This window comes from Adiantum capillus-veneris, chromosome 27 (genome assembly GCF_014529385.1).
Source record: "Adiantum capillus-veneris isolate H3 chromosome 27, ASM1452938v2, whole genome shotgun sequence".
NCBI lineage: Eukaryota > Viridiplantae > Streptophyta > Polypodiopsida > Polypodiales > Pteridaceae > Adiantum > Adiantum capillus-veneris.
The window spans coordinates 85,602,860-85,674,948 of NC_140957.1; the positions used below are offsets into that span (position 1 = coordinate 85,602,860).

At 41.5% G+C, this 72,089-nt stretch overlaps 1 protein-coding gene and 1 pseudogene across 1 annotated transcript; both read right to left on the bottom strand.

The window, feature by feature from the left end:
• Positions 1-27,870: 27,870 nt before the first annotated feature.
• Positions 27,871-39,852, bottom strand: GC5 (golgin Putative 5). Its single transcript, XM_086503813.1, has 19 exons — positions 39,333-39,852; positions 38,474-39,252; positions 38,277-38,348; positions 37,910-37,981; positions 37,567-37,678; positions 31,163-31,224; positions 31,012-31,059; positions 30,627-30,911; positions 30,483-30,542; positions 30,310-30,393; positions 30,151-30,216; positions 29,977-30,075; positions 29,664-29,882; positions 29,377-29,491; positions 29,053-29,279; positions 28,818-28,877; positions 28,628-28,741; positions 28,381-28,455; positions 27,871-28,299 (listed from the first exon to the last, which is right to left on the bottom strand). Exons 1-19 carry the CDS (start codon positions 39,472-39,474, stop codon positions 28,264-28,266), a joined length of 2,727 nt encoding a protein of 908 aa, XP_086359939.1. The 5' UTR covers positions 39,475-39,852; the 3' UTR covers positions 27,871-28,263.
• A 2,071-nt stretch (positions 39,853-41,923) lies between these two features.
• On the bottom strand, positions 41,924-42,835 carry LOC147422313 (uncharacterized; annotated as a pseudogene).
• Positions 42,836-72,089: the final 29,254 nt, after the last annotated feature.

The window sequence follows — 72,089 nt, forward strand, 5'->3', positions numbered from 1 at the left end:
TTGCAAAAATCAGCCCCCTCTCTCTCTTGGGCGAGCCCTCTTACTATTTGCTCTTGTTGATCCCTCATTGGCTCTCCCCAAGTCAAGCCAATGACCATTAAGCAGCATAAGTGATAGCCTTTTTGAAGGAGTATGAGCGGAAGTGCGACACGAGAGAGAGTGCGAGAAGAAGAGCACGACGATATGGTGAACTCGCTCTACTGTAATGTGTAGAGCATAGTGAGTTCTTATTAGGTTTTTACAAAAGAACATGTGTGCATACCTGGCGGCCCGCCCACTTACCTGGGCGACCACATTGGGCTTTATACCCCAACAACCTCCCACTTAAAGTCCAATGTGGTACTTTAAGTGTGAGAGAAGCTACTATACAAGCTAATATACAAGAGATGTAGAGAAGTGATGTACTACCCTACACCTAACTGCTTGCGAAAATGCGCAAAGCTCTCTGAGGGAAGTCCTTTTGTAAGTAGATCAGCAGGATTTTCTATGGTGTGAACTTTGACAAGCTGAAGTTGCTTATCCTCGAGCATTTCCCTGATGAAATGATACTTCACATCCACATGCTTTGTCTTTGAGTGATAAACTGGATTGCGAGCCAATTGTATAGCATTTTGACTATCACAATATAACACAGGCATCTCTTCTTTGATTCCCAAATCTGTTACTAGTCGATTAAGCCAAATTGATTCTTTGCATGCCTCTGATGCTGCAACATATTCAGCCTCTGTAGTAGACTGAGTAACACAATCTTGTAATCTAAAACGCAATGATACTGCTCCACCAGCCAATGTAAAGACATACCCTAACGTAGACCTTCGGTTGTCTAAGTCACCTGCATAATCTGAGTCTGTAAAACCCTTTACACTTAGCTCCTGACTCCCATAGCATATACTCATACTCTTTGTAGCTTTCAGGTATCTCGATATTCCTTTCACTGCCTCCCAATGTTTCTTGCCTGGGTTTGACATGTATCGACTTACTACTCCCACTGCAAATGCAATGTCTGGGCGAGTAGCAATCATTGCATACATCAAACTACCCACTGCAGACGCATATGGAATCTTATCCATTTCAGCCTGTTCTTCCTTAGACACCGGACAATCTTGTTTGCTAAGTTTCACATATGGTGGCAATGGAACACTCAATGCCTTTCCCTTCTCCATATTGAAACGTTGCAAAACCTTGTCAATATACTCTGTTTGAGATAACCAAATCAACTTCTTTCATCTGTCTCTCTCAATGTGCATACCAAGTATATGACTTGCCTCACCCATGTCTTTCATGTCAAACGATTTTTCCATCTTTGACTTCAAAGCTGAAATTTCTTCCAAGTGCTTGCCAGCAATCAACATGTCATCCACATACAAAATAAGGATCAGCCAACTGCCATCCTTAGCCTTCTTTGTATATAGACAGTGATCGAACTCACTACGTTTGTAGCCTTGAGAAAGCATAAACTTGTGGAATTTATGGTACCATGCCCTCGGTGATTGTTTTAAGCCATACAGACTCTTTAACAACTGGCATACCCAATCTTCCTTGCCTTTCTCAACAAACCCTTCTGGCTGTTGCATGTAAATTTCCACATCTAAATCACCATGCAAGAACGTTGTCTTGACATCCATTTGGTGCAACACCAAATCTAATATGGAAACCAATGCAAGAAAGCATCTCAATGTAGTCATCTTGACCACCGGAGAGAAGACTTCATCAAAGTCAATGCCTTGTTCTTGCTTAAAGCCCTTGGCAACAAGCCTTGCTTTGTACTTTGGCTGACTATCATGAGCGGTGATCTTATACCTGTAAACCCATTTACAAGGTAGAGCCTTTTTGCCCCGTGGTAATTTAACTAGCTTCCATGTCTGGTTTTTATGCAGAGCTGTCATCTCTGACTGCATGGCCAATTGCCAATACCCGGAGTCCTTCATTTGCACTGCTTCCTTGTAACATGAAGGCTCATTGCAATCAGTCAACATGACATAGTTCATAGATGGAACAAACCTATCAAGAGGTCGCGTGACACGTCCAGATCTATGCACAATAGGTGGCTCAGGCTCAGGCTCAGGCTCAGCCACAACCTATGGTTCCACTCTATCTTGTCCTTTCTCCTCTTGAGCCCTGACATTATGTCTTGCACGTGCAGGTCCATCTTCTTGGAAGACAACTCTTCTAATCTCCTCAACCCTCTCTGGTTTAGAATGATATTTGGATTCATTAAAGTGAACATCATTGCTGCGGACAACCTTTCTGGATTCGGGATCCCAAAGTCTGTACCCCATCTCACCAGAATTACCATAGCCTAGAAAGATGCACTTTCTACTCTTTGGCTCAAGTTTGTTCCTAAATTCCTTTGGAACATGAGTATATGCCTCACAGCCAAAGACTCTGAGATGCTTGTATGAGGGCATTTTGCCTGACCATACCATCTCTGGCACTGAATCCTTCTGCAAAACCTTGCTAGGAGATCTATTTACAAGATGAACAGTTGTTGATACAGCTTCAGCCCAAAACCCATTTGGCAGTTGTGCATTAGACAACATACTTCTGACCTTCTCTTGTATAGTCCTATTCATCCTCTCAGCAACACCATTTTGAGGAGGATTGTAAGGAGCAGTAAGTTCACGTTTTATATCTTTTGACTCACAAAAGTCCTGAAAGGCCTTTGAAACATACTCTCCACCATTGTCAGTGCGTAAGCATTTAAGCTTCTTGCCACTCTGATTCTCCACAAGTGTCACAAACGTTTTGAAAACACTCAACGCTTCATCCTTGTGCTTGAGAAAGTAAACCCATACTTTCCTCGAGTAATCATCTATAAATGTCATAAAGGAAGAAGCTCCCCCTAGAGATAGGTTAGGCATAGGTCCACACAAATCACTATGAACAAGTGCCAATTGTGTATCTCTTCTACTGCTTCTATGCTTATGTGGATGTTGTGTTTGCTTACCATACAGACAATGTTCACAGAATTCAAAATCATTAAATGAAAAGCCAGGAAAATAACCAGAACGAGACAAGATTTCCATTCCCTTCTTGGATTTATGTCCTAACCGGCTATGCCACAAAGAAACGTTCGGCTGCTTGGTTACATTGATTACATTTTTAAAGACATTTGATACATAAATCATGTAAAGTCCTCCAGACTTTAGTCCATGTGCTACTATCATAGAACCCAAGTTGGATATCTTCCACATGTTCTGTCCAAAAGTGGTGACGTAGCGAGCATCATCAAGTAAACCTGTGCTGGTCAAGCTCTTTGTAATTGCGGGAACATGTCTTACATTCTTCAGCGTGAAAGAAGAGCCATTCTGAAACTTCAATTGAACATCTCCAACACCTAAGATCTCACATGTCTGCCCATTGCCTAGCCGAACAAGATCTTTAGTGGTCACATAAGAGGTAAACCCCTCCTTGTTTGGAGACACATGAAGTGATGCCCGTGAGTCTATAATCCAGTCACTCAGTGCATTTCCATCAAATGCTGTAAGAAGAGCTGAGTCCATTGTATTCTTCAAGAAGTAGATGTCTCCTGACACTAGATGTCATCCTCTGCAACAGTGTTTGTCACATTTATTTCTTGAATCTTCACTGAGGACTTGTTCTTCTCACCATGGTCTTCAGCTTTCTCTTTGCCTTTTTCTGCTTTCCATTCTCTGCGGTCTCTTTTCATGTGACCCTTCTTGCCACAATGGTAGCATTCTATGTCACTCTTGCCTTTAGCACTACGGGACTTGCTACGAGACTGATTCCTCTTTCCACCTTTGTACTTTTCTTTGGTCCTTCCCCTGACAACTAAGGCTGTTCCTTTGCCTTTGTCCATTGTCTTTCTATTGGTTTCTTCAGTAAGCAGACTTCCTTCTACACCTGCTATGTTCAAACCATCTGGAGGTGCAGAATTACTCAAAGCTGTGCGAAAAGTGTCCCAACTTTCCGGCAATGTGATCAACAGGAACATAGCTCTAACAGGTTCATCAAACTTGACACCTTGAGCGGACAACTGACTATAGATTGTGTTGAATTCATTCAGATGATTGGACATAGGTGTCCCTTCTTTCATCTTCAATTCAACAAGCTTCTTAAGCCAGTATACCTGTGAAGCTGCACTCTGCTTCTCATAAAGATCACTCAGCTTTAACCATGCTTGTTAAGCCGACATCTCGTCTGTTACATTGAAGTAAACGCTTTCTGTCAAAGTCAGCATAATGGTAGAAAGTGCTAATTCATCCATTTCGCTCCATTCATCTTCGTCCATATCTTCTGGTTTTATCCCCTTGAGCTTTATAGGTTTTATCTGCTTCTTTTGTACCAACACGTGCCAAATCTGCTTCTTCCACAATGGGAAATTGGTTTCATCCAGCTTCTTGATATTGTAAAGAGCAGTGTCCTGTGATCCAGCCATAGCTACGCTTCACAGTAGTTTACTTTCCTGGGAAAAATTCGACAGATTTTCCCCTGTAAACTGACCTCTGAACCAATATCAACCTGTCAAATGAACCAAGAAAGCTTCAGATTCTGCATAAATTTGGGCAGAGTCTCCTTTGTAAAATGGCTCTGGTGTACTCAAAAACAGACCAAAAAACAGCTCAAAAAACACTATCTCTCTGACACTATAAGCTGTGGGTAAACCTGTCCTGCAGCTGTACTGTCTCTGACTGTCCTGTCACTGTCCTGTAAGCATAGACTACGACAATGCCTCAACGGCAGTAAAGCAAAGATGCAATCCCAATTGTCTAACTCATAGTCAATACATCCTAGCTGCCTATCTAAGGGTGCTCGAGGGATCGCTCCAAGACCTGTATCACCGAAAGGATCTCAACATTCGAGAATCCCCCAGCTCAATAAAACCTCACTCGACCCTCAACAAAGGCTGCAGTAAATCTGACAGTACATAGACTTCCCACAAAGTCATACATCCACAAATTTCCCACTGTATGCTATAACCGCTGCGGCGGTTGTTTACTGCGTGACTCACAGCCAGCAAACCCTCAACAGACATACATCATCTCTGACAATACATCCCATGTGGAAGTACCTGCAATGTCAGGATGAAATCTGGAATATCAAGCAGCAAACACAAGCTACCTGATGAACTAGTGGATGTCGCCTACAGTCTGTGTGTAGATGCGCCCGTGTCGTATGTGACACGCCTCCAAGAACTGTGAGCCGTCCTTCGATGTGTAGACAGCCACAAATCAACAGTCTGGGAGTGTCGATATCCTCAGCACCTGCAGTCGTAGGCCGAAAACCCCAAATTTGCAGAGTCGGATCTGCACCCGCTGAGACCATGTAGTCGAAAATGGCCTGCGCAGAACTTTGTCGAAGCTGAACGGTGACCGAGATGACCTCAGAATGAAATTCTGAGCACACCAATACCCTACGGGCTATCCCACAAGATTTGGGGCCATGTCTTTGCCTGTCGAATTTCAATCCAATCTGAGCTGGTGACTCTAGCCTCCTGCAGTGCTGCCCCGAGCCTCGATCTGAGCTCTGATACCAGTTGAAGGACTACGAGCGGAAGTGCGACGCGAGAGAGAGTGCAAGAACAAGAGCACGATGATATGGTGAACTCGCTCTACTGTAATGTGTAGAGCATAGTGAGTTCTTATTAGGTTTTTACAAAAGAACATGTGTGCATACCTGGCGGCCCGCCCACTTACCTGGGCGACCACATTGGGCTTTATACCCCAACACTTTTGACATGTGTCCCCCTTTCCCCTTTTGTGAGAGCTTTAGGTAATTAAATAATTAAACTAAACTCTTATTGGACCCCTTTGCCTCCTGGCCAATAGGAATCAGGCAAGCCATTGGGCTCCTGAATGCTCATTGGACCCCTTGGGAGACTGCCCAATAGTCTTCTAGGAGACTTAATTCTCATTGGTTTCTTTTATTAAATGTTTTTAAATTAATTAAACTATATTTACTCTAGCTTAATTCTCATTGGACCACTTCAAGGGTCATCCAATAGAAACTGGGCACACCTTGTGGGCATCTGGCCTAGGGAGCTGACATGTGTCCCTCATTCCCTTTGTGTAAAGGGAGCCTGTGTGTGTGTGTGTGTGTGTGTGTGTGTGTGTGTGTGTGTGTGTGTGTGTGTGTGTGTGTGATTTTCTCTCTCATTCCCTACCTTTAGGGCTCGCCCCCTCCCATGTAGGGATATGCAAAGAATTTTTTTACACACACAAAGCATCCAATTTCCCCTAGGTTTGACCTTTGGACACAACCTTTGAATTTTGGAACGTTAGCATTTTGGAAGTCTTAATGGGCTGAACCTTAGGGTCTTTTTAGCCCATTGTTGCACATGGCTCTTTTGTAGATGCCCCCCCCCCCCCCCCCTTTGGATCCCTATTTTCCCTCCTTTGGATGCTTACTGTGGCCGGTCTGCTAGCTTCACCAATATTCTAACCTTTTCTCCCCTGGCACTTCCCCACATTAAATGATCAGTTTAATATGAGAAAGTCATTTAGGAGAATTAGATATTGATTATTATGACATTACCTATGTAAAGGGAGCCTGCGTGTGTGTGTGTGTGTGTCTGATTTTCTCTCTCATCCCCTACCTTTAGGGCTCGCCCCCTCCCATGTAGGGATATGCAAAGACTTTTTTACACACACAAAGCATCCAATTTCCCCTAGGTTTGTCCTTTGGACACAACCTTTCAATTTTGGAACCTTAGCATTTTGGAAGTCTTAATGGGCTGAACCTTAGGGTCTTTTTAGCCCTTTGTTGCACATGGCTCTTTTGCAGATGGCCCCCCCCTTTGGATCCCTATTTTCCCTCCTTTGGATGCTTACTGTGCCCGGTCTGCTAGCTTCACCAATATTCTAACCTTTTCTCCCCTGGCACTTCCCCACTTTAAATGATCAGTTTAATATGAGAAAGTCATTTAGGAGAATTAGATATTGATTATTATCACATTACCTCTCTCTTGAAATCATAGTCGTCCTCGACTATGGTGTAGAGAAGATAAAGCATGTTCAAGAGTCCTTTTCTTAGCGGGTAGAGGATCCCTATGTTACCCTACGACATCATTCCACAATGGATGACTAGTCCATTTGGCGCTTGAGAGCCTAAGGCTGCCGCAAGCATGTCTGCACATTAGTCCTATCAATCTTCCATAGTAGAGTGGCAAGCTCTACTTGGTGCTTGGGAGTCGTCGTCTCCGCAAACTTGATCTAAGCATGCATACTACTTCATTTTTGTGCACAAATAAAGAAAGAGGGAGTCTTATAAGACAAAAACTTTGTTCATTTTTAACATTTTGTACATTTGCTTACTCTTGGGAAGCATTGTAAGCATTGACAAGGTTTAGGTTATCCTTTAATTGTATGCCTTGCATCCATCTAGCATCTTCAAAAGGATAATTCTTAAAATTAATAAGATATCGTCGGATAGTCTTACCGCCTCTTAATACCTTGTCTTCATGTCGGAGAATGGACTCGGGCTATAGCACCTCCTCTTGGTCCTCGATTTTCGGTGGGTCTTCAATAGTTGGTTCTTGAGGTGGCTCTCCTTTGTAAGGCTTTAATAGGCTCACATGGAAAGTATTGTGTATGAGCCAATGATTGGGCAACTTGAGTTGATAGGCCATCTTGTTGATTGGCCTAAGAATCTGGAAGGGACCATAGTACCTTTTTGCTAGTTTAGCATAGTACTTTTGGTGGCCCGTACGATTCTTGCCCGTCGTCTACCTTAATCGAGCCTTGGGAAACTTTAACAAGACCTAATCGTTTTCTTTAAAGGCGTGGGCTCTTCTGTGCTTGTCAGCAGCAGCCTTTTGCCTTTGCTGTGAGATAGAGATAGCATCCTTAATCTTTTGAAAAGATTCTTGTAGGTGTCGGCTATACTCATCTGCAGTGAAGATCTTCCCATGTACTTTAAGTAGCAAAGGACTTTTTGATCTTCCCTCAATTACCTCGAAAGGTGCTTTTCCCGTGGAAGTATGTACAGTGTTATTGTAAGCATACTCCACTAAGGGTAAGTACTTCTCCCATTGGGATCTTTGATCTAATTCCGTTACATAGGCTTTTAGTAGATCGAGAATGGTTAGGCTAGCTATTTCACTTTGGCCATCCGTTTGTGGATGATAGGCCGAAGAGAAGTTTAGCCTTGTCCCTAAATTCTCAAAGAGACCCTTCCAGAAATTACTGGTCATTCTAGGATCTCTATCCAACACTATGGACATTGGCAAGCCATGGTACTTGAAGATTTGTGAAATGAAGAGGTTTGCCATTTGATGGGCTTTGATAGTCTTTTTGACAGGTATAAAATGAGCTTGTTTACTGAACCTGTCTACTATCGTCCATATTCCCGTATTCCCATGGATAGACTTAGGCAATCCAAAGATAAAGTCCATGGATATGCTCTCCCATGGTGAATTAGGGATTGGCAAGGGTTGAAGCAATCCAAGTTGCTTCCCTCTATCAAATTTTGTATTTTGGCATACCACACATTTAGAAACATACTCTTGTATGTTCACTTTCATGGTAGGCCAATAGAAATATGTTTCAATTCCCTTTAAGGTAGACTGAATCCCTCTATGCCCCGCATAAGGTGGAGCATGAGATTCATACATTACTTTCTCATGTAGTGAGTTAGTAACGCATAGTCTATTGCCATAGAGAAGATAACCATCTTGTAAGGTAAATGGTTCTTCTTTCTTCCCTAATGCAAGGGCTGAAATCACATCTCTAAAATTGGGATCAATAGCGTAATCATCTATCATTGAAGATAGATCATTGTGAGTTGCTATGGAAACCGCATTCACTCTCGGCCGTCTTGAGAGTGCATCAGCTACTTGATTATGCTTGCCAGCAATGTGAGCAATATGAAAATGAAATTGCGAAAGGAAATTTTCCCACCTCATTTGTTTGTCGGAGAGCTTGGTCTGCGTCATGAAGTACTTAAGACTTTGGTGATCCGTTCGCAGAATGAAAGGAGTCCCCAATAAATAGTGCTTCCATGAGTCTAAGGCATGTAGAACTTCAAGGCGTTCCTTTTCGTATATGCCTAGAGCTTGCTCAACAGGGTCGAGCCTTCGACTCTCATAGCCTATGGCGTGCCCTTCTTGGAGCAAAACAGCTCCAAGGCAATCACCACAAGCATCACATTGGACCTCAAATGGTTTTGAGAGATTCGGTAGTTTAAGCACAGGTTGAGAGATAAGATTTTCTTTAAGCTTTTCGAAATCATTGTTCTCCTTAGCAGACCATGTATACCTAACGCTTTTCTTTGTTACGTCATGTAATGGTCCCGCAATTTGTGAGAACTTTTCTATGAAGCGTCTATAGTATGCACACATACCTATAAAGCTTCTTAGTTCATGAAGATTCCTTGGTTTAGGCCATCCTTTTATTACCTCTAACTTTGATGGATCCATTTGGATGCCATCTTGAGAGATAATATGACCTAAATATTGAATCTCTTACAAGAAAAATTCACTTTTCTTTCGATTAACATAAAGTTTATTCTCTCTCAAAACTTGAAATATTACCTGGAGGTGTTGCTTGTGTTCCTCCAATGAATTAGAGTAGATGATAATATCATCAAAGAACACTCTAGTGAAGGTTCGATGAGGCCTGAACAGCTTCTCCATCAAGCGGTTGAATGTGGCTGGTGCATTGGTCAAGCCAAAAGGCATGACAATGTATTCGTAAAGACCAAATGTGGTGCGAAATGCGGTCTTTACAATGTCTTAGTCAACTATCCTTATTTGATGATAGCCACTTTTTAGGTCAATCCTACTGAAGTAGGTCGATCCTTGTAGCTTATCAAATAGGTCTTCTACCCGTGGAACGGGAAACCTTTTTTTGATAGTGATCCTATTTAGTGCTCTATAGTCGACGCACATACGATATGTGCCGTCTTTCTTCTGCACTAATAGCACAGGTGAGCAAAATGGAGATGAGCTTGGCCTAACCATACCCTTCTCAACTAACTCATGCACTTGCCGCATAATCTCCGCTTGTTGAGATTGAGAAACTCTATAAGGAGGTTTGTTAGGCGGTGAACTTCCTGGAAGAAGTTCCATTGCATGGTCATGATTACCTCGTTTAGGAGGTAACTCACAAGGGATGTCGTTAATAAAAACATCTTGAAACCCCTTGAGAAAATTGGATAACTCTAATTCCTTTTGGTTGCTTTTATTTTCTTTTGCGAAAGCATTAGGTTCATTTTGAGAATCTTTAACAAAAATCATGTACACGGAAATAGAGCTCTTTATTGACTTGTTGAAAGCTGGTGTATGTACAATGGGGATAGTGTTACCCATTTCCTTAGCATCTATATACATGTCTTTTTCCCTGAACTTAAAGGAGATTCTCCTTTCAGGAAATTTAACATCGGCTGTGAGGCGGTCAAACCATGGTGCCCCTAGGATTACATCCTCATGCTTGAGAGGAGAGATAAAGAAGTCCTCTTTGTCCACATAGCCTTGGACATGAAGCCTCAATTTCCCGATTAAGGGAGTGACTGAAGCTTCTTGCCCCTTGAAGGCACTGTCTGCGGGTAGGACATCTCCCATCTCGTAGGATTGTATGCCTAGCTTGGTGGCCAACTCTATAGATATAAAATTGTGAGTAGAACCAGGGTCAAAGAGAATAAAAGCATCATGTTCTCTTACCTTTCCCCAAGCATGGCATGGAGGAGATCCTTTGTGGTGAGTTTGGTGAGTCTCCTCCTCTTGGATTTCAACCAAGGAAGCTATAGGAGGATCTTGGCGGTTGTTCTTTTGGGGATAAGCGCGGTACGCATGCCCTTGTTCGCCGCACTTGAAACACCGGTTATCCTTACGATAACGCTCAAGCTCTTCAGGAGAGAGTTTATTCTTACCTTTGTAAACTCCCTTCTCTTTAGCTTTGTTGGAGTTGCCCTTAGGAGACTTTTGGACATTGTCCTTCCCCTTAGGCTCATTGGAACCCTTGTTTTTCGGGGGCTTATTATTTCTTTTTGCCCCCGTTTGGAAATTGATTCGAGAGGCGACCATAGTGTGGTGTATTACCGCCGATATGGTACGTGGCCTTTGGGAGTTGACATACTCCGCCATTTCTTCGGTTAAGCCCGCACAAAATTGTTGCTTTTGCTCTCCAAAATCCAACTTTTTGAAGACAGTGGCTTTGAGTTGTAGGTCCCAAAACTTGTCTACATATTTGTGGATGGATTCATTGGGAGAGAGCTTTAAGCTTCGCCATTCAGTGAGTACCTTGTCTTTGGCATCGGTGGCCAAAAACTGCTTCATAATGGAAGCTCTTAAAGTTTTCCATGTTCGTGGAGCTTCACCGTAGGCTAGACCACCATTGTATGGCGGACTTTTGAAAATGCATAGCTACATGGCGTAGCTTAGAGGACTCCGTGAAGCCCTCATCTCCAAACGCCGCATCGAATTGTTGGATAAAGGCCAAGACTTTGTCCGTAGCACCAAAGGGACCATCATAGGTAAGGAAAGAGATGCTCTTCCCTCCCTCTTTGAATTTCTTCACCTTGGATGACCTCTTCCATGCGGCATAGGATTTCCTATGGCCTCTTCTTTTTGATGGTTCAAAGGTTGCACCATCACTTTCTTCATAAGGTGAAGAATTTGAAGAAGGTGGAGAAGAGGGTGACCTCTTTCTCGCCTTTTTCTTGTCTTGATCTTTGTCGTCTTCACCATTGCTTTCATAAGAGGAAGAGGATGAAGAAGATGGAGAAGAGGGTGTCCTCTTTCTCGCCTTTTTCTTCTCTTGCTTTTTATCATCCCTCTTTGAATTATGGTGTGGAGAAGAGTGTGATGGTCTTCTCCGCTTTGGTGGTGATGGAGAGCGTTTAGCCCGCCGTCTTCGTGGAGCCATCTCCGCTGAGGTGGCGGGAGACTCGCTTCTTTCTCGTTCCTTCGGTGGAGGCTCTTGAGTTCTCCTTTGGGAAGGAGATGCATCATCAAGAAGTAAATTCTTGAGCCCTTCATATGGATTCTCTTCTTCTTCCTGAATCGGAGAGAGACGTCTCACAAGGAGGCTTCCTAGGTGTTCTCTCGTCATGGTGATGAGCTTGGAGAATCTCGTGAGCACGGAGCTGCCGTTGCACTTCACTTTGGAGAGATGGATTGCCCATGGCTTGTTGAAGTCTAGTAACAAGATAGTTAACAAGCATTGAAGCATCATTAGTAGCTTGCTCATGAGCAAAATCAAAGTTATCAACATTAATTTCACTCTCTTTACTATTGTCAGCCATTCTAACAACCTTTAGGTGTAAACTTTTTAGGTGTACTTTGGCACTTCAAGCCCTAGTTGCTACTCCTCTTTACCCCTTTAGAAAAAGCACTCAAGCTACTGTACCCGCGGCTCGAATACCATTAATTGCAAGGAATAGAAGAGAGGGTCTTTCGACACCAAAACAACACCGGCTCCTGTCAAGCTTCTAATAGCTCAATAGTGGTTAAGCCGTAGGCAAGCCCCGTAGGACTCCACTATTAAGACCATAGCTCTCGACGGTGATGCCCCGTTAACTGCACGAAGACAGGCACACTGCAAGGCTGAAAAATCCCTATTCTACTTACTCACAAGCAATTAATAATACCAACCATTTGTAGCTAGCTTGAGGACCTCCCTTCTTGAGCAAGAAAAGAGAAACCTTGAGCTCTGATACCAATGTAACATTTAATGGACTAATAACTTATGTGTAGCGGAAATTAGCATGAACATAGTGGGCATTTCATTAGAATAGATTCCTAATGAGAATTACCAGAGTGCTTGGGTGGAGAGAGCAACAAAAAGCATAACACCTAGCTAGATAGCATCAACAATACTTTCAAAAGAGAGAGAAATTAAGCTAATGACAACAGTTGAGGACCGGATTTGCATGGAGCCGGTCCCCCCTCCAAAAGGCTTTGTATTATGGTTTCTCCCATCAAGAGAGACATTGTACAATACAATTCTTTGTGTTCCTTCAAGACTAGCTAGTGCAATGAAGATGAAAGCTTCATGCACTAAGCAAAACACTTAGCAAACACAACTTGAATTATCCCCGTTCTCAGACCCAAGACCTCACACACCTTCGAAGATGGTGAGAGCTAGCAGGGTATGAGAGTAGATTGAGAGGAAGAAGGAGTATCTTACGAGAAAGATGTACATCTCCTCACATAATCACTCATATTAGCATAGCTTAGCTTAGTAATTAGCTTGGTAGAGGAGTTGAGCATGCATTGAAGCTTGGCTCTTGGTTGGATTTGCATCCACATGCCAAGAGAGTGTTGATGTAGGCTTCTATCTCACAAGCTTGGAGTAGGTGATGAGCTCTCCATTAAAGCTTTGGAAGAGATAGTCTTCTTTACTTCACACATAGACTGTGTGAGTGTGTGTGTGTGTGTGTGTGATAATGCCTTGCAAAAATCAGCCCCCTCTCTCTCTTGGGCGAGCCCTCTTGCTATTTGCTCTTGTTGAGCCCTCATTGGCTCTCCCCAAGTCAAGCCAATGACCATTAAGCAGCATAAGTGATAGCCTTTTGACATGTGTCCCCCTTTCCCCTTTTGTGAGAGCTTTAGGTAATTAAATAATTAAACTAAACTCTTATTGGACCCCTTTGCCTCCTTACCAATAGGAATCAGGCAAGCCATTGGGCTCCTGAATGCTCATTGGACCCCTTAGGAGACTGCCCAATAGTCTTCTAGGAGACTTAATTCTCATTGGTTTCTTTAATTAAATGTTTTTAAATTAATTAAACTAGATTTACTCTAGCTTAATTCTCATTGGTCCACTTCAAGGGTCATCCAATAGAAACTGGGCACACCTTGTGGGCATCTGGCCTAGGGAGCTGACATGTGTCCCTCATTCCCTTTGTGTAAAGGGAGCCTCTGTGTGTGTGTGTGTGTGTGTGTGTGTGTGTGTGTGTGTGTGTGTGTGTGTGTGTGTGTGTGTGTGTGTGATTTTCTCTCTCATCCCCTACCTTTAGGGCTCGCCCCCTCCCATGTAGGGATATGCAAAGACTTTTTTTACACACACAAAGCATCCAATTTCCCCTAGGTTTGACCTTTGGACACAACCTTTGAATTTTGGAACCTTAGCATTTTGGAAGTATTAATGGGCTGAACCTTAGGGTCTTTTTAGCCCATTGTTGCACATGGCTCTTTTGCAGATGGCCCCCCCCCCGTTGGATCCCTATTTTCCCTCCTTTGGATGCTTACTGTGCCCGGTCTGCTAGCTTCACCAATATTCTAACCTTTTCTCCCCTGGCACTTCCCCACATTAAATGATCAGTTTAATATGAGAAAGTCATTTAGGAGAATTAGATATTGATTATTATGACATCTTTCATCGGTCCACTCCTCAAAATAGCTAAATGCAGTTGAAATAACACTAGAAACTCAATGCCCTAGCCCTAGTAGTTGGCCAAATGGGAGTCTATCGCTAGACTAGTGGAGCAAGGCGGTATTGGGATTCTCAACCCTTGCTATCCATGCAGAGGACCAATGTGCCAAATTTATTGTCTCAATTACAAGCAAAACAAAGCATGGGCCATTATGATAGAGGACATGATTGTTAATGCAAAACACTCTTTTCTCAAGGTGGCTAGTGGAAGAGTTAGGGATTCACAACAAATTGTTAGCCCCGAGGTGGTCCAACTTGAGATTAGGTGGCACCATGGACGGGCTAGTACATAAGTGTACCAGAGCAATGGAGGCACTTGAATGGAGGAAGACAACCATCTATTTCCAAAACTCCATAACACACTAATCTCCATGGCTCTCTAAAGTAGTTAGAAAATTAATGGACCCATTTTGGAGAGAGATTTCTAGAAAGGTCAATAACACTGAAAGGACTTTGACTACTGGCCCATTTTTGGGACAATAGTAGCAAGATCTAGAAAGAAACAAGCCAATTGGCTACCTAGTTTCACCTCAATGGAGGTGAAAGAATATTGATAAATAGAGCTTTAGAAGGGCTAGACAATATCTTGATGCATATCTATGAGTCTAAATTGGAGTGGAAGCCTCACGGTGTCCGAGGAGTAGACAGCTCTCTAGACTACAAACCAAGGATATCTACCACATCCTAATGATCAAGACTAATTGGTTCTCACCCCCTCAACAAGCAGTGGGATAAGCAATGGCCTGAATGTAGATGGGTGTCGATAGCAAATAACATATGGGAGCCATAATGGCCCCATGCAATGAAGATATTTATGGGGAGGGGCCCCTCACTTATTCAAGGAGTGTCCGGCCATTAGAGGACTTGCAGGAAAAATATGCAAATGGATACAAAAGACCTAGAATATTGGGTTCTCCAAGAATGATTTATGCTTTGGAGGGGAGGTGATGAAAAGAGAAGCTTTGCTAATCTGGATGCAAATTGTTCATTTTTGCTACTTTAAGCAAGTGTGGAAGGCTAGGAACTGATGGGTCTTTGAAAATGACCTCTCTCAACATCTAACTTCACAAATATTATCTAGAAGGTAGGGAAGTTATTGTATCCATCAAAAAAAGAAAGAACTTGGATGAGTGGAATCAAGCATCCTTGTCATCATGACCTCAACTCGATAACAATGGAATCTTCTGAAGTGGCTCAACTCCTATACCTAGGACTATGTAGTTTCTTGTTGTATTGTGTGGTCGATCAAGGCTTGGCCCGAGCTTGAGAGTATTTTGTACAAATCACTATGGAAAATCTAATACATCCACTTACAATTGTGAGCATAGCAAAAAAAGAAGAAGAAGTTTTAAAGCTATCTTAGTAGAAAATACATTCATGTTTTAATAGAGCAATGTACAAGAGTTTCTAAAAGTTTTTACATCCGTGGTTGAACAGGAGATAGAGAAACTAGTGCTCATGAAGAGTCATGACATGTTTTTACATCCATACTTGAATAGCAAAAAGAGAAACAAGTTTGTGGGTGTCATCACTAATAGGTATCATGTATGTTAGGCTCTTATGTTCAAGTGAGGAAGAGATATTATCAAAGGTACTGAAGTTGGCAGAGAAAGTCCAAGGAAGGGGGATTGAAGGATTTAGGAAAGATGATTGTGAGGAAACCATGACACCAATTGGATTGAGCTCCCTCTAGCCATGCATCTGGTGGAATCAGACATGTGAGATGAAATTGGTTGGAGCAACCTCTTAGCACCAATGTACGTGACCCCTCTAGCTCCACCTTTACTTGGCTTGGGTCAATACCTAGCGTTTACAAATATGTTAGAGAGAGAGAGAGAGAGACATAAATCATAAAAAAAGAGTAGCTCTACTTTGATATCTGATTGTCATATAATATGATGAATGAAAAAACAAAATGCAACTATGGGCAAACAACATTGTGACTTACCTCAACATCATGAGCTTCTGTGAGGGAGGCGATGCATACCTAGCTAGGTACGATTGGGGGCAGGGAACCGTTGGCCCGGTGGGGGGGCCGGTGGTCCCCTGCCCCCAATCGTACCTAGCTAGATATGTGGTGCCTCTCGGAGCAGAAGCTCATGATGTTATTCATTGTATGAAAAATACTGGAAAAGACTTCGTTTTCCTACATGAGAAAGTTTCTAAATCTTCTTGTGCTATGGGCAAACATGCTTGCATAGCGGCTTTGCCACATTTTAACCAAAAGTATACGTTTTGCAAAGTGATGCATCAGCTACCTTCTTCCTATGAGCCAAGTTGTAGCTTGAAATCAAGCTCTTGCGCGCACGCACACTCTCTCTCTCTCTCTCTCTCTCTCTCTCTCTCTTTGTGTGTGTGTGTGTGTGTGTGTGTGTGTGTGTGTGTGTGTGTGTGTGTGTGTGTGTGAGAGAGAGAGAGAGAGAGAGAGAGAGAGAGAGAGAATGCTCTTTACCTGCAAGGTTTGCGTTCACTACATAATGTCTACCAGCATCCTTGCATTCTAACTTTGTTTGAATGAGCTTAGCCATATAGTTGTTATCATGTCTTTGTGACAATCTTTCTTTAGCCATCAAAAGTGAGTAAGTATCTTACTTGTCACTCTTTTTGCTTTATTGAGTAAAACATCAATTGGAATTGCCTTTAAATAAGAGCTGGTGATTCTTGAAGAACTTGAAGATATGATCCGACTATTCTCCACACTTTATTCCCCACACACTTAAGTAGAAACAATTATTGCAAGTGATGATGCATGCAAAGCCACTTGGAATTTGATTGTAGACCTATAAAAGGGAAATGTATGGAAAGAAGATTTTTAGAATATTTGAGGCTGAAGGAATTGTATATTTGAGTGACAAAATTGTGCACTTATCCAAAGCAATTGAAAAGTGTGTTCACATATGCTCAGATAGAGGAGCTAGTAAGTGGATAGGTCCCTCTAGTAAGGCTATGGTCATGCGAGGCTTAGTTATATGATATTGATAACTATGCCCAAACAAAGCATTAAATGAATAAGTAAGCCTATTGCATGGTCACGCAAGGCTTAGTTATTCATTCATCCTCCAAACTATGCCTTGAACTTCACAACTATGCCAAAATGGGCATAGTTACAAAGGGTAGGCATAGTAACTCATTACATGCTCCTTTTTGCGTGTGACCAATAATAATGAGGATTAGGAACAAATAATTGATAACTAAGCCACGCGTGACCATAGCATAAGTTGGACTACACCACATTATAGAGATATAGTTAGGCCAGACCTTGACAAGAACGTTGAGGCATAACAGCTAGAGAATTCAAATTAGAGTCTTGCTATTGGGTGTATCAACAGTTCAAGCTGTCAATCTTTTGTCCCATGATGAATCTAATAATGGGGGCCCATTTATGTTACTAATGCTTACAAAAATCATGCCTTAACTTTTTGTACACTCGAGGCAAATCAAAATCAATGTCATCAATCAAAAAATGGCAACAATAAAGTGAGAGAGTGAGAGGGAGGTGAATGCACAGTACAATTCTTGTCACATCGCCATCATTGTTGTGCAGATTCCCCTAAGCACATTCAACTTCAACCTGGCCAGGACATCCTCTTTTCTTTACACGAGTGGGGAGGAAGAGAAGATGGAGCTACAGGAAGCTCTGAGAAATGGGTGCATCATTGCTTTCAACCTTGAGAACCCTAACCCTCCTCAACACACGATAGCCCAAAACCCCTTTGCTTATGGTGTAAATTCCCTTATTCAAAGCCAACCTTTGCAAAATGTTGCATCACTAGCCTCAATCTCTATTGCATTTCTTGCTAGTAATACCTTCAACAAACGGAGGGTAGTTGCAACAGTCCCCTCACCACCTCACGTATACTATCATGGTGAAGCTTCCTTCTCTTAACCTTTAGACTGGAACCAATACTATGGATGAACCCCCTTGTCCAGCCAAAACATCAAATAAGTTCCCTCAGTTACATTCTCATGTATTTTTTGAAAAGGCTAGGCAAGATTCTAAAGAAGCCACAATTAAAAATATGCATAATAGTAGAAGTAGGTGCCTATTGAGTAGGAGGTAGCTCTTGAAAACTAGATAGAAGGTGAACAAGAAATTCCTAATAGGGAAGATATGCCTGAAGTAGGACACCCTTACCTAGATGGTGAAGGTGTCGATCTTGAAATGTGGCATGCTCAACTGCAGGGTAGGGTACAGGGTAGGGAAGTAATAGGACTATGCCTTGGTATTAGGTCCTCTCTAGAAACATTGAAGACATAGATATCTCAAAAATGGACTAATAAAAACGTTAAGGTAGCTCAATTGCAATATCTTCCAAGCAATTATTATCTGTTTGTTTTTTAAGATTCTAATGCTGCCCTTCAAGTAGTAGGACATGGCCAATAAATTATCAGGAATATTCCTATGACTGTATTTAAATGGCATCCAGACTTCAATCCTAAGGGACCAAGACTTACTAAGGCACTAGTCTGGGTAGACTTCACATCCTCCCTATAGAGCTTTACCCATGGCTTAAAAATGTCGTCAGTTGGGTGGGTAGATTTTTGGGACAAAGCGCCAAGCATTAATCCTAAATGGGATCCCCAATTGCTGATAGAAAGAGATATTAGCAAGGAATTGAATATTGATGTTCCTATCGGAGATCCTTCAGGTAAATTTCTCCATCTACAGAAGGTGGCTTACAAAAGCTTGCCCAATGCCTATTTTCATTGCATGAAACAGGGACATTACATTAAAGATTTCCCATATCTGAAACCTGTCCCAAAAATAGATGAACCCTTGTAGGACAAAAATGAAGGCTTTTAGTCATTCTTAAAAAGAAACTCTGCTAGGGACATTACATTAAAGATTTCCCATATCGGAAACCTGTCCCAAAAACAGATGAACCCTTGTAAGACAAAAATGAAGGATTTCAGCCAATCTTAAAAGGAAACTCTGCTAGGGGAGGAAAAACCCTAAAGCTAACATTTCCAAGAATAACTTTAACTAAAACCCCCTTTTGGAAAATTTATTGATCCTTTTAGCTATGATCTATAAATCCCAGAGGACAAAGAGAAACGATGATCAATCCTAGGATCTAAATGTTGGCCAAGAAGGTACCTCTTAGAGCCAGTCTCAAAATATGTCTCCTATCTAGAACTTACCTCATCACGAGGAAGGCCCTAAAGAAGACCCTCTTCCTAGTCTAATGGAAAAATATATGCGTATGTCATCCACTTCCTTTTTTAACACGAATGCAATTCTATCCCTAACTCACAACCTCCTAACCTTCTCTTCAAAGACAGTCCTTCTTTTAAAGATTAGCTAGAAGAACAAGATGCTGCATTCAAAGCTAAGGTAGACAACTCCCCTACTCCATTCAAAGCTAAGGTAGACAACTCCCCTACTCCATTTATAGATATCTTAGTGACCCCAAATAGAGGAGGAAAGATTACCACAATCCTGAATAACCAAAGACAAGAGGAAGAAGGAGACTTATAAAGACCCAAATAGGATATTTGTCTCTTCAGTAAAGCCTCTTAAAAGCAATAAGAAATTATTTCTCCCCCATCAAAGGCTTCACTCTAAATTGCAAAGGATTTACAGATCCTACCAAGTCCCATGTGCTTAAAAAATGGATAAGGGACTCAATTAGTAAACCTGACATTGTTTGCTTACAGGAGCTAAAAGTTTTTGGTAATGCCCTAAATACCAATCTTCTCAAAGTTGGAACGGGAGTGGAGTGGCTTACCACTAAACATGGAAGTGAAAAAGGAGGTACTACCATAGAAATAGCAGAGAAATACAAAGCATTGGTTTCTATTGTACGTAAGTCTATCAACAAGTGTTGGGTGGCCATCACTATTAGCCGCCCCTTCAACCTTACAGTGGTTTTCCTATATGCTCCTAGCTCTATTTTTTATAAATCTACTGTTTGGATAGAGATAGCCAATCTTCCTAAACCATGTATAATTCTAGGTGATTTTAATATGGTTGAAGATATTGAAGATAGATGGAACAAGATGTTACAAACCTTAGGATGATCAAAAAAGCTCATGTGGGAAGATATGGTGGAGAAGTAGAACCTGTTAGAAATCTCTCAAGCTACTAGCTTCACCTAGTCTAATAGACAACAAGGTAACTTTTATAGAGCACCAACACTAGATAGAATCTTCATAAATGTTGATTTGCTTTAGGAATTTTGGTAAGTTAATTATTGGAAAGATAATTCTCTTCTTGTTTGATCATGCGTTTGTTTTGTTTGAATTTCATAAAGAGGAATGTATGTACAAGGTAGGCTAGCCCCAGATTGATCAATCCTTGCTCACTCTTAAATGTGTAAAGCATAAAGTCAAAGAAGAATTCGACTCTGCTTTTAGCACTCAATCATTTGCCTTTAAAGCTTGGGACAAGGCTTTTAGCACTCATTCATTTTCCTTTAAAGCTTGGGACAAGGCTTTTAGCACTCATTCATTTTCCTTTAAAGCTTTGGACAAGGCTGTCAAAAAATTCAAAGGAAATCTTACTGACTTTAAGAATAGGGCTATGGCCATGAGGGAAAGTAGAAGGATGATTATAGAAAAAGAAATCTATGAGTTAGATATTAGCGTCCAACCTAACTGTCCTCCTTTCCCTACCCTTAGAATTGATCTAAAGGATTGTTTTAGAAGAGAAGAGCTCCTAGTTTAGCTTCCATGAATTGGACCAGAGAATTTTTGGCAGAAAAAGTTGATACTCCTAACAAAAACATGTTCAATCTTATCAAGAGAGAAAATCAAGGACTTCATTCCTTTTGGAAATTTTTGCAATCCATAAAGAGAATCTAAAAGTTTCTAGGTCATATTACGGTGGTATCTTTTCATCTCCACCCAAAAGAGGGGTTGGCCAACCAAGGCTAGAGTAACTATTGCTAGAATCAAAAAAAAAGATGGTGCTCCATGGCCAAAATAATGGACAAGCCTCTTAGAGAGGGGGAGTTAAAAAGTACTATTGATTCTCTTAAGTCAAGAAAATCCAGTAGCATTGATGGATTTCCCAATGAGTTCTACAAATAGTACCAAGAATTCATAATTCCCCATTTGCTGAAGGTATGGCAAGAAGCCTTGGTAGTTGGAGCTCTAACCTCTTCTATTAATATGAGGGTTACTAAGCTCATCGATAAAAGGGGTTGAAGGAGGATTTAGGTAACTAAGGACCTATTACATGTCTGACTTCTACTTATAAGATTTTTTCCCTAGCCCTAGCAAGAAGACTCACCCTTGTTGTTCATATTATTATTCTTCTTGAACAAAAAGGTTTTATGAAGGGTAGATTTATCTAGATGCCATAATCACATTGTGGGAAGCTAGAGACCATGTAGCTGATATTGAGCAGATCTTCATGTTTTAAAATTTGATTTTGAGAAGGCTTATGACAAAGCTGAATGTGACTTCATTTTCCAATCAACGCATGACATAGGTTTTGGAAAAATGTTTATCATATTTACTCAAATATTGTTTGGAAATGATTTGGCCAAAGTTGCAATAAATGGTGAACTTACTGATGCCATTTGCTTGAGGAGGTCTATCAGACAAGGTTGTCCTATAGCTCCTCTGCTCTCTGCCATTTGTTCAGATGCTTTGGTCTGCCTTATGAAAGATGCCATTGTATCAGGTAAGTTGAAAGCGATAGATATCCATGGGGCCAACAAAAAACTGTGCTTACAATAGTTTGCTAATGACACTAATGCTTTAGTGCACAATAATGAACAAATAGTGGAATCTTTCTGGGCATGCCTTAACACTTTCTATGAAGCGAGTGGTTCAGTCATCACTCACTCCAAAACAAGGTTCAAGGCTTCTTCTAGTACAGTACAACTCCCACTATTTTCACTGAAGCAAAATGTCCTCAAATCGAGGATGGACATATCTTCTGACTATTGGGGATTCCTATGGGTTTTAGAGCCACCTTCAAACAGAGATGAGAATGGAATCTTAATAGGACTAAACAAAAATATTTTAGATGAAAATCATATCAACCTTCTCTATCCAGCAGAGCTTTTGTATTTAATCACTATATTATGCCTTCATGAATATATTTTTTTTCTTGTTGGCAATCATCAAAGTATCAATTGCAAAAATCATTTGCTATGTTCAAATCCTTTTGGAGGGGTGGAGATCTAGAGCATCCAAGCCCCCCCAACGTGGCTTGGACATATGTTGTCTTCTTAAATCCAAGGCAGGATTGGGGCTCATTCTAATTTGTGCAGGATTTCCACAAGGTTGGTAAGAAAATGGGTTTTGAGGAGTTTGGATTCAGAGGACTTTTGGATTCTACTTCTAAAAAGACACCTGAAAAAATTCAAGCTCAAATAGTGCAAGGCTTGGGCAACCCTATCCTTAAGAGATATAATTTTAACTTCAATTAACCACCCCTAATGGATATAAACTCATGTGCAAGTTCTACGCATCCTGGAAAGACATAAGGAATCAATGGAAGCATAATCTAAAGTTTATGGCTAACCTTTATTGTTGCCTTCAAGATTCATCTTGGTATGGGTGTGTTTTAGATTTTTGCAAGCTTCCTTTATCCAGAAAAGCCCAGAAAATTCACAAGGCTGGAATACATACATGGGGTGATCTCTTTCAAGGTCTCACTATCGAGGATGAGATCACCATCCAATCCCAGTACGATTTGAATCAACGAGATGCTAGTTGGTGTTTAGATAGACTTCATGTTGTTTTGGCTAAGCTGTTGCATCCTCCTCCAAGGGGTGACAGTCACAAAGCAGAACTTTTAAAGATTGCTAGCCAAATATATTAGCAGTACATGCCTAAAGATGGGGTAGATGAAGGACTAAAGAAAATTCTCAACAGCAAGGAAAAACAGCAATGGAGTTGCTATTAATGGACATTTACATTTAAGTGAATTTGGGCTTATCCCATAGCAAACAAGCACAATACCCTCCTCTGGCTAATATATACATTTAAGTGCATTTGGGCTTATCCCATAGCAAACATTTGGGCTTATCCCATAGCAAACAAGCACAATACCCTCCTCTGGCTAATAATGCATCACGTTGTTTGTTGTGGTTCCAAAGCTCTCAAGATAGGAGTCAACGATGGGAAGTGCTTTAGGTGCAAGCAATACATAGAGGATACCCCTCACTTTATGTTTTACTTGTCTGGATAGCAGGACAAGCCTGGTCAGAGTACAAATGTTTGGAACACCCTGCAGGATCCAAACCTATAGAAGCTAAAGATTTCCTATTGGAAAACTGTAAAGGCTTAGATGTTTGAGGGATCATTTTATGGTTTACCTGGTTAAACAAAAATGTTGTTGTATACAACACCCCTACGCTCTCCACCTTGACCTAAGGAAAGCATCCCATATGCTATGTAAAGAAACTACAAAAGCTTTGGACTTCTTGACCTTTGTAAGTCATTAAGATGGCAGCAATGGTGAGCTAAGATTATTCTGGTATTAGGCTCAGGATAAAAGACATGTTGTATATGAGTTAACCTTTCTTTTTTGGGGCTATCCTCCCCCTACCTGAGGGTGCATTATATCTTTCTTTACCTCAATATTTCAAATTTTCTATTTTCTTTAAAAAAAACGTCAATGTCATCAGAAAGCTCTTGTCATGGCGTTTTCTATGGCCCATTTATGTTACTCATGACTACCCACTTATGTTATGCACTTGCACACCTCGCTTACATTATATGTCATCTATCAGTGTTTGTGTCCCCTTCCTCCAGGCACACCACCTGGCAAGCCTTGGCTTTTCCTTCTTCCAGGAATCTTTGTTGATTCCTCTCAATAAGATTGAAAAAACATGTTTTACATAGTTGGAAAATAAAAGGCTTTCCTAATGGCTCTAAAAATAAATAAAAGGCTTTCCTAATGCCTCTGATGGCTTTGAAAACGCTTGGGGAAAGAAAATTGAAAAGAAAAACACAAACATATAAGGTGCATTCGATCGTCTCTATTTGTATGCACACAAAAAGTCTTTTGACTTTCCACCTCCACTGTCTTTTCACTTCCTAAACTCACCCTTCACTCATGCACATGAAATGTTTTGAAGGGATTTTTAATTTTGCAAGTTTGCTAATCATGGAGTCTTAAAAACATTTAAGCGCATTAACTTAAAACCTCCACTCACAATTGCATGGCAAAAATAAATTAAATTAAAAATAGACTTCTTCTGTTAGAAAATTTGAAATTTGTGCATCTCTTTACGACATAATGCATGGGAGCAAGGCATATGAAGAAGATAAGGTGTCATATAGAGTCAAAGGATAAGATTTTGAACTTGCAATACACAACTACACTTGAGATAACTAACTTGTGCAAAAAAAGAACTGTTCAAATGGCCACAAGTAGATTGAACAAACAATCAAGCATAAAAATCTATAAAAATCCACAACCATAACAATAGCCCAGCTCCATACGAATGCACTACAAATCCATAAAGGATGAAAACTTTAGTATCTAAATCGTCACGAGAGGAAAAATAGAACTTCAATTTAAAAGAAAATTGTTATTCCTTTTTCTTTTTTCTTTTTTTTTTCTTGCTCAAAAGAATTTCAATGCCTTTAAAACCTAGGTTTAGCACAATGCCACCTATCTAATTTTGATATTTATGTTAGCTTTCAAAGGAGTCCTACCGTACGGCGAGCGAGATTTTTTGAGTGAATTAAAATTTGAGCGAACACGAACAATTTGAAAAGTCATTATTTTAAAGAAATTAAAGCTAAGAAATACCTTAGAGAGACCTCCAACACTTTCAATGGAGCATAAACATAGTGATGTAGTACTATGATGCGACAATCCACTATCAATTGTGAAGCCCGACAAACTCTCTTGAGTCATCCAATCCTACCTCCTATATTTAATTTGAAAAAAACACTTTAGAACTTGTAGCGTTAGAGATAAATACCAGCATACAAGCATTGAATATGCTCACCAACCACAGATGCCATAACAAGCAACCAATCGAAGTCATCCATTATAGAATATGCAAGGTGAAGGCCAAATCAAACATGCTCCTCAGTGCAAATATCCTAAATCTTCACAGCGCTTGAGGTAGTGTGGTCCACTGAATGCCAAGTTGAGGAGGATGAAGTTTGTAGCCCATGGGACATGCCTCCCACCATGAGTACAACAAACCCCCTCATAGCAAGCTCGTATAAGGTTGTCATGGATAGATATCCAAGATGGAAGGAAAATGCCTACTCTGAAACCAACTACCACAACTATATAATCAAGAGTTACAACAATGTAGCTCTAACCCTCCACCAATGCTAGGGTGAGCCATCGAAACCTCTGATGCATAAACAAATGAAATGTTGACTTCAACAAAAACCAAACACAAATATGCAATCCAAAATGGATAGAGCTTGCATTGGACCTTGCCAACTATATCCATGTACATGTCAGAGAGGTCATTCATGACCTTCTCCTCTTCCTTTTTGAGCTCTTCATCACAAAGTGATCGACTGAGTGGGTGCATCCGTGAATGAAACTCTTTTTCATTGCACCTGGTTCATGGCAAAGCCCCAATAATATCTTGCACATTAAAACATATGGATATATTTTATTGAACCACAATACACATAAGCAAGAAACTTACATCGTAAAGCAACATTTCCAAATAGTGTCTAGTCAATGGCCACCATGGCTCAATTCCTTTTATTGACTTCTTCCTAATCATTAGGATGATTTTTTTATTTGTTTCTAGCAATCCTTCTAAGTATTCTTTGTGGCCAGCTTTGCAGATATTATGATAGACCACCAACTCATCCGGAAAATGTGTTGTAGCAAGTGCATAAGTATTCATGCTATAAAGAAATTGAGAGAAGAGAACATTATAAGACGCATATCATGATCCAAGCATACAAACATAAAACCATGTCAAACTTACAAATTCAATTGGTGTAACCTTCAAAGAAGTGCAATATTTGAGACCTTTCAAGGAACAATGGTTGTGCATAGAACTCTACAATGATTTTCCTTGATTGTCGGGCGAGAAGCGCTCTCTAATGACAGTAATCCAAGCAACAGTCCTACAGTTGCCTTCCCATACATATAGCATCTCATTCGCCATAGATTTCAAATTTGATCTATTTGCTAATTCCTTTTCAAACTTCTCATTGATTTCTTTCCAATGGTCATCCCATTCTTTTTTTTATGTCATCTAGATATTAGAAAAACAAGATCATACACATGGACATCAAACACAAAAAAAATCAAGCACATTAGCCTTGAAGCATACGTGTAGCAAGAGTCTCCTCCTTTTGACATGTTAATATGGAGACAATAAATGCCTCTTCCTCTAGTATTTTGAAGAATATCTTGTCATGTCCACATTAAAAGTTTGTTTTCTACACCCACATCAATTTCTTGCTCGACCTTGGGCCTTGCAACATATGAAACCACCACCATGGATATAATAGCTTCATATGGAACTAAGTCTACATCATGCAAGGACTCGAGTGCCATGTCTTCTTGGGGGTAACTTCCTACTCTGAAGTGGAAGTATTGGATGCAGCAACAGATCACTAGACTTTGGCGTGACATGGGCATTTATCTTTGCTTTACCCCTACTGCAAGCTGATCGTGCTCTAGTAAAGAAAAACTCTTAAATTCTTAGAATTTGACAAACATTTACTATAAATTGATAGACTTTAGTTCCACAATTGATCAAAATTAACTGCTTGAAACTGTGCGTGTCAACATGGGCAATTAGGGAAAGGTTATCTACATCACAAAACATAAAAATCTAAAACTTTTTTCTATGCTTGATGATGATTGTATCGACACGGGCAGTTTTGGAGAGAAGTGGAAAGGCCACAGCCTTTGAATCTTGCCAAATTTTTCGTAACCCAACACAATTTTAACCATGGAGCACAAGTAGTTATGGAAAGATAATTTGGTTCATGAAGCTTAAACTTTTTTAATGCTTGAAATTGACCGTGTCAACATGGGCAACCTCAATACAAAGTGGAGAGGCCATGGAGAGACAAAACATCAAAGCTCTCCTAGGATTAACATAAATGCTCATCATCAATTCTTAAAGATGTCAACAAACTCATAAAACTTATGAAGAATGGCTCCTCTATCAAAGCTTGAAAGTGCCTGTGTCGACAAGAGCAGTTTTGAGCAAATCAGGGCGAGGTCTTACAAATACTCACAAAATCTTTGGGAATTTGAGCAAATCAGGGTGAGGTCCTAAAAATAATCACAAAAGCCTTGGAAATTCAATAGCCACTTACCTCCCCTTACCACCCTCAAACCAACGGTTTGACAAAGAGAATCAACAGGACTACTAAATAAGTCATAGCCACTTTTGTAGACCCCTTGCATCACAGTACAAGAAAAGCAGCTAAGGGAGAGAAAACTTGGAAATTGCTCATACTACCATTAGTTACCACAAGACAGAAGACTGGATACTTTACAAAAATGCTGGCAAAACCTCTCTGCAGTCATTTGCTGGCTAATGCCAACCCATGTCATTTTGAGCAATTCAAACACTGAACATAGCCAGCTGCTAATTGAATGGTGATCAGCTTTTAATGGGTATGAAGCTAAAGAACTACTTTTTATTCACTTGAGAAGGGAATTTTACATGGTAGAATTTAAAAAGGACATGAATAGGTACAAGCCAATCTCTGTCCCCCTTTCAAAGTAGTTCAAAGAAAGAAAGAAAGCCTTGCTCATTAAATGCTCGCCTTTGTTGGGAACATTTTTAGTAAAAGCTCTCCAAAACATCTCAGGACCACCGCTTCTCGCCTTACCCCACTTAGGATGGACCCAGAAAAACAATTCATATACGGCAAAATCTGTCTTTGGCTTCCCTACACATGGCAGCGAATATGGGAAGGGACTTCAGCATGCCAACTGATGCTCTCCATGTTTCATCCACCTTCTGTAAAGGCCCTCAGCTGTTCCAGAGTCAGGCATCTCTACTGTCTCTCATCGGCTGCCAATTGAGGCACTAAGCTGTTCAATCTGCGAAAGTTGGTACCCAACAGAAGAGTGAACAACCAGATGTCATTGGTCATTTCTAACTAGCCTGTTATCGACAATTACCTGATTTACAAGCATATCAATCTGCTCCCTGTACATTTGTTTGACATCAGAAAGATCAGCTTTCAACTCTTCAACCTGCAAAGGCAGTGGAAGAGATACCATGAACATATGTGAAATATTGAGAGTGGATGTAGAATTATCGTAAAAAGGGAAAAACAAGATACGAAGGGCTCAGAGAGTGGGAAAGAGCCAATCACAAACATTGACCCCTCCCCTTCCTCCATGAACATTTGAGTGTGGCACAAACCTGCTCATCACGTTCACCCATGAGCTCTAAAGCTGAAGCATGTCTGCGGCGTAAGGCATCCAGTTCAGAGCGAAGGCCTGACAAAGAAGCAGCTTCTGCACGGAACTTCTCGCACTGCAATCATGCCAGTGATTCAGACATAATCCACAAGTGCCCCCACTTAAAAGCTAAAACGGAGTCAGCAGCTAACCTCTGTTGTAGCCTTTACAAGCTCCTCAGCTAAGGCATTGCGGGTTGATTCCAATGATGCCTACAAAAAAAGTGAGGTTATTACTCTCTCTTTCAACATACGTGTGTAGCTCACTGATTCCACTAAATTTTTCAGTAAGTCCTTGCTAACATTCTTATCACATTCAACGGATAAAACTTTGCTAATTAGCAGCAGAGAGAACAGTCTGTATTATGATGACATCACATTTTCGTACCAATCGTGACGTGTATGAGGCAATTTCACCCTCTTTCTGGGAAAGGAAGGTCTCGAACTGCTCAACAGATGAGCCTCTTGCAGATATCAATGGTAACCCTGAGCTGCTGTTTCTTCGACTACTCACAACCTGATCTGCAGTGGGATCTAAAGAAGCTTGCAGGAAGAAACTTTCCTCTAAACTCCCATTAGAACCACTTGAAAACCGCCTCAAACTCCTGTTTGTATCTGCAAATATGTGTAATAAGTATGGTATATTTACTGCCGATGGTATATTTACTGCCCATGTAAGTTGCATTTTACAAGGAAAAAGCAGCAGGCTCACTGGTTTCTGTTGGAGTTTGAGCATGTGATACGTTTGCTTTGTTTGAGGCAGGCCAGTTTCCATTCTCAAGGACTCCTTCCTGTTTGACCATTTTTTGCTTTTCTCGATCTACCTCCTGAAATGCCAAATTCGTTTAGTAAAGAAACAAGTAGCACAAAACATCGCTGATCATGCAAAGTCAAATATCTAGTAGCCCTCTTCAATTTAGATAGATATTCAAAAGCCACAAAACCCAAACTAAGCTGCATTCGTCAATAAATAGCACTGAAAAAAGCAGGCATTCCTACTTGCTGTAGAAGCTCACGCAAAGTCCTTTCTTCAGCGAGTTCCCGCTTGAATCTACTTCGAAGCTCCTTCAAATCTTCCTCAAGTTGCTTTGCATGGCCCTCGTGTGTTGCAGCTGCTTCTAATGCCGCAAGATACTCCTGCCTATTCTCAGAAGCCCTTTGACGCTCTTTTTCTAATGATCGTGTAAGCTGTGCTTGCTCAGCTTTCAGACATGAAACCTTGATGCATAAATAAACAGAAGCAGATGTCATGAACTTAGATGGACATGAAGCACTCGCAACACTTGTACAGAATGATTGATTGGTAGAAAACCTGAGCCTCTAGGACAGCCATCCTAGACAACGTCTGGGTAAGCCGCTCATTGACAGCTCGCTCTCTTTCTTGTGAAGCTGCAGCCTTTGCTTCTGCTTCCTTAAAACAACAAGAGAAATCACAATAAGACAAGAAGTCATGTCCTGCTATAAAACAGAGAGCTCCAATATTTACTTGCAGCCGGGCATTCAAAGAGCGCTCAACACCACTCCATGCTTCCGCACGCACTGACATAGTTTCCTGTTTTGATAGACAAGTTGCAGAACGAATTACTGAGAACAAATGCCAAAGCTGAAGAAGCTCGTTAAAAAAAGGTCTTGGGTGATTCCAAACCCTCATTGCTTCTATTTGTCGTAGCAAGGGTCTTGTTGATTCTGGTACGCTTGCTACAAGCTCTTCATATCGCAACTCGGCAGCCTGCACAAAATACCCGTTGTTGCGTATATTATTTGCGATTTTATGTACCAAACACAATGAAATGCGATTGGACCAGCAAGTGGAAATACTTGACAACGCTTTTCAAGATCTTCTACATCCCTCCGTAGCATGTCCTCCCTAGAAATGGCCTGTGAACCGAAACAAAATAGGGCCACTTCGATCAACAACACATAATCAAGGAGTTAATTGTCCTCGAAGGTGAACTTTCTTGCCTGCTGTGCTGCTCGGCTTAACGCCTGGCGAAGCTCTTCAAGATTCTGTAGGAGTGCAGCCTCTCTGTCACCTGCTTCACGCAATCTATTCTCAAGCTCCAACTTTGCCTCAGCATCAGCTCGAACTTCAGCCCTAGCTTCTGCTTCCTTTGCCTCATTTAGAGCTTTAGTGTAAAATTCCTTCTGTACAGCTAGCTCTACTTGAGTCCGCTCAACAGCGTCTTGCAATGCTTTCTCAGTAGCTGCTTTGTCTTTTCGTAAACTCTCCACTGTAGCCTCCTCTACCTGCATTGACCAGACTAACATCCTGGATCAAGATACATCGCGAGGTGATAACACTTAAAAGACCTTGAATTTATAAGTGCCTAAATTTGTGTATTTGAACCTGAAGCTTGGACTTAAGGCGCTGTTTCTCTTCCTCTAATTCCCGTATCTGGACACTTCAGCCAACCACCAAAAGTAGGATGAAAGATCAAGCAATAGAAGTACCAAATGCCTCCGTGAAATAAGAAGCAGCAAACTGCAAATATAATCACCTGAGCACGTAGTTTCCTCATCTGAGCTTCTTGTGCTGCTTGTTTTTTGGATAATTCTTCTCCTACAAGATTTAAACACCAAAGTACGCTAAATAACTGCCCCCCCTTTACACATATCAGCTTTAAACGTTAATCAGTATCTTATTACGGCGAAAAGACCTAGACCCCAGAAACTTGAAAATAGAGACCTATCATGTGGTTCACCTTTTAAGTTGAAATCAAACTAACTTTCTTTGTCACAAACTGCTGAAGTGTCAAGCCACTGAAGAACGGAGCCACTGTGCAGCTCTCGGCTGAGGGGCCCAAACCCTAAGAATAAGCAGACGAAGAAGAAGAAGTTCCTACCAACTTATGGGACCCCGTCCGATGGGGCCCAAGTTACACAAGAGAATAAAATAAAGCAGGACCAACACACACACACGTGTGGAGCTGATGATGTAGCAGAATTGTACGAATTTGCGAATTTTACGCTGGCTGTGCTGACATGGCAGAACTGTACGGATTTCCCGATTTTGCGCTGCTGACGTGGCAGTTGTATGGATTTCCACAAAACATGCTACCAGATTTTTGGCACTTTTGGACCAGTTGCTTTTGAGTGTAAGGCTGTCACAAAAATACGGAAGCGTAAACTGACGTTTAATTGCACTTCAAATACTCAAGAGAATTAGAGAGAGAGAGAGAGAGAGAAAGCTTGACACTTCATTGGGGACCGGCTGGTCCCCCCCATAAAGAGAATATCTTTATTACTAAGGGAGAATCTTTACAAGCACAGGAACGGGGCGAAAGCCCGTCCTCTATTCTTTCTTGGCCTTTTTTTGCTTCTGATTGAGAGAGAGAGTAGAAGAACTACTCTCTGACTACTGAGAGGATCTATCCTCTTCTGCGAAATTTTGGGAAGCTCTCGTAGGGGAGAGTCTACCTTCCACAAAACTCATCGGAAGCTCTCACGAATGAGGGTCTATCTTCCGCTAACTGTGCCACTTTGGACGTAATCATTCCTGCAATTAACCAACCACAGAAACATGCAAAACACACACACACACACACGCTTGCTGTAATTTTCTGCACACAACCAGAAATTGTTACCTAAGCGAGTTCCAATGCCAAATTGGAGGTCCTTTTCGCGATGGAAATGCTCCAAACTTGGTGTATGTGTAGAGTAGGTAGTGGGGAATGAGATTCTATTAAGACTTTGCTGAAATTCACCCTAATACAAGTGATTAGGAGCTGAAAACAGGGAATTTGCAGCAGCTAGACAAGGGAGAAATAGAGTTTTCTACTACTTTACGCGATGAAACTTCTCCCAAAAGCTGCAAGCAACCATGAGAGGCCTTGTTCTAGGTGATGGGTGCTCAGAGGCTCCACATACACCACAAGGTGCTGCTCTCAAGCTTCAATGGAGAGCTTCACTGCGTAGAGGATGGTCAACTTGGGGGCGGGGGGGTAGTGCACTGCCAACCTGGCAAGAGGGGGAGGGACTGCTCTCTTATAGCCTCCCAGAAGAGGGGGCGCTAGCATGAAGAGAGGGAGTGAGAGAGAGAGAGAGAGAGATTGCATGGGAAAGTGTGCCAAGTGGCACACTTACTTTAAAATTTAAAAACCATTCAACTTTTGACTTTAAAAATCCTATGCTAGTTAATGAAATGTGCAATTAAGTGCACAACTGCACACATAGATGCAACAAATGTAATCGTTAGCTGCTTCCTAGCGCATTGCCGTGCCAGCAATGCTCTGGCATTACCTGTTCGCACTTGTCCAGCCATTTGGTCCAGCACAAATCATTTAAGAATACTTTTAACTAACTTATCATAAGGCCGTAAAATAATCAGGCCTTAGGGTTAATAGTCTAAGAACCATCTCATTCCTATGCTTGCACTAGCGCGCAATATTTTCTGAGCCTGAAATCTGAGGCTACTATCTACCCCTTCATGAAGACCCGATTTCCCAATCGCTAGGCCTTCAGGGTATTTTCTACTCGGGTCTCCATGAGGTGCACTGGCCAAACTTGGGCGCACCTGAGGCCCCAGAACTGCTAAATCTATTCTGATGTGCACACAACTAACTAGATAATTCTTTTCTCGTAAATAAATTAATTATTTACAAAGTCTGACTTAGTTACATCCCTTTTCATGTAAACTGCTTTTGGGCCTAGGACCTTCAAATATGAGGCTAGGGCTCATTCTCTAGCACTCTTCTGGGAGAAGGTGCAGAGCGTGGAGTACCGGCTTGTACTATGTTGATGCAATATAAAGAAATACCGAAAGGGGCGCAAAGGTTGGAGCCGATACTCTCTGGGGTGAAATTTCGCCACTCCGTGTCGCGTGTGCTCTCTTTCTCTTTCAATTCAGTTGTTATTGAAGTGCTAAAAATCTGTTTATTCTGTTCTTTTCTATTGGCACGTGGTGTCCGTCTTGTGACAGTGGTATCAGAGCATCAGGCGTGTGCTTTTCTAAAAGCATACCGGTCCTACAAAAGAGGAGACAGAGCAAACTAGAGCTACTGAAATTTGATTTGAAGTATCTTCGGGGCCCGACCCCGGACTTATTAGCTACTCCCACCCTTACTTCATCGCTCATGTCTTACAGGGCATAAGCCAAAAAGATCACTTGCAAGACAAGGATCCAAGATTTGTTTCGAGTCACTGTTTTTCTCAAAAGCAATGCCATGCAAATGTTGATGCCTATAGCTACCAAGCCGCACACTCCAAGGACTCGCAAGCTTTCAAGAAAATTTTTGTCTGAAGTTATATGGTTTCTGACATCTTCCTTCTGAGTGCAACTTCTGGCAGAGTGGAGTATCCTGAAATGCTTGCGATGGAAACCCTAGCAGATTATCATTTGAAATTTCTCGACATCTCTCAGTAGGTGTCTCTTCTCGAGTTGATAACCTTGGAGGTCCAGTGTGATTGCTATATCTTGGGACTACCATCGCCGCCAAAGGAACATTGTCTGTCCAAGAGCTGATGGACCATGCTATGGTCAGATACAACCTTATGGAAGGAACCTAACCCTAATTTTTGGTGTAGGTTTCAGGATCGAAAGTCAATCGACTTTTCGAGCTCGACTGATGTCGAGATTGCTTTTTAAGTTTAAGTTCTGTTTGAGAACTTGTTTGGTGATCCTGTTTGGAGTTTGTTTGAAATGGATGGTATCTGTTTTGAACCTGTCTTGGTGCCGCTTTGAACTGTTTGACTCTGATTTTAATACTGGTTTCAATGATTGTTGATTTTACTGCCGGGTGGAGTAGTGACAAATTATGTTTGAGAATGCTTGCTCATTCATACTCATGGCCTGGACCCTTGTGGTTATTTGCGGGGGGAGTATTGAATGTTTGAAAAGTGCTCTTTTTACTCATAGCACGGACCCTTGTGGTTATTTACAGGGGGGTTATTGTTGTTGTTACTCATTGCCCAGACCTTGATGGTTATTTACGGGGGAAGTATTAAGAAATCTAAGAGTCGTTACTCCCAGCACCTCCCAGCGACGTAGGCTGCGGTCTGGGGCCCGTTTGGTTGTAAAAGGCCTCTATATCTCATGGCCCAGACCTTTTTAGGTTATTTGCGGAATGAGGGATGACGGAGTCGTTAAACAGCTCATGGCTCGGACCTGGATGGTTATTTGCGGGGGGAGTGTTCATCGACGACTTTATGTTTCTATGTCTTGTAACATGCATATGTGAGCATTTGTGTTGCATTGTGATGTGCCAACCACTGAATATTCCTAATTGGATGAGATTGCCTGGGTATGTAATTTAAATGCATCAAGACACCCGTGGAAGATCGGTGCGATCTAGGTGTGATGGCTAATTTTACTACGCCGGAATATCCAGAATTTCGATATGGACGAGAGAAGATGTAAGGTGCAGCGGAATGAATGTTTGAACTTTGCTCAAGATGAGTGCTCCGAACTGTGCTCAAGGTTCCTTTTGTTCTTATGGAAGGGAGAGCCTTCCGTTCTTAATGAGAGAGTGCAATGGACACAAACAAAGTGAATGGACACTGTGTGTGAAAGTGCATGAGACTGAGAGAGAGAGAGAGAAGAGAATACGACACCAGAGACGTTGTAAACCCTCCTCCGAAGGCCCCACTCTCGTTGGCGAGAGTGGTCTACTATTGATTGCACAAACTGGTACAAGTGGATGAATGAGAACTGATGCAAGTCTAGGCTATGTCGATGTCGACGATGGGGATGACGAGACCGACTCTATGGCTGAAAAACTGCGTACTTGCTCTGCTGTCCAAAAACGCCGAAGGGCTGAAATCTGATGAAGCCAAAAACGCTGGTTTAGGCTGAGGTCTGCTGGCTGAAAACGCTGTTTTAGGGCTGAATATGCAGGCTGAAAACTGATGCGGTGCTGCTGTCCAAGAACGCTATGTTCGGCTGGAATCTGGTGCTTCAAAAAACGCTGTAGAGGCAGCCCAAAAACGCTGGTTGCTGTTGTTGCAAAACGCTGGCTTTGCTTGTCAAAAATGCTGGTCCATGCTGTGGGGTATGGCGATGCTACTGGGTGCTGAAAACGCTAGGGTGCTGGGGTCTTGCTTGGAGGAAAAACGCCACCAAGGGGGAAAAGGTCCTACTTGAGAGAGAGAGGGCGAACCTGCTGTCTGTGGCCTGTGTTCTCCTTGCTCTTTTGCCATATAGTGCTAGCCTAGGTTTGCTTATATATTATCTTACCCGAATTGCCCTACTCAGTTCCCAGCAAAAGTCACTTAAAATAAGTGAAAAATGTCAAAAGTAGGGAAAATAGGTTAAATGCACTGGAAAAATCCCTTGAAGGATTCTAATGGATTCTGATGCGAATGCTTATGATCATGTTGTGTGCAACCGGAGGATATGTATCTACTCTAAGTGCCCGGGCATGCACAGTCTGCGAACAGACTCACAAAAGTGCCAGAACACTCCTAAATCTGGACTGACTGGATTGATTGAACCCTTGTCGTGCTGTAGCTTGTCCACGGACACATAGGGTTGGATGTGTCACGTGACAGAAGAAGCCAACTCCTTAACAAAAGAGCCGAAAGGAGAAGCCAACTCCTTAACAACAAAAAAAAAAAGAGCAAACTGATTGTCCCTCGGAATTTTTTGAGCTAACTGGAGTTGTTTTGCAGATATGTTGTAATCGTCTATCGTAGACGATTACTTTCTTTCAAGAAGGGGGGATGTCACAGACTGCTGACATGTCAAGCCACTGAAGAACGGAGCCACTGTGCAGATCCTAGCTGAGGGGGCTAAACCCTAAGAATAAGAAGACGAAGAAGAAGAAGTTCCTACCAACTTATGGGACCCCGTCCGATGGGGCCCAAGTGACACAAGAGAATAAAATAAAGCAGGACCCACACACACACACGTGTGGAGCTGATGATGTCATTCATCGGCAACGAGTTCTTTTGAATTTTCAAAACTGTCAGAAAACATGGCCAGATTTGTGTCTGCTTTCTATTATTCATCGGCAGAGAGTTCTTTTGAATTTTCAAAACTGTCAGAAAACATGGCCAGTTTTGAGATCTTTATAAGTCTATCAGATGGAAATGCAAACAAATCTTTATAAGTATATCAGATATTGAGCATTTTGCAAATGCCACTTTGACCTCTGCATATTTTCGTGCTTCTCTTCAACAATCTCATTGTGATTCTCATGCAATGGATGAGATAGACTAGACTTTTTCCTAAATGTCCTAGAAGGGGCTGTCATCTGTAATTTATGTTGAGAGCATGGGGTGCGCATGTGTGAGAGAGGAAAAACCAACCTCACCGACCAACGGCATACCTATATGCATCCAATTTTCAACACAATCTGCTTCAAGGTGTGTCAAACGCAAAAACCACAAAACAAACTGAATAACAAGGAAACTGGTATATTTGAAAAAATGACAACTCATGGCACACACCTAAGCACCCAAGGTGTCATTTGTAAATCTGAGATTCTACCATTTCCCTGCCCCCTTGCCTCATAACTTTGCCATCTCGTATCCAATAATCCACTCATGTATAATGAGCCCAAGGCTATCCTTATTTTCATTCTTGTGAGGATCAAGTCTACTTCAAAACCGCACGTCGCCCATGAATGATCAAAACCGCAACCTTCATGTCTATGAATAAAATTGCTCAGCTTACTCATCTTTGTACATTTTTTATCTTCAAAAGCACGATGTGTGTATAAAACATACATACATACATAATGTGCATGTGGACATATAATACATACATGCATTAACATGTATTACACACACACATGCACATGTGTGCAAATATAAGACATACATCTGCCTCCAAGTACGCAGTTTAAATTTTCCTTGGTATTGCCTGCTGCTGCTACACGGGTGGCTAAATAACACCACCTTTCATTACAAGCCATTGCCAAAAAATCATTAGCTATGTAATTTCACTCCATGTGGAAAAGATTACCTTCTGCCATCACCTGCTTAATTATCTCATCTTTCTCTTTCAAGAGTACAGATGCATCCCTTCGGCCTTGTTCTCTTCTTAACATATCTCTTTCCTTTGTCAAGGCATACACCTAAAACAAGGCAGACTCGATCAACCACCAAAACCCAAAAAGCAGCTACAAAGACGTGATTGTATTGGATTGCAAAATTTTGTGTACCGAACAGGTTCTTACATAATACATAGCAGTCTAAATACGGAACTACATGGCTGATGTGCATACCCTTCACATTTATTGGGCATGGTAAAGAAAGCTGGGCAAAAAAAGGACAATGATTGTAAACTGAAATAAAACAAAACACACCTTGCGCTCAGCTGCATTTAAACGTTGCTGGAATTCCTCCTTTAAATTGTCAAGTTCAGTATCACTCGATTTCTGTTACAAGCAATGGCACAAAATACTCAGCAATCTCAAACCAAAATGGGGTCGTGATGGCACAGTCAACACATGGGTTTGTCTTTTACAAATCCAAAAAGCAGTTCATGGGGGTATGATGAACCGCTTCCAGCATGACAGAAGTGTAACAGCTATAATGTTTTTCTGGTCCCATGCACAGCCAAAATGACCATTCATGATACCAGGAACAGAACCCGCCTATTTCGTTTTAAGGAAAAACAGCATGAGACTCTCCTAAAGCCTAGTAGTGATGAACAACTGAACGAAAAATCACCTTTATATTTTCAAGTGTATATCGAAGGCTATCATTCTCCATTGAAAGCCTTGAGAGCTCATCAGCCTTTGCCTGCAACCATTGGCATATCAATCTCTTATTCCCCTTACAGCAGCTAAAAACACCAATATTCTGTTGAAATCGCTTGAAGCAAGGAGAGACAATGCCATTCTATTTCTAGTCAGCTGAATTGTTACCTTGGATTGATGAGCTGCTCCTTCCAATGCTTCCCCTAGCGATTTCACCTGTGCTTTCAGAGTTGCGATGTATACACTGTTGTCTTCAATCCCAGGTTGAGGTGACACTAAGGTTGAAGAGACATTGTGTTCTATAGAAACCTCAGCCAAGACCTCATCTTTGTCAACTTGCTCAGTGGCATCACCTCTAAGGTTTTCGTTTGAAATTTTAGCATCAGTAACAAGCATATCTGTGCCAGAGGTAAAATCGCTAATGGCTTTACTGCTATCCACTTCTCCAGTAGCTCTTTCTCCGTCATGACTACTTTCATGCCCCTTCTTTTCCTTTTTTTCAGCGTCATCAATGATTGCTTCAGCACTCCTGCCACCATCAACTGTTTCAACTGACTCCTGAATAGCAGGTCCCTCCTCAATGCTCTCTACCTGTTGCACTAAAAGAGTTGACTCGGTTGCTGATGCACGCATGTTTTCCATGTCTTCATTAGCCAATGGAGTTCTAGATTCAGACTCGGAAGTTCCATCCTGTGTTATTGGCCCATCTTCCAAAACGTCCTTGGGTCCCTGAGCCGATTCAAATTCAATATCACCCTTGGAGCCTTGAGCTGAATCAGGAGTAACATTGTTGTCTCTGCTAGGACTCGACGTTTCATCTTTGGCAGGACTTGAGATTGTATCCTCTGGATCTGCTACATCACTTTCCTTTGATGCTTCTTTCTGGCCAACAAAAGCAAAAACAGGTTCGAATAATGACAGTTTCTCAGTGCTGGAAGTCTGGGCTTCTGTCAAAAAAGAGGGAGAGAATTAGCACCTACTAACAAACAAACAGGGATCAACCTCACAAACGCACTTGAGAAATTACCGTCGTTAGATTTGCCTCGCTCATCAAATCCAAGCACAGAATCAAAGTTTTTCTCGATGTTTTTGACACTTTCACTGATCTTTGTGACAGCTCCAGCAATGTCACCAAAGTTTCCCAACGACACCTTACCGAGCCATGCCATTGCCTGCAGACGAGCCTCAAAATGTTGATGGATTACGTGAGATTCTTCGGAGCAGAAGGATTCAAGTTTTTTTAAGGAGATGGGTTCGAGAAGCTAGGAGTCTATCTACTGGGTTTTTGTCTGCGAGCTTCGACGCTTCTGCGGGATTGAGTGAGAGTCGCGCTTGTTGGCCACATGCAGTAAGTTAGAGCACGAAAGGTAAACCTGTTGATCGCTTTTCTTCGACATCGCACACAGATCCAAATACTTGACACTTCATCTGAGGAATTTCGCCGAGATAGATCACCAAGCTTTGTAGAATAATGGTGGATCATCTGGCTAGCCGCTGCATTGCGGAGTTCTAGCCTCCCGACTGTAAAAACTTGCTAAGCTTGTCCATGTGTCATATATGTATTATGAATGACTGTGTGAGAGAGAGAGAGAGAGAGAGTTAGCACATGAGGCCGGACGGCCGCCGTACGACGGCTCCTTTATTCTAGGAATATACTCCGGCCGGCCGACGATATTGAGCACATGATAGCCGGTCGGCACCCAATTGGTGGCCGGTCGTCAGGCCGCCGGAGGATTTGAGCACATGGATAGTGGCCGGACGGAGACAATAAGCCCTTGATCTCCCTAAAAAATATTTATTGAGTTTCTTTTTTTTTTGTAGTTGCGTAGACGCGTGCTACGGGGGGAATCCATTCCGTCAAAGTCACCTGGGATTTGAACCCAGGCCCTCCACAGTCCATGTACACATTCTCCTCGAAGGTTGCCCAAGCCTTTCAAGGATATAATGCTTTTTTTCTTTTTTTAAATGCCATGCAAGCATACGTCAATCAAACAGTGAAAATCATGAAGCCATAAAACAACGCAAAACAAGTATATGAAACAAGCACATGATACAGTATGCACACACGTAGAAACATGCAACAATGCAAAAATAAAAAAACGTACCGTCAAATCCAGCTATTCCTGCAGAACACACAAAAAAACAAGTCAGTTTGATTCATCCAATCACTGCACACATAAAGATTTGCGCTCTCAATTTTGTGTGATTCGCCTATTGAAATCCGTATATAGTGTTGTGCGCATTCTAAGGCCTGTTGCCCGCTGACGCGTCATCGCACGCCACCTCAAGGCCTCCTCCGCATTGGGGTGTGGGTCGATTTGCTCCAAAGGCTCTGGTCCACCCTTCAATTGCACAAAATTATGCAATACGCAGCAAGCGCTAATAACCAAGGGAGCAAAGGGAAGATTTACATTGAGGTCGCGGAGAATGCGCCATCAGTTTTTTAATATACCAAATGCATTCTCAACCTTCACCCTACCCTTCGCAATATGTCTATCAAAAACATTCTTTTGTGGCAGGTCTTGTCCACCTTTGGATTTATAAGCTTTGAGAAGAAAACTCGTTGGCTTATATGCTGAATCCCCCACAATATACGGCCTCACTCTCAAGCCGCTCACTTCTAGAAGAGGCGTATTCAAAACCTCGTTCCGCTTCATTTGAGCATATATTGCAGACCCCTTGAAGCCTGTGGAGTCGTGTGTGCCTCTTGGTGCACTACAAACCACATTCCAAAATATTTTTTTGGAGTCGACAATGCCCTGAAGAAGAATGTTGTGGAATCCATGGCGACTAACATACTGTGCAGGAAAAAAGTCACTCTGAGGCTTACGTGCAAGCTTTATGTGAGTGCCATCAACTGCACCACACATGTTCGGTAGGTCTGTGATGTTCTGAAAATCTTCTATGATCTTTGCTAATCGCCTTTCCGTAGGCGTCTCTAAGTGGGTCCGGACAAGCATCTCGTGAGTGATGAGTGCCCTAATGATAAGGTTGGTGTACTTTCTAATGGTAGAATCTCCCATCCCAAATAATTGACATAATGTTCTGCAGAATGGCCATGTGCAAGTCTCCATAGCACACAACCAAGTGCTTGATCAGCTTGGATGGGAACCCTAGACCATCCATGTACATCAGGACACGGGAGATGGGGCAAGATCAATTCTTTCAACTCATGAAATGCCTCGTAAGACATCCTATAATACATCCTAAAAATAGCTTGACAGTTTAGTCGCCCTGATGTCCAAATAGTTGAGTGGATGACATTCCAAAATGTCACCTGCCTAGGGAAGCACCACCACATTCGTGGCTCCATCCCAACCAAACCCTCCTCTATCAAACCAAACATGGATGCAATGCAACAGACTACACAACCAATCAAACAAAAATACATAGACTGCATTCTATGCCTCCTACGATCCTGCCCTGGGTCTTCGTCACTAGGGGAAACAAGATGCAAATTTAGCAACAACAAAAGAAGCAGTTCAGCTGCATCATTATCATCCATCCTACAAGATGCAAAAAACAAAATAACGCATTAAAGAATAATACCAAGAAAAACTCTGATTCCATTTAAATCCTCCCTCCCTCACTCCCTCCCTCAACACAATTTTATGGCGATTAGTAGAGTACCTTGGGTTTGGTGACAATCTTTGCGAGGTCCAGTTGAAATTTTATGTACATCTCCATTCGTCGAGCCTCCTCGTCCATCCTGAGCTTCAACAATATTTCCTCTTGAGCAGCCCGCTCCTTCTCGCAGTCTTTCATTGTTTGGGCCATCCCTTTCATCCCCTCTCCGAGCACTTTGGCAATAGATCCTAGCGATGTGCGTTTGGGCTCTTTCACTTTTTGCGCTTTAACTCCAGGAAGATCTTCGACCTGAGGGATTCATGTTGCATCCCTCACATCCGCTGCGCCTGTCACACTCGCAGTCTCCTCTACAATAGTCTCACCCTCGCCTCGACCCTCGCCCCCTGTCTCCCCACCAATCTCCTCCTCCCCCTCATCCTCTCCGTCATTGCAACCATCTCCCTGTTGAGTGCCCTGACTCCCAGCATGAGTGCTTTGCGAGCTAGCACTATCAAAGGCTCCAGGAATCCCCACACATCGTGGAGTGGATGACCACAAAGTGTCGACCACCTCGAAGTATTCCCATGTGGACCTTACCCCCCCAGTGGTTGTTGTTTTCTATTTTTCTTTTTTATATTTTTTTCTAAGAGTGTCTATGCGGTTCCTGACCTGCTCTGGTGTAAAGGTGCCAGTGACCTCATTGTTTAATTGCAATGTAACTTCGTCCCAGTCTTTCGGTCCCAAATTGCCTTTGTTCACATAAGACCATCGATCTTCGTAGTGTTTAAGCAAGGTCGATGTTGCGGTCTCGTCCCACACTGGTATCGCCACACGAGGGTGTTTAGCCCCCGTGGTCGACTCGCTAGATGAGGTCACAGGAGGACGCAATGGAACAATAGATGGGGCAGTGGACAGAAGAGAAGGCCTAACATTCAATGCGGGCATGGTCACAGAAGCCCCCATGCGAGGAGGCCTGAAGCCTTGGGGATCAACGGGGAAACTGATGTAGGTTGGGGTCTTGGCCGTATGAAGGAAACACCCGGAACAACACTCGGCTGGAAAGGAATGGTCAGCTGGCTCAATCCTATGTTCTCAATTGACTGACTCTCATTCAATGAGCCCCCCCAACCATCCTCTTGAAGCAACTGCATAAACCCTAGGTCTTCGTTCAATTGGGTTTCAGACATTGTTTCGTTACCACCCAACCCAGTAGACTCTCTTGAAGGAACACTCTCTTGGCTGTCTAACCCTCCCTTGTTAACCCTAGCCATTCGTTAACCACCCCTAGGTCGCTTCGGGATGCGTGCACTATAGTGACTCATTGGATATGCGGCCTGCAAATATCCCTAACAATCCACAAGAAGGAATACAAGCATTTCACTTAGCGGGAGACCCTCCTCTAAAACCATAAGACAATGTAAAGAAGCTGTCTATTTAGTTTTTTTTTTTTTTTAATGCATAAAAGAGTACTCTTATACTAAATTAAGCTTGAGGTGGAGCAATCATTAGCAATAGTTTTTTTATTGGATATGCATAAAAGAATACTCAAAGGTTGAACATCAAGCTTGAGGTGCTAAGCTTGAGCAATAATCGTTAGCAGTACACAGTATTGTTTGTGTAAGCAATGCATAAAAGAAATTTCTTTTTCTGGAAAACGACTCAAGTGTCAAAACGCCATTCTTATGTTAGTGAGTGAGTGTGTGTGTGTGTGAGAGAGAGATCAAAATCCTGTCAGCAATAATATTTGTGTGTGTGTGTGTGTGTGTAATCTGAAGCATGGCGTGTGTTTGTTTTGGGGGTTTTTTTTTTGGGGGGGGGGGGGGGGCGAGGGTTGTCAAATCAAATACCTGTGAAGAAGGAGATTATGTTGAGCTCGTGAAGAAGCCGAAAGACAGTCCTACGTGTATGGAGAAGCGAAATGCTGCCTTTTGCCGGCAAGGGGATGACGAGCCGTTGTGCACACTCGCTTTTGATTGGCCAGCCAAATATGGCATGGCTGGTTGGAGTGGGAGAGGGCTAACTCTTTTCGGCGAGCGGCCAGCTAAAAACAGTCTTCCACGTCACCTTTATTGCAGCCCGCCGGACGCTTTTCACTCTTGTGCTCACTACGAGAGAGAGAGAGAGAGAGAGAGAGAGAGAGAGAGAGAGAGAGCGAGCTTTAGCACATAAAGCCGGTCACGAAATCTGGCCTGGTTGCAACTTTGAGCACATAATCACAGCCGCTTAGAGGTTTGCCTTCAGTCACCCAAGAAGACTAGCACATAAGCACAGCAAGCGTTTTTGTGTTGATCAAGAGAAAAACCCTCGCTGGTTGGCTGGTTGTGAATTCCGGGGCTTGATTTTTTTGGTGGCTGGAGCAGCAACTCACACCCGAAAAGGTGTGGCCACATCAGCCGATGCCCCTACAAACGGTGTGTGGGTGACTGCACAATGGCTGGCTGTGCTTATGTGCTCAACACAAGAGAAAGGAAGAAGAAGAGAATTTTATCGTCATAGGAGACCCTCATCTATAAATGACAGGGGATGAGAGTGGGAGATCGACGGAAGGGGCTTTTCATCGACAATGCGTGCGTTTTGGAGCGTCGGATCGACGCAGCAAGGGGAGGGCAAGATTTTATACACATGCCCTCGCTATGTGTGCAACGATGCGCGATAGGTGGGCTGGATAAGGTGTGGGAGTGTGGAGAGGCAGGTCCAAGGTTCGAACAGCGAGCGGGATGGTGGGGAGCCTAATCTTTTTATCCCATGGAGATGGGATCAACAATGGATTAAACCCCCACCGTAGATCCCTCTACTTTGGGGCGTGTCTTTTATAGACGAGGATAGGAGACTATCCCAAGAGATGTTAAAGATCTATCTGACGAGGAGAGTTGAACTCAAGACCTGTTATTCAAGAGAGAAAGAGAGAGAGTTCCCAAAGACGTCAAAGATCTATTTGGCCAGTTTTGAACTCGTGATCTACTAATCATGAGGGAACTTGGGTGATAGATCACTCAGTTTTCGTCTTTCGCTTTGCACATAAGCCTACATACCCACGAGAGAAAGAGTATCAACATCAATCAAACAATGAAATAGGTTGTAACAATTTTGTGTGTTCATTAGAAGGTCTCTAAGAAGATACCCTCTAGAGTTGAGTGGCAAGCAATGAGGCAGGTGGGGGCAGATCACGCCGCGTAGGCGGCCCAAATAACAACAAGGGAAACAGTCAAGCGAGGAAAGTCCGTGCAGTTGGCAAGGAAGCAGTGAGTAGGTTGGGAGGAGACAGTAGGAGAAGCGCATTTTTTATAATGAGTGTGGTGCCTTCAACACGCAATAGCGGCTGCTAGCGCAAATGGATAGACTACCTCTGGATTGAGTTTAGAACAAACTACCTGAGTTCAAACCTTGCTTCGGAAAAGCATGCGAGCTGCTTGATAAAGCAAAGGGAGATTGTGTGGCATGTGTGGAGATTCTCCATAATGAAAAGGCAAAGTAGAGTGACTAGGGTAGTAGGAAAGTATGTGCCAACGATTTTTTAAAAATAAATAAAAGGGAGAATCAACAACAATTTTGTGTTGGCACTAAAAGAAAAAAAATAAAGGGGGGTAGCTATTTACAAAAAATGGAAAAGGATCTCTCTCTCTCTCTCTCTCTCTCAACTCCAATTCGCTTTCCTCTCCGTCATTTAGAGGCGTTGAAGGGAAGGCCTTTCTTCGAAAGCAATCGCCTATGCCTTCACCTTGAAGGTATGTGGCAAGACATAATGGGGAGATTGTGTGTTGGAGAATGCTTCATGCTTGGCATTAGCAGTTTGCAATGCGAAACGGAATAAGAAGTTGGGTGCTTGGGAGAAAGGGAGGGTTTTGGGGCATATCAAAGGCAGCAAGCATGCAAGGCTGATGTGACGAGGGTAGGAGGAGGTGAGCATGAGGCGATGAGGTCAAGGGAATCTTCGCAAGACATCTTTCAACATTTGTATTTTATTTTAGAAGAGCCAGTATGACTAGTAGAATATTAACCTAGTATGTCATACACATTTTAAAAGAATGAAGTATGTGCCTAAGATTTGTAAAAAATGAAGCATTAACGTGAATCTTCCATGATGCTTGGATTGCTTTCAAAACTCAAAGGAAGGGAGGGGACGACATGGCGAGGTGCAAGCAACTAGGGGCGAAGGTAGGGAAGGCAAAGGCAAATAGTCGTGCGTGAATAGTATAGTGCCAAGGTGTAATGGAATTGGCCTATTTAATTTGAGAGTAGCGGAAATTAATGAGAGTACTTTTGAAAAATGACTTTGTGAGCATAGCGGGTGAACATAATTGAAGATAGCAACATAATCATAGCAATTAGTTAACTTGGCATGAACAATACTTTTGCAAGAGAGAGAATTTAGAGAACATGACAACAGTCGAGGACCGGATTTATGTGGAGCCGGTCCCCCCTCCAATAGGCATTTGTATTATGATTTCTCCCATTAAGAGAGACTTGTTACAATACAATATTTGTGTTCCTTGTGACCTAGGTGATGCAATGAAGATGGAAAGCTTCATGCATCACAAACATAACATAAACTTGGAGAAAGCTTTAACTATCCCAAGCCTCAGTCCCAAGACCTCAAACACCTTCGAAGGTGGAGAGAGCTAGCAAGGAATGAGGGTAGGGAAGAGGAAGAAGAAACATTTCGTAGGAGAAAGAATTAGTTCTTCACTTATCATAACTCTTGTTGCTAGCATACATAATAGCATAGTAATGAAGAAGAAGGAGATGGCAAGCTTAAGCATTGAAGCATGGCTCTTGGTTGGATTTGCACTCCATATCCAAGAGTGTTGGTGTAGGCTCTCAACCTCTACTAGCTTGGAGAAGGAGAGGGAGCTCTTGCGCACACCATGAGAGTGTTTGTGAGTGTGTGTGGGTGAGTATACCCCCTAAGCACCCCCCTAGCTTGCTTGGGTCGACCCCCCCTTGTAGCTCATGCTTGAAGCTCATTGGACCCCTCCAGGCCTAGCCAATCACAAGCAGGAGGCATTACAAGCAGCAAGGGTAGCCTTGAGACAAGTGTCCCCCTTTCCCCTTTGAGAGAGAGGGCTAGATAAATGCCAAATCAATTGATTAAATCTCCTAAATTATTATTGGACCCCTTGGGTGGCCAAACAATAGGCTTTAGGCACACCATGAGGGCAACATGAGGAGGAACTTGACAAGTGTCCCTTTTGCTTTCTTTGTACCATGCATGCCTTGTGTGAGTGTGTGGGTGTTCTCTCTCATCCCCGCTCATGTAGGGCTCGCCCCCTCCTTGTAGGGATTGAATCTTTGACTTTTTGACACCTCAAGCCCCTCATGCATAGGCCCAATTCCCACCACAAGCTTGGCTCATAAGCACTTTAAGCTTGGGCTGGGTTCTCACCTCAAGTGCAACCCTAGCATCTCAAGCATGTCAAGCACCTCAAGCATATCAATAATTAAGCATCTCAAGCACCTCAATCATCAAGCACCTTAGTCATCAAGCATGACAAGCACCTCGAGCTGGGTCGGGTTCCCGCGCCTCAAGCTCAGCCCTAGCTTACCTAAGGTCAAAGGCCTTTTACACACATTATTGGAGGTCTTCAATGAAGCTAACCCTAAGGTCTTATGCTCCATTTGTTAGCCTTGCTCTTTGATAGACCATCTCTCATTTGGGCCCCTTTACTATTGGCCCCATGTTGAGATAGATCTATAAGTACATGTCTATATCGTAACACTTGTTCCCGTTTATCCTCCCACATTAAGTGATCAATTTAATATGAGAAAATCATTTGGGTTGGTTAGATATTAAATAGTAGATTTTATGACACAAGGCTAGCTATGGAGCCAAGTATCAAGGGCAGCAAAGCGGCGCTGCGGGAGAATGAGGGGATGGCTTAGGGGAGGACAAGCCAAGTTTTTTTTCTAACTAGAGAGGTTTCATTGCTAACAGCATGCTCGTAGCTCCAACATGGTTAGCACGTTGATGTATTTCTCGCAAGGTTGGGGGTTCGGATCCAATCCATGTGTTGGAGTTTTTAGTGCATGGCCTTGGCAGTGTAGAAGATCGCAAGTGTATCTTTTGAGATTCTATCTAATAAATTGAAGATCCCTATTGAACAGGGCGTCTGGAGATAAACACTAGCACTGCTTTCACTCCGATTTTATTTTTTTTGGGGGGGGGGGGGGGGAGAGAGAGAGAGAGAGAGAGAGAGAGATTATAAATTAAAGGGAGAAAAATAAAACATACCTAAAAAAACTCAAAGGGTACTATGTTGTACACAGATTGAAACTCCTTAGACATACACCCTCCCTTTTTGCCAAAAGCCATGCCAACAAATCTTCCTATATTGATGCATGTTAGTAACCTTGATCAATGTTGTATACTCTTAGTTTGAAAGTTGATCATGATACGTTGTTCAGCTCAAGCTTTTGTTGGTAGCTCTCATGAATGCAAAATTGGTTAAATGGATGGATTGCTAGTGGTTTCGACTTGTATGTTTATAGTGTGATTATACAGTGGCTAAGAGGCCATATGGTGTGTAGGTAAGGGGCTCTATATGGAAGGTTGTATAGGCAATAGTTGGGTAAAGACTCGTATGCCATATGGTCTCTTTGCCACCATAGGACCCTTGTCCTCACCATAAGCCTAGTTTGATTGATATATTTTTTCATGACTTTGATGAGCTAGTCTCATTAGAGAAAACCTTTTCTAAGGGACACATATTAAAACATTTGGAGTAAACATTAATGCAAGACATTAATTAGATAGGATCACTCATCGAGTCCAAACAAAAATTATCAACCTCCATTTTTGTGATTGGGCTCCATGTATGGTTAAGAATAACTACATTTTATTTTTATCTCTTGGATTCTCTATTGAATGTACCTTTTAGAATGGACAATCTTTGCATTATAGAAAATTCAACTCACAAACGTCTTTGTGTGGAAAAACTCCAAAGGCATATGCATTCATCACCTAGATTGTTGTCTCTCAACCAAAACAATGGGTGAAGCATACTAAACCCCCCATGCATCCCGTGTTCTTAAGCACGTGTGTCTGTTGGGGTAAAGGCGGTGTGTCTCTTACGCCAATCGGACATGCCAGAGACGCCCGACCATCCATTACTTGTACACGCTTTATTCTTTACTAGTTAGAAGAATAAGGGGCTCTCTCACACACATAGTGTTGGGCTGCTCCATCCACATCTTGTGTTCTTTCTCTCTCCCCTTCTCGCTCTTCGCACACGCACCGCATTCGTGCACTTCCATCAGTATCAGAGTGTATAACGATAGCAGGGAGCACGGCGACTTCGAGAGCTTCGAGGCGATAGCTCTCTTGTTCTTGGTGGTGGAGAGCTCAAGAAAGCTTGGAGTATTTGTGAGAATGCAATGGGAGCTTATGATCTCAGCTAAGAGTGATGTATACTCTTGTGGAAGCTCAGAAAAAAGTGTGGAAGATTGTGTGTAAGTGAAGGTGCTGCCATTCTGAGCTAAAGATGAAATTTCAGCTTGTGCAAAGCTTTTGGTTTGAGGGTTTTTGGTAGATCTAGGCAACGAAGCATGGAGGTGTTTACACACCATTGAAATCGTCTCTTGAGAGACGCGGTTTCTCGAGCACACATGTGGAGCTTCTTTCACAGGTTTTCATAGGATATTTTGGCAACAATTTTGGGCTTTGATTCATGGTCTTTGAGAATGCATTTGCATCTGGTTATCATTATACATGCATTTTTGCGAGCACTTTTGAGTGTCGGTGAGCTCTTTTTTTGAGAGCATAATTTTTGCATTGATTAGGTTTTTGAATTGCAACTCTTTTGGCGCTTGTTTATGTGCAATCATTCCGTGGATGTACATTGAATGCAGATTGCCATTGTATGTGAGATGGATGTACTCTTCTGGCGCTTGTGTAGTCATTCCGTGGATGTACATTGAATGCGGATTGGCATTGTATGTGAGAAAGTTGTGAGCCATTTTGGCATTTCTACCCATTGACATTGAGTAGTGTTATGGTTTATGGTTTAGAGTCTTCTTTCGGAGACTATATTGGTCGAGGTTTACTCCCCGTTTACTCCCGCTTTGCCATACTTTTGGTGGATAGTTTTTTGTCAGTTTGTAGTAGTTGAGAGCTTCTCCCACTTTGGCATCTTAGATGTAGTTTTATGGTTGATATTTTTCTCCAGTTACATAGGAGACTCTATTGGTTTTTTGCCAGGTTTTATGTGCTTTGTGACAGGTGCTAGAGAGCTTGGCTTGTGCCTATGCGGATGGTCATTTTGCTTGCGCCGTCATTGCATATGGTCACAATTTTTGCATAATTGGTTCTTGGTTTGGCAAAGAATTATATGCTATATGCGATGTTTGCCATAGATTTGGTGGCAGATGTTTAATCAGCTAGTTTTCTTTTGCATTGTGTTGAGTGGTTATGCTCTTGTGGACAATGCATTTACACTTTGTGAGGGCTGATCTATAGGCTCATTTTACATTCAGTTATGACATCTTGTAGTGGCATTTTTTCATTGGATACACAAGTTGGTGTATCAAGTAGATCTCAGAGACGCAGACGTGTGGTTTGCTGGCAGTGAGACAGACCAAAGCACGAGCGGCCAAGGACAAAGATGCCTCCTACCACAAAGATGAGTGATACAGAGTTCTTTGACATGCTCATGCTAGAGGCTGATATGGTGATGCCAGGACATGTGGATATAGTCCCTATGGATGATGAGGGAGTGACAACCACCCTGGAGTCTACCTTGACGCATCCATATGTGACTAGTTATGGTGGTGATGTTGTGAGGGTTGAGATACCTAATGTGGATAGATTGGTAGAGTTCACTGCACATGGTGTTGATGCGATTGGCATGGATATGCTCATAGAGATTAAGCATTTGTCATCAGACATTCAACTACATCCGATGATTTTGCATCAGAAAAAGAACATGTGAGAGCCCAAGTACTCCTAAAAGGACGAGAGGAAAAGTTTTTTGACTTTTCAAACCAAAAACCAAGAAGACAAAAATGGTATAGAAGGAAAAGTGAAACAAAAAACTTGAAATCTAGACCTGTGCCATCAGTTTCTAGCAGAACACAGTTTTTGATGCAGATAGATGCACATGATTGTGTCAAAGACAAAATCACGGATAGATATCCCTCAAACAACAAGCAAGGAACATAAAAAACATCAAGGAAAATGAGAAAGGAAACTCAATTAAAACCTAAGCACCAGGATGATTAATCATCCATGACATGGGTTGAACGAAAGAATATCAATAGTTGAAGAAAACTCTAAAGGAGGTGTATACCACTGAAATGGAAACAATCGAGAAAGAGAATAAAAAGTTCCATCCCATTACAAGAAATATACTTTCCAAGACCAAAAGATCATAGTGGAACAACCTATAAGGGAACTAAGAAAGCAAGGTGGGTCATATGAAGGACCCAAAAATGCAAAGAAAATAGATTTAGCTGAACCAGGAGAAGAGCCTAGGCTGCATTGCAAACGACTTGATTGAAGAAGAAGAAGAGCTTTTGCTAAGCTTACTGAAAGAATATCGAGATATCTTTGCTTGGTCTTATAAAGATCTCAAGGGTGTTGATCTAGAAATTTGTCAACATACCATACCTATGAGAGATGATGCAAAACCAAGTACACAACGGCCATATACTTATAATGAAACATTTCCCAAAAAGATCAAAGAAGAAATAGAGAAGCTCAAGGAATCCAAACTCATTTATGAAATTGAACACACAGATTGGGTGTCTCCAATTGTGGTGGTACCCAAGAAAAATGGAAAATTAAGAGTATGTGTCAATTTCAAAAAAGTGAATGCAGCCACCACTAAAGATAACTACCCTCTTCCAATCACTGAGCATGTTTTAGAACGAGTTGCAGGAAAAAAAGCTTAAAACTTTTTAGACGGCTTTTCGGGGTACAATCAACTTTTGGTTGATCCAAAAGATCAACATAAAACTGCCTTTGCAACTGAATGGGGTATTTTTGCCTATAGGGTTATGCCTTTTGGGCTAACTACTGCTCCTGCCACCTTTCAAAGATTGATGAGCCATGCTTTCAAAGAATATCTTAGGAATTTTTTCGAAGTATATATGGATGATTTATGTGTACATTCATCAATCCGGGCTGATCACTTTGAACATCTCAAAAAGGTCTTCAAAAAATATAGAATTTATAGGATTTGCTTAAATTCTAGAAAGTGCACATTTATGGGCAGACAAGGAAAAATTCTTGGACATATAGTGTTTAAAAACGGCATAGCGATTGATATGGATAAAATTCATGTTATTGTTGAATTGCGTAGACCGACAATAATCAAAGGGGTTCAGGCTTTCATAGGACATTGTGGATATTATAAACGATTCACTTATATGTATGTTATAATCGCAAAACCCATGTATGGCCTGATTACACTCTTTGTATGGATTGATGAGTGTGAAGAATCCTTCATGAAGTTTAAACAAGCTCCCACTACAACCCCAATATTAAAAGCACCATATTGGGATAAGATATCCATGTACATGTTGATGCTTTCAATTTTGCCATTGGGTGTATATTAGCTCAAGCAGGAGACGAAAAAATTGATTTTCCCATTTCCTATGCTAGTAGACAGCTGAATGTGGCAGAGAGAAACTATACAACCACTAAAAGAGAAGGATTATGGATGATCTATGCTGTAAAAAAGTATAGACATTACCTGTTAGCCAACAAATTTGTATTCTTTGTGGACCATCAAGCTTTATTGTATCTGGTCAACAAGCCATGCAACACAGGGAGAATAGTGAGATGGTTCATCATTCTTTTGGAATTTGATTTCACTGTAGTTGTAAAAAAGGGCACCTAACACCAAAAAGCAGATCATTTATCAAAGATTATTTCATGAGAACCACCAAAAGGGGTAGACGATGATCTACTAGATGCATACTTGTTCTCCGTGGAAATGATACCCCGTTGGTTAGAAAATATGGTTTCAGTGGATTCTCAAATATCACTTCCTATTACACTAGGATTGATTGGGCAATTGTCTATGTATCAGTTACTAGCTGTAAGGCTATACAAAAGAAATCAAGATGGAATATTGCTTTTTTGTATTAATCCTGAGGAGAAAACCCAATTCCTAAATCAAGCACACATTACCATAGTAGGACTTCACTTTGCGGAAGATCAAACTATGCAACGGATCCTGAGACTTGGAGTATTTTGGCCAACCATGAGGAGTGATGTTCACTCATTTGTGAAAGACTATCTTCAATGCCATAAACAAACACCTGTACCTCATGTGACATTATTTCAAATCTCACTCGTTCCTAAGTGGAGTAACTATATAGTTTTTACTTATCAAGCAGATCATTTCCAAAGGATACGAGTAAATGCCGCCAAAGAACTATTGAAACTAAAGTAAGAGACTATGCTCTTATTGGAAACCAATTGTATCGAAGAGGAAAGAATCAACATTTGTGTCTCTGTGCAAATGAAGGTGAATATATACCCACTCTAGAACAAGCACATGTTGGATTAGTAGGAGGTCACTTTTCTAGTGAAACCATCGCTAGAGAAATTTTAATGACAGGCATATGGTGGCCAACACTTTTTGCAGATGCGAAAGAATATGTTCAAAGATGTGATGCATGCCAATGAGCAAAAATGCCAACAAGGGTAGATAGCATGCTTTTAAGACCAATGATGGGAGCTAGGGCTTTTGCAAAATGGGGCATAGATTTTGTTGGACCAATACAACCACCTGCTTATACAACTCAAGATCAATATATAATTGTAGCTACGGACTATTTGATCTAGTGGACAGAGGCTAAGGCAACCGGGAAGAATGATGCTAGAACCACAACCGCATTCTTGTATGAGAATGTATTCACAAGATATGGACTTCCAATAGAATTTGTCAGTGATAGGGGAACTCATTTCCTCAATGAGGTAATTGAGTATCTTTTGAATGAATTTATGGTCATCCATAACAAATCCACTCCATATCATCCACACAAGCTGAGCACACAAATAATATTCTTAACTCGGTATTGACTAAAGTGGTTAGTTCAAGATGAACTGATTGGGAATGAATCTACATGCTGCCCTATGGGCTTATAGAGTTTCACTCAAGATAGCTTTAAATACTACACCCTTTAATCTTGTTTATGGTCTTGATGCCATACTACCGATGGAATTTCTATTGCCAACACTAAGGGGTAGCTAAAGTTCTCGAGTGGATCGGACATGAATTATCAAAGAGGCTTGAAGATGTAGAAAAGCTTGATGAACAAAGACTAACAGTTGTAGCTCACATCTATGCACAAAACCAAAGGAAAAATCAATTTTTTGATTCACATCTAGTCACAAAAATCTTCAAAAAAGGGGACCTAGTTTTAGTTTATTTCCTTAAGCAACACATTCCCAACTTCAAGAAAAAGGGAAATGGACCATTTGTCATTAAAGATGTATCTCCAAGTGGAGCAGTTAAATTGTCCACTATAGATGGTGAACCAATGGCTAATTGGATTAGTGGATGCTGCTTAAAGAAGTGACGCTTGCCACTAACCAATGATTTTTGCTAGAAAAAATGCATACAACAAAGCATAGAAAGATTAAACGATAGCAGGTTGTGGACGAAGTTCAAGAGGAAGCTCGACTTTTAGTACTCAAGAGGAAAGCTGCTTTCAGAAATCAACAAACACCAATTCCCATCAGCACATTGGAACCATATAAGAGACTATGGGAATCACAAAATGATGTAGTATCAATGGATGATGAATGGTTGGATGGAATTGACCTCTGCATCACAGTACAATTGAACAATCATAGTACAAATGCATTAGTAGACATCAATGCTCGAATAAATGCATTCAGCTATTCCACTTACAAGAAAGCTATGAATCATTCTTTAGCATCAAGAATATCTGCTATCAAAGGATGCAACAAAAACCCATTACCGGCATCGGGAGTGGTTAACTTGAATGTGATAGTAGATGGATTTTCATGCCCTCATCAATTTATATGCATACCAGATGAATATATGAATGAAACGATGATTCTTGGGATCTCATGGATGCGGACATACAAGGCAATACCAGATTGGGACACCAATCAATTCAAGCTATCACTTAAAGGAGGACAACACTTAATTCCAATTGCACCGAGCAAAGAGGAATGGAAAAGAGATCACCCACAAAAGAAACCAGGGAATAATCAATCTACGTCAGCCTCTAGACAAGCAAATGCTACAAACAACATACAAGGAGTCAGGAAGATTTGGGTACCAAAAGCACAACTCAAGGACAATCCGTCTCAAATTTGGGTGCCCATAAACTCATCTACCATACTGAAAGAAGTTTCGCATCTAAAAACTCAGAGAAAAACATCTTGCAGAAGAGAAACTAACACTAGATGGGTTTAGAAACCAAAGGAGCATTTATCTTCTCCACAAACTGTAAAGCCGATGAATCAGTGGAAAGTTAAATCTCAAAAAACTCCACCACAACAGTTCATCAACCGAAAACCGAAATGCCAATAGAGTTAAATCTCAGTAATCGTCATCATTGTTACCGACAGCTCAGGAAATTGGTGTGCAAAAGCATCCAGACGGTACAATTAGGCAAAGAGCACATAAATTACAAAATCTGCTATTTAAAAAACATCAACAAGATAACTCAACCATGGAAACCCTTGAGTTAACTACTTAAGACCCAACTCTTGCACCACATACTGATTTGAATTGCATTGATCTTCAAAGCATGGTAGAGCCAACCATAGCTATGCATAGACGCAATTGTTCAACCCATGCACATAGTTGTCCCGGGTACTCCATCTAGGAGGGGTGGAAGGAAATTTCATTAATTAAGGGCAATGTTTGAAGAGGGAGAAAAAAGTTGGATGCTAACGCGTGGGTTTTTGCAAAATTACCTAGTAAGGTCGTTAAAAATCATCAACAAGGAAATTTCAACTGATAAAATCTCCCTCATGAGTGTAAATAGTGTATATACTATTAGAAAGTACATTAAAAATAGCCCTTTTTGTTTATTTTCATTAATTTTTCTTGATATTGGAGCTTAAAAATGAAGAAATCCACCAAAAAGTAATAAAATAGTGTTTTTTCAATGGATTTTCTTAATTGTTGATCTTTCAATTTGCTTTTTTTTAGTGCATCTTATTATTTTCTTTAATTTTTTCAATAAACAGGTCAATTAATAATAAATACCAAATGAGCTCAGATGGAGGAACTGAAAATACGTTGATGATCAGGAGGACAAGAGGAACAGGCACATTCTTTTTTAATCAAAACGACAAATGGAAGCGGGAGACCTAAATTAGGCCGTCAGGGCCTGTTTTTGTGAATTCTTGCAGAATGAGCTAACGGAGTCCGATTGAGGAAATTTTCGAGTCTAACATAGATTTCACAGCTATTAGGACTAACAGGGGAATCTGGGAAAAAGTAGTTTGGGAACTCCGAGTATAGATATCTTAGGTAGCCCAAAATCACCTCATTTCTACTAGTTACTCTTGGAGATGAGAGCTCTCGACCTTCTTCGCGCGTAATTTTCGGAATCCATAGTCACCCATTTTCAGTGTCGTTTCACACGAGACATGAGGCATAAGCTCTAAACTCATCAAAGAACATTTCTATGTAGTCGGGTAGCAAGTATAGGTCCCAGGAAAAACCCTATAATCCCAATTGTGTACAGACTCCTAGAACACAAAAACGACCATAGCGGCCTGTCAGCTCAACTGAATTGGACAAAATTTGAACTGTAGCATGTCCCTAGATGGTAAAACACTTTCATATCATTAGATGACCATTTGGTAGGGATTGAGGGGGTCACCAAGTAAATAATCTAGGTTTTTGCCACATGCTAGAATTGAATTCTGACTCCACAGGCAGCATATAGACAATGTACCTAAATGGTTTCAAGAAAATAGTCAAGAAAAGCTCTCTTACAACAGGAAACAGCTCGCAGACTACAAAGCGTCAATTTTGACATATGGAGTCAAACTGACTCCGAATGAGCCCAAATTGGATGACCAACATCAGGACTATGTAGCGGACAAGTCCATGGCTTCAACAATGATCAAACATCTCTACACACCAAGTGGTAACAAAAACCGGTGATTTCAGAGTTGACAAGATTACAAAGTGATGCCGACATGACCAAATTTTACCAAACTCATTTTAGGACTTGTTTTAGATGTAATAAAGGTGTGTAGGTCATATAGTTGTCATTTCAAGCATAAAATTCAGCTGCTGTAAATAATCGTGATTATTTACCTTTTTTTTTCAAAAATTGGCTTGAAAATCATGATCATGCTTCACCTAGCACTAGTACACATCGACCTCATGCCATTTTTCAAATATGAGCCCAAAATGTCTAGTATATCTCATATCTTGTCAAAAAACGCACTAAAAGCTCTTCGGTCCAAATTTTGAGTTATTTGTCACATTTTTTGATCCAAAACCTCCCATATCTCACATCGAGGGTCAGAAGAGAAAGACCCAAAAAGAAAAGCTGCAAGAGTTGCCACCATATCAGTTGGAGCCCAGTTATGTGAAAACGGCCAAAGTAACCTACCTATCGAAAGAACAGCTTGAGGAGCACAACACCATAGTCTTCACCGGCAAATTCAAAAGTGAAGATGGAAGTCGGGTGGAGTTGCAAATGCTACGGAAGGAAGTCTATGATGTAGCAGCTAAGCCATCTACAAAAGAAGCCAACAAGAGGTTGGGACTTCGAGCATTTTATGATCACGAACCATGTGGAGTAGACTTCCAAAGGGCTTACAAACTATTGTGAACGATTAAAGAGGATGGATCTGCCTAGATCATAGATCAACAACAAGGACAGAAAGTCAAGGTAGTCATCAACAAAGACATAGTGGGATGAAGCACTAAAGTTGCCTACTGAAGGTATGACAATGAGAACCAAAGATAGGAAAACAGCTGGAACATTCACAAAGAATACAACTGTTGCCACCTTCTTTGATCTTATGCTAAAGCAAGTAGAGGATCCTGCCCGCCTATATCACCAATGCTTCCACTTCCTCATTAAGAAACCACCAAGGTATACTACCCTGAATCATGCTGTTGCAACCACCTTCACGTAGGTATTGAAGTCATCAAGTAGACAACCAATAGATCATTCTCAGTATGTGCTTACAACACTCAAGAGCAGAAAGAAGGAAGGAAAAGTCACATACTTAGGAGCTCCAAAAGTCTTGACTTGAATTGCATACCATGCCATTGGGATGGCCGATAACTTGCCGCCAAAAGCCCCAGATCAAAACACATGGATAATCACAGAGAAAGCTCAACCCTCTCCACGAGCCACAAGATCAAAGAAGAAAGGGATTTATAAGTCAGATGAAGAGTCAGTGGAAAGCTCACTTGAAGTCCATAGCAGTGAAGAAAATTTGGATGATGAAGAAAAAAGGGCAAGAAGGGAAGAGATGAAAAGAAAGGTAGTGGTCGCCCATCACGAAGAACCTCCACAAAAGAAGGCGAGGTTCGAAAGAGAAAAGGAAGCTTATGAACGAAGTCAAAAAGCTGTAGGACAGACTTCATATCTATGGAATCCAAGGGAAGTCAAGGTTCCTAGAACCAAAAACCCTGAGAAGAAGATCCAAGAAGATCCTAAGGACATGCTAGAAAGGATATATGCAGAAGCTGAAGCCCTAAAGATACAAGAGGCCTTAGCTGAAGCTCAAAGAAAAGCCAGAGAAGAGTCAACTGCTCAACAACCACAGCAAGCAAGAGTTGGGAAGCCAACTGAAACACATTAGGAACGGGAGGTGATGTCTCCAAGACCATCCTCACCCAATACCGAACAAGGGGATCAATCTCTTCTTGTTGGAATTAGGGTTGCAGAGAAACGCACAGAGCTTGGAGAAGACGAAGGAAGCTCAAGGCACACAATAGAGAGTGTGTAACTTAGTGTGCAATGGAAAGATTGATAGCCCTAGAGTGATGGGCGTATATACAATGCACGGGGAAAAAAACCTCCTAAAGAGGGAAAAAATGCCCCAGCGGTCCTAGTGTGTTCACACACATCACTACCACATGTATATGGTAACAAATCCCCCCTGGAGTGATGCGGTGAACGAGAGCTAGCATATGAGTAAAGGGAAGTGCCATGCCCTGAGGACATGATCAGTCCACAAAGGGAAGTAAGCCCAAAGCTTTGCGGAAAGCTTCAAGCTTCTCACGAGACAATGCCTTTGTGAAAAGATCTGCAAGGTTGTCCTGTGTTGGCACATAAGCCAAGCTAATCTCTCCTACTGAGAGCCTCTCCCAGACATAGTGGTAATGCACCTCAATGTGCTTTGTGCGAGCATGAAAAACTGGGTTCCTCGCAACTACCAATGCGCTCTGACTGTCAGTGTAGATAGTGTTGGCAGTGTCCTGTCCAACACCCAAATCAGCCATAAGGCGTCTGAGCCATACACACTCAACCGTAGCTGTGAAGACTGCCCTGTACTCAGCCTCACAACTCGAAGTGGCCACAGTAGGTTGCTTCTTGCTCAACCATGATATACATGAACTGCCAAGCATGAAACAAAAACCACTTGTGGACACTCGTGTGTCAAAACAACCAGCCCAATCTGAGTCCAAAAAAGCATGTAAGTCTGGCGGCAATGATCCCCCCTTGGGATAAAACAAGACAAGATGTAAAGTGCCACTAAGGTAGCGGAAAATCCTCTTGACAGCCTACCAATGCTTAGACCCTGGGCTATGCATAAATCTGCTGACATGTGAGACTACAAACTGAATATCCGGCCTTGTGTTGCATACATAAATGAGGCAACCAACAGCAGTTCGGTAAAGAGTGACATCAGCAGGATCACCAGCATCATGTAGACTCAACTTTAAACCTGTTTCCATGGGAGTGGCAATAGGTTTGCAATCCTCAAGTCCAAACTTACATAGCAATGTCTCTATGTAACTTTTCTGACACAAGGCAATACCACCATCACACTGCTTAAACTGTATACCCAAGTAATGATGCAACATCCCCAAATCTTTCATCTTGAAAGTAGCATTCAAACCAGCCTTAAATTCAGCAATATGTCTCTCATTTGGTCCAGTGATCAACAAATCATCAACGTAAAGAACCACAATGAGAAGTACATCATCCTCACACTTTACATACAATGTGCTTTCTGTTGGACTGCTACGAAAGCCTCGTTTAACCAAATGAGTGTCAGCTTTCTCATACCAAGCACGAGGAGATTGCTTCAACCCATACAAAGCCTTCTTACATCTGCACACTTTGTCCTCTTGTCCTTTTATGACAAAACCGCAAGGCTGCGTTACATAAACTTCCTCAAATATGTCACCATTCAAGAAAGTAATAACAATGTCTGATTGATGTACATCCCAACCAAAATGAGGTGCCAATGCACATAGAAAACGCACAGTAGTCATACGACAAGTGGGAGCAAAAGTCTCTTCATAATCTATACCTTTTTGCTGTGCATAACCCTTTGCAACAAGTCGAGCCTTATGGCGATCAATCTCACCATCCGGCTTGCATTTCAACTTGTAAACCCACTTCGTACCAATGGCCTTTTTGCCAGGAGGCAAATCACATAAAGTCCATGTGTCATTTTCTATGAGTGCATCATATTCTGATTGCATGGCAGCCATCCAATTTTTTGAATTCTGTGCTTCATCAAAAGAGAGAGGCTCCTCAACATCGTGTAAGCTAGACACAGCCAAAGCATAACAATTTGATGCATAAGATGCATGGCGAGAGCCTGAACGAGTACGACTAGACAAAGGTGCATCCAATTTACTGTCACGCAAAGTGTGCACCAGCCATTTTGGCATACCTCTAGCCTGCTCATTTTCAGCCCTTTCCTCATCAAGTACATCATGTACATCTGCATCAGTAATAGGCTGATCTAGAACATTTTTAGAAACCCCCATAGGTTGTACGTTTGCCTCATTGGAACTTACATTCGCATTTCCACCACTGAATAGAGGCAAAAAAGTGTCATAAATGTCTTGTGAGCTTACATTACTGTCTCTAGTACATGACAACAAGGGCTGAATAGAATCTTCCACAAACACTACATCCCGAGAAACGAGAATACATTTTGTTTACGAATGATACAACCTGTAACCTTTGATTTCAGCACTATAACCAACAAAAATACATTTGACAGCCTTATCATCCAATTTTCTGCGCTGCACTTGTGGCACCAAAGCATATGCCAAACAGCCAAAAACACGCATGTGCTCAATAGAAAGCTTTCTATCATGCCATGCTACATATGGAGTAATAGATTGCAAAGCTTTCGTAGGACACCTGTTAAGTACATAAGTGGCACACATAATAGCCTCAAGCCAAAAAGAATGCGGCAAAGCTTGACTTTTGACCGTACATTGTGCCATTTCCGTCAGTGACCTATTTTTCCTCTCAACAACACCATTTTGCGAGGTGTATAAGGCACTGTACATTGGTGTTTTATCCCACGACTAGCCAGAAATGCATTAAATTCATGAGACATATACTCCCCCCCTCGATCGGAACAGAGGGTGCCCATAGTACATTTCGAGACATTTTCAGCCATAGCCAAAAATTGTTTGAAGCACATAAAAACTTCGGACTTCGCTTTAAGCGGAAATACCCATGCATGCCTGGAGTAATCATCAATGAAAGTCACAAAGTACAGGTAATTGCCCAAGGAAGGAGTTTGCATGGGCCCACAAACATCACTATGCACAAGCTGCAACCTGCATGTGGCCCGAACTGAACCATCCTTTGGAAACTTAGAACACTGAATCTTACCCAAAATACAGCCTTCACAAACATGTTTGACAGGTGCTTCAAGAGGCGGCAAAGAAGCAACCATATCAGATTTCTGCAAATGCAGCAAACTAGCAAAATTCAGATGACCAAAACGTGCATGCCAAAGTTTTGCATCTGAAATAGCCCTTGAATCTGCAACAGCATTTGCAAAATTTTGTCCACACTTGTCATACAAAGTGAGCTTATACAGCCCACGGCACAAAAGGCCAGATGCAACAATTTCATCACCAAAACTAAGATCATGAACTGTACATCTGTCATCCACAAATTTGACTACAAGTCCAAGTCTAGCAAGTGCGGATACAGACAAGAGATTCTTCTTGATCCCAGGTACATAAAGCGCATCAACAAGTGTGAAAGAACTGCCATTAGCAGCAGTAAACACAATCTTTCCAACTCCCTAAACTGGATAAGAGGCATTGTTGGCACAAGTGACTGAATTCCCATGAGGGACAGACTTGAGAGAGGTAAACAATTCACGATGTGAGGTAATGTGCTTTGTAGCACCACTCTCGAAATACCACACATGTGAATCTGCAGCAACTGACAAGCATGCATCATGGACAGCAGGATTGTAAGTGCACTCTGCACTAAAAGCCCATTCTGCATCAACATCAGCATTACAGTCTCCTTTTACAGAAGACTCAACAATGGTTGCATTTGTAGTGGAACCAGCATTTGCAGTGGAACCACCCTCTTTCTTCTTAGCTTCTTTTGCCTTCACCTTAGGACACTGCTTGATCAAGTGATCATTAGCTTTACAATAATGGCAACGCATCTTCTTTTTGCTCTTATCACCAGAATTTCCAGACGAATTGCTGCCAGCAGAAGCATTAGGAACATAATTTTTGCAACCTGCAGCAGAACCATAAGAAGAGGTTGCATTGCTGTTACCACCCTTTCTTTGAGAAGCAATAAAAGCCTGTTCAACTGCACGCTGCCTAGTCCTGTTTTTTTTGGAAAGTGACTCTTGCAAACAGCAATGTGCATAATGCATCAAACTTGACAACTTCTGGATTTCCTTGGGTCATAAGTCTCCAAGTACTAGCAAAAGTCTGGTAAGAATCTGGTAAGGCATCAAGAACAGTCTGCACAAGTGAACTGTCTAAAATGACTTCACCTACAGAAATAAGCTGCTCATTGATATCCTTGACACTAGCAAGGAAAGTGTCCATATCATCTTCCTCATGCATAATCTTCGACTCCAGCTCTTTACGCAGCAAAGCAATTTTAGCCTCATTGCGGCTTGCATAAAGACCTGCTAAAATATCCCAAGCTTGTTTTGCAGATTTTGCTGAACGGATGTGAGGAACAATGGTGCGCTTCACAGACAACGTAATCAATACATGAGCTTGCGCATCCTTAACATCCCAACGAGCTTGTTCTGCCATAGGCAAAACAAGTCTAACAGCAGCAATCCTTGCAGCAAGACCTGCAACATCCTCAGAACCAGGACGTACATCAATGCCCTGCACAATGTTTTAGATGCCCTTTGACACAAGAACATGTTGCATCATATAAACCCACATAGGGTAGTTGTCCCCATCCAACCTGTCCTCAACAGCAAACATCTTGAACACATCTGTGTTGTTGTTGTCAGCCATGGTAAATGCTGCACCTGATGTGAAAACTGCCCAAAAATAGGAGAAATGGAGCGGGAACAACACGTGCTATATAGCATAAACCGTAGAATACTATAAGGCACCTGTTATGCAGAAAACGACACTCATAGAAATTCTGCACAAAATGACGAAATAACAATACTGCCTATAGTGGAAACGAAGGTCGAAATGAGCCCAAATCAAAAATCTGAGTAGACCGAGCTCTACGAGCACGCCCGAAGTATTTGTCGACCTGTGAATGCTTGCCAAAGCTCACTGAAATTGGAGAAAGTGAGCAGGCGTGTGCTGGAGGAGCTGGCGAGTAAGCCCGGGAGGACGCAACCTGCTCTGATACCAATTGTTGGAATTAGGGTTGTAGAGAAACGCACATAGCTTGGAGAAGACGAAGGAAGCTCAAGGCACACAATAGAGAGTGTGTAACTTAGTGTGCAATGGAAAGATTGATAGCCCTAGAGTGATAGGCGTATATACAATGCACGGGGGAAAAAACCTCCTAAAGAAGGAAAAAATGCCCCGGCGGTTCTAGTGTGTTCACACACATCACTACCACATGTATATGGTAACACTTCCTAGTCCAAGCTCTTCATCAACTAACCAATCAGATGAAGGTAGGGAAATAAAAGGAGATGGGTTAAAGAAAGAGAAGGAAGCCAATGAAGAACAACCAAAATAAACAACCAAGGATGAGGCTGGACCTTCCAAATAGCCTCAAGCATAATCCGAAGAGAGGGAAACAACGGATGGAGTTATCATCCAAGTCAATGAATATGCAAAGCAGATGCAACTGATGACTGAGAAAATGCGAATAACAGCTCTTAGCCACAATGCTAAAGCTCGAGAACTTGAACAGGTGATTGATGAGCTCCAAGGCGAGCTTGAAGACAGAATGGTATCATTGAAAATCTTCAAGGCCAAATCAAAGGGCCCAAGAATTAAGATGATCAACACCAATATGTCAAGGAAAACCAAGAAAAGGAAATGGAAAAGCTAGGGGAACTTCTCATAAAATTATCAGATGCCTATAAAAGCAAGGAGCAGCAGGTAACTGAAATGACATGGACTGATGAACACACTCAGTTAGTACAAAAGCTCTTGGTATAGTTGAATGTAGCAAATGATTCTTTGCAATACTCAGAGCACATAATCAATGACCAAGCGGCATTTCTAAAGCAAATAAGGGAAAAGCCAATAGTAGCTTCACTCAAGGGGACTAATGAAGTTTACAGAACTTTAAAAAGAAAAAACAAAGAATTGGAACTTGAGTTGAAGCTGGAACAAGAACAAAGAAGGGACGTCGCCCTAATGCACATGCAAAGGGAAGAGTGGTTGCTTAAAGAGATAGAAGAATTAAAAAAAGCCAATCAGTTTGCTGAGAGAAGGGAATGTGGAAACTCGGGAGGAGGGAGGTACATCTGAACTGTTGAATCAAGAGATACCATGAATCTCCTTTGCAAAAATAGAAACACAACCAATTGAAGGGCAGACACAAAGTTTTCAATGCCAGGTAACAATCATAGACGAATAACAAGTGTCATGGTCCAACTCTCTAAAGATGAAGAAGATACACTTAAAGAGCAGATTGTTCAAGAAGTGGATGCTGAATGGAAAGCGGCTATGGATTGGGAGTTGAGGGTCCTTCAGTCTGTCAATGTAACTCAGCTCACTCCCAATCAAATCAATACTCAGTGGCATCAACAGTCGCTGCCATATTCTTTGATAAAGGTGGAGTTGTTGCAAGTAACAGAAAGACTCTACAAGGATTGCAAGAACAGGGGTCAGATGCTCTCCACCCCACATGGAGGAAAAATTGTCTCAACAAAAACTCAAGGTATCTCATATTGTTTACAAGCGAACCGGCATCAATTCAAAAGGACCCAGCATTCTGTCCTATACAAAGGTAAGGACATGGCAAGCACATGAAGTACTAAAAAAGAAAAGTCCGACTTGGCTCAACTACCCAAAACTGGCAGCTCCAGAGCAAGGATCGACAACTAAAGAATACATGGTGAAAACCCTAACGGGCGCCATGAACTTCTTCAAGATCCTCCTTGACCTCTCGTGTGCAATGCTTTTTAAAATCTGCAGAATGCTTCTCACATGTATCCAAGTTTTTTATGAACAAGCAGGAGCCCCATGGATTTCCTTTTTAGAAGGTAACTAGGGCTTATGCTATGATTTAAGTGGGCAACCTTCAGAAGAAGTTCTTTACGGCTTCTATGCCAGATGCATGTTCTTGCCATCGAGCAATATGTTGGAATTTGAAGAAGCTTTTTACATTGGGTTCTTCACATGGCGTACAAAGATTTTTGGACCAGTGATCAACAATTTAATTGCAAGGTTTGTCAGATATTCAGCCATAGAACTAAAGAATAAAGTTATTATTCAATTTTTGCAAGTCCCTGAGAAAGAACGTCGCATCCGATATCAAAAAGCTCTTCAAACACTTAAAGACCGTCTTGCCAGACATCAACCCGAAGACTACCTCAGTCCATGAAACTGTGTTAGCAGTTGAGAAAGGTGGGAATGATAGCAGCAAGCTAACCCATGTAACATTTTTTGGGAGCTTCATTGTAAAAGCACTTATTCTTTTGATAAATTGAGAATATTGTAACTCCTATTTGACAAGTGGATATTGTAATCTATGAGCCAGAGCTATAAGCTTCCAGATTGTATCAATTAATCCTTGGTTAGAGCTTGTAGATGATTAGTTTTTGACCTAAGAAACCTTAGCTAAGGTATAAAAGCCAATTTTGTAAAGTTATTATTAAGTTTTGGATAATGAAATACATAGCGTGAGCTTACGGTGCTCTCTTCTCTCCTTCTCCTGCTTCTATCTCCCTTGTTGGTTGTCACATTGTAGTGCCGTCTGTTGCGTTGCAACCACAGGTAAGAGCTCTACGCATTGACGTAAACATATCATGATAAATCGTAGCATTTGATGTCGCCGACCCGCTGCCTAATTTCATCATAAGTAGGAATTTAAGCTAGGAAATCACAAAGTAAGTATAGGCGGGGTATTGGGGCATCATCGCTAAGCATTTAAATGCATTCGGGGTCAGAAACGACTAGGTCAAAATCTCACTATCTACTGTTAATAATCGCTTTTTTTCCACCCACTGAAAGTGAGATTTGAGACCATAAGCATGTGTTCTTAGGTCTTATATACTTCTCCGAGAAGTTTCATAGCATTCGGATGTCGTTTGATGCTGTAACGATGGTTTGCTTTCCGATTAGCGACTATCTTTTGATGACTTAGGTCATTTGAGTGTAGCTTGTGTTAGATGCGAGTTGTTTGTTGTTTTCTAAGAGATTTGACACCCTCTTGTAGCCTCTATGCACTAGTCGAGTCAGCTTCATCCCAATTGACAATTATGTTCGTGGTTCTCGCTATGTTTGCAATAAGATAAGAGTGAGGTTAGGAACCCCATCCACAGTGTTTCACTATTATCCAATGTTGCTTGTTGCTAAGATTAACCATATACCAACTAACCATTCCCACTACAAAAGAAATTCATGGCCTTGTAGCTACCATAGCATACATAAGACTGCCTATAGCTAAATAATATAACACACTTGCCATTTTTGCTCTCTCAGCATCTGATTTGGGAGAATCTTCCTTGCCAAGTTTCAATTATGATGGCAGTGGGGTACTCATTGCCTTCCCCCCTTTTATCTTGCAAATATAAGATTCCTTAGACAACTCAAAAATTCCCTTTTTCTAGTCTCTCTTGATACACATACCACGAAAATGATATGTGTCGCCCAAATCCTTCATAGAAAAGTCTTTGCTCAACATTTGCTTCAATTTTTCAATATCCTCAGTGGACTTTCCTACAATGAGCATTCATCTACATATAGAATGATAATGACTAAAGAACCATCATTGAGTTTCTGTTTATACAAGCTTGGTCCTCTTGACTCCTTCAAAAACCTGGGACCGCATAAAAGCATCAAACATTTGATACCACTGCCTTGAACCTTGCTCTAAGCCATAAAGCACATTCTTGAGTTTGCATACAAGCTCCTCCCTGCTAGTTTGTTCAAAACCTTCAGGTTGCTTCATGTAAACATCCATTTCTAAATCCCTGCAAAGAAAGGTGGTCTTCACATCCATTTGGACAAGGTCAATGTCCTTAGTTTCTACTAGGCCAAGCACTATACATAGTGTAGTCATCGTAACCTTTTGTCAAATTCAACTCTCTTATGCTGCTTGAATCCCTTAGCAACCAATCTAGGCTTGTACTTAAGATTAGGATCATCAAATGTGAACCGTTTTTGTAAACCCATTTGCAAGGTAAGGCTTGCTTGCCTTCTGACAATTCAACCAAGTTTCATGTCTCATTGTTAACAATTGAGTTGTATTCAGATTGCATGGCATGCTCACTTGACCTTGTCATCCATTTGCATGGCTTCTTTGTAACAACATGGCTCATTGCAATCAATCAGCATGACATGGTCCAACCTTGGGTGAAACTGCTCAGATGGATGTGAGGATCTAGTAGATCATCTCAAAGCTCAACTACTGCTTTCTGCCCTGTCAAGTGGTGTGTTGCTAGTGGAAGTTAAAGCACTAGTCTTTTGAGTTTTCACAGATTCTGAGGCAATGTCCTCGAATGTGATTTTTCTATGCTCAACCTCTTTGATAGTTTTCTTGTGCATCTTTGATTCATTGAACATAGCATGTGAATTGCAGATTATTTTACATGATTTTGGGTGCCAAAGGAGATATCTCATCTTTCCATCTACACCATAACCAAGGAAAATGCACTTGTGTGACTTTGGGCCTAGCTTGAAGCTTTCTGGGCATATGTACATGTGCCTTGCATACAAAAGCACGCAAATAATTATAATGTGGCTTCTTTTTGAACCATAGCTCCTTTAAAATCTGGTAATTTAATGGTGTACTAAGTGACCAATTGATGATACGTACTATTGTTAGCACTACCTCTACTCAAAAACCTTGAGTCAGGTATGCCATAGAAAGCATGGTTGTGAATCGCTCCTGAATTGTTCAATTGATCCTTTCTGCAACTCCATTCTGATTAGGTGTGTAAGGTGTAGTAAGATATCTCTTGATACCTCTCTTGCTACAAAAATTCTCAAACTCCTTGGGGACATATTCTCCACCATTATCAAACCTCAAGGTTTTGATCTTCTTGCTATACTGATTCTCTACCAATGCTTGGAATTTTTGGAAAGTGGAGAAGACATGATCCTTATGATGTAGAAGATAAACCCACACCTTCCTAGTGGAATCATTTATGAAAGTCACAAAACAGCTAGCTCCCCCTAGATACTTGGTCGGCAAACGTTGCTATGGAAAAGCTCTAGTGCTTGCAAATGCTTTCTATTCAATAGTGATTAGGTGATCCCAGTTTGTTTACCATAGATGCAATGCTCACATATAGAAAAATAAAAAAAACTTAATACATGCAAGTACCCAAAATGTGCTAGTGTTTTTATTCCCTTTTGGCTCCTATGGCCTAGCTGCTATGCCACAACTTAGTAGACGATAGCCATCTATGGATATACAATTTTCTTTTACACACAAAACAAACATAGAGTAAAGCGTTCCATGTTTTTGACCCCTAAGAATCACAAGATTCCCTTCCTAATTGACCATGAACCATTCCCAAAGGTGGTCGTGTAGCCCAAGTCGTCAAGCTGAGAAAAAAATATCAAACTCTTTGCTAACTTGGGAACATGTTTGACATTCTTGACTATAAGTTTTGTGTCATTATGCATGACTAGCTTGATGTATCCAACACCATGTATCTCAAGCTCATAAGTATCATCTATCTCACTTTGCCATGAGCATGTGCATATATAGAGAACCATTTTCTATGAGGTGTCACATGGAAGCTGGCTCTAGAATCTATGACCCAATTCTAATCAAAACTAGCATCTTGTACAATAAAGAGAATTTGGACTAAGATCTTCTATGAAGACTAGAACATTTGATGAAGTCCGGAACTCAGGCACATCTACAATTTTAGGAGACTCAAGCACATTGAGCTCCTCGATCTTAGATTTGTCCTTGTTGTCATTGTCAGACTTTTTGCTATCTTTTTGCCATATACAACAATCTTCTAGTAAATGTCCTTTCTTGTGGCTATTGTAGCACAAAGAACCTCTGAATTTGCTTCAATAATTCCCACGATCCTTACTTTTGGCATGGTTATGAGTGGGACCTCTCTAACCTTTGCCACTGTGTACATATGCATCACCTTGCTTTGCACGCTCCATAGACTTCCTGTGTATCTCTTCACTAAGTAGACTAGAAACTACAACATCATAGGCCAATTGGCCCTCATGCATAGAATTGCTAACATCATGCAAAATATGTTCCATGAAGAGGGTAGAGAGCACAATAAGAAGATAGATTGCATCTCAATGTCAACTGACTCCATGTGATGTCAAAAACTGTCACCTTCTTTCATGCGAAGCTCAGAAAGCTTCTTCAGCAAGTACACTTTGTTACTTGCACTTTCACTCTCATATGTATTGCATAGCTTGTCCCACAAGGATTTGGCAGTAGCTTTATCCACTATGGTGAAATACATAGATTTAGCTAAGTGTAAGCTAATAATGGATCTGGATTTTGTATCTAGCATCTTCCATTTGCTTATGTAGTCATCTCCCTGTGCATGCTCTAAGATTGGCTCTACTTGACCTCTTTGGATATGCATATTCTGGATTTGTTGTTTTCATATAGAGAAATTTGTGCCATCAAACGTTTTGATGTTGTAAATGTCCTTCTCAGCAAAAGATGCCATTTTTGCAAGACTTGAGCAGTATGGAAAGAATGCCAAAAGTTATGGTGAGAAAACCTGGTGAGATTTTGATAGAACTTCCTTTGTAACAAGGGAAAAATTCCTAGCCAAAATGGTGCTCAAAGCATCATAAAATGCATAGTTATGATTGCAAAAAAGATTTGGCAAAGTCTCCTTTGTACGAGGAGTGAAAACTCGATCCAAATGATGCATAAAATCAATGCAAAAAAGTAAATATGGGCATAAACTACCAACTATCACTGACAAACAACTACCATATGTGGCATCAAGCAAAATATCCCATCAGATACATAACCCATGGTGAGGATATCGTAATGAAGAGTTCCAACAACCTATATTATTGAAGGTATCTCAACATTTGAGAATATTCTACCTCAATAAAACCTCACACACGACTCTTCAAAAGGCTAAGTAGACACAAACACTAGCTACAGTTTCAAAAAGGGCTCCGAGTCTCAGAGATGATTGAAAACTACCAAAAAATGCCAAGAAATGGATCCACAAGGTATACTCAACCTTGCATGAGTTTCTCTAGTAGACAAATTCCAACAAAATTCCAACAGAATCATGGTAGATGCCCTATAATCCAAGTATAAAAACAGAAGTCCACCACCCATTAGTTGCAGTAGGAATTTTTGAAAGCATTGCCAAAAACTATGTGAGGATGCTAGAAAACTGACATGAAGCCACTATTTCAAATACATATAAACAACTAAGCTAGCTATATTGAACCCACCTTTCATTTTTCAAATGCACATTCTTCAACAACGGCATGAGCGGCTTATAGCCTATTTTGAGGTAGCAAATGTGAATAGTGGGCATGACATGGAACAAAAATGTGCTCAAATGCATACAAGATGCATGGTTGAGATACAGAATGCCACCAAAGTGCCCCCTACAAACCTAGCAATTTTGGTCGGCCTAGTACTTGGGTCCTCGCATTAGATAATGTTTGCACTCCTTTGAAGCCTCCTTATAGCAACCACATCAAAGAGTTCCTATGAAGCAGTGAGCATCTACAAAATAATAAATTTGAGAGCACCTAAGTGAGCATTTATAACAATAATCAGTAGCAGCCAACATCTAAAACTTTTGGCAGTTTCATGCATTTCTTGTAGAGATAAACCACAATAGCCTTCCCAATCTTAGACGTACTACCCATTAAGAAGACCTTTGTCACATCCTCAGAAAGTTCATTGAGGAGGAAAACTGTGGTAAGATTATTGTCTTGAACTTCTCCACAAACCATGTTGGAATCCCCTTGGCAACCACCTCCTCGTCACCGAGTCCAGCCCCAAACCATGTCAAAATCCCCTTGGCGTCCACCTCCTCTTGCGATTCACCAAGAACAAGATGGACTATTGGAATCCACATCTTCTACAACATGGCACTTCTTGATGGTGAGATGGCCGATTGCTGGTCCAAGCTCCTATTCCTTTGCAAGCTCATGTTGTCCCATTTCTAGGTGGATTCGATATGGTGGATGGATAGCGATGTGGCATCCACAAACATGACAATGTAAAACCTAAATTAAACTCAACACTCTTTATAGTTCCATCATTTTCTTTTCTACAATCCACATTTCAATGATGCAAGGGTTGAGTTTGGGCCAAGTGGCTCACACTACGATCAGGAAGTGAAAAACCTCATTAGGCTTACCAAGTAAAAAGTGCTAAGGCTCACCATTTTTTGCCTTTATTGCAATCATCTTTTGTTTCGAGCGTACAAGCTCTTAGACCTCTCAAGAAGTTGTTCAATTGGAATGCCTACGTACACTGTGGAAGAAGGGTCTCCTAAAGGCTGCAAACACTCTACAACACCTCTCGATGAGCTCTACCAAAAGCTGCAACCTACGTCAACATCTTTGTGAGTGATTATAGATGCTTATGCACACGAGGTGGTTCATTCATTAATGTTTAGGAGAGTACATTGATCTGAGTGAATTTGGTGCATGTGTGCAGTGTACCCCCCTATAATAGATGATACTTTGCTCTCTCTCTC

Coding starts and splice junctions, on each gene's coding strand:
- GC5 (XM_086503813.1), bottom strand. CDS start 39,474: ATGGCATGGCTCGGTAAGGTGTCGTTGGGAAACTTTGGTGACATTGCT. Junction 39,253..39,332: donor GCGAGGCAAATCTAACGACG/GTAATTTCTCAA, acceptor CTTTTTTGACAG/AAGCCCAGACTTCCAGCACT. Junction 28,456..28,627: donor TGGGTGAACGTGATGAGCAG/GTTTGTGCCACA, acceptor CTGCCTTTGCAG/GTTGAAGAGTTGAAAGCTGA.